We start from the raw sequence: 72089 nt of genomic DNA on the forward strand, positions 1-72089 counted from the left end.
TCTACCTCATCTGTAGGGACCTCTATTTCTTCTCACAGAGGGAGGGAAACCTCCCAGGAGAGGCGAGAGAGACTGCTGAAGTATGAGCAAGCTCAGCTTCACCTCAGAAAACAGCAGATGGCCCTAGATAAGGAAGCCCTAGAGCTCTACAGAGCTAGAGAAAAGGAGGGACTAGAGTCCCTTGGTGGCAGCAACTTCCCTAGAGACAGGGAGATGTCTTATGACCATAGAAACCTAAGTAAGATTGTCACTCCCTACCAGAGTGGGGATTACATCCACAAATGGATAACTGCCTTATAGAGGACCTGTAAAGTACAGAGGGTCCCCCAAGGGCAGTGGGCAGCAATCTTATGGCTCTCCTTTGCAGACAAAGGTAGAGATAAGCTCCTCACTGTAAGAGAAGAGGATGCTGATGATTACCAGGTTAGAAAAGTTCACTGATAGATGGGTTTGGCCTACCCACTGAACAATACAGGTTAAAGTTCAGGGGTACCCAAAAGGCACAAAATCAAGACTGGGTGGACTTTGTTGATTGTTCTGCTAAGGCTCTGGAAGGTTGGTTATTGGGCAGTAAGGTGTGTGACTTCACAGGATTGTACAATCTGATAATGAGGGAGCAGATTCTTAATAAACTGTCAAAATCAACTGTTGCACCAGTACCTGGTAGACTCTGATCTGACCTCTGCCCAAGAATTAGGAAAGAAGGCAGCCAAATGGGTCAGAACCAGGGTGAGGCAGAAGGTACAGAACCAAGGTGGTGACCCTAAGATTCTAAGAACTCAGACAAGGGTGGGGACAAGAGTAAAGACCAAAAGTCTTCACAAGGGCCCCAAAAATCTTCTTCAGGTGGGGATTCACAGTCTAACAAATGGAAAGGCCAAAAGAAACCCTGGTGCAAAGTCTGTAAGACACACTGGACCAGTGATTGCACCAAGTCCAAAGAGAATAATCCAGCCCCCACCAATGCCCTTAAGGCGCCTGCTCCCCCTAGTGCAGTTACAATTGGTGGTGGGAGTACACAAGCCAAGGGTTTAGTAGGGTTGACCCTGGGTACTGAGTTGGGCTCTGGCCTAGTCAGAGAAATCACTCAGGCTGTTCTTGTCTGTGATGGGGGCATGGATATGACCCCCTCTGTGAGTCCCAGTAACTTGGGCAGGTACAGGCAACAGCCTTTAATCAATGGAGTACAGGCTTTGGCATTCAGGGACACAGGAGCAAGTGTTACTATGGTGACAAAAGATGTAGTGGATCCTGGGCAGATTATACTTGGTGAAATGTACCAAGTGACCAATGCTAGCAACGTCAGAACAGACCATTCTCTGGCAGTTGTTAACTTCTGGGGAGGGGTAACTGGCCTTAAGAAGGTTGTGGTAAGTGCAGACCTGCAAAACACACAAGATGATGGACGGAATGTTGAACATTGGCAAAACATTCACCCCCAGTCACAGATCTGGGTTTAATCCATCGTTATTTTGCTCACCACGCCACCCCAGTTCAGACATGGCCATATGCAAATCAATCTTGACCCTGTGCCTCATGGGAACAGTCCATCCCGAACTGCCAAGTGCAGACCTACCAGTCGAATGCTTGCTTGGCAATGATCTAGAGACTTCAGCTTGGGCAGAAGTAGAGCTCAGGACTCATGCAGAAATGCTGAGCATCCCTGCAGTTGTGTTTGCTGTGACCAGATCACAGGCCAAAATGTCCGAAACTGAACAAGCCTTAGATTCTGGAACAATGGACCAAGTGTCCTCCAAGAGGAGGAGCAGAAGGGTTAAGGCAGAGCCTTTCCCCGACTCAGAAGGAGGATCAGTCTCTTGAGGGAGATGATCACAGTCCTGAAGAAGGAACTGTCCGAGAGGTGCTTGAGCCTGATCAGGTTGAGTTCTTGGGGACAGGGGGTCCTTCCATGGCAGATCTGAGCCAGGAGCAGCAGAGCTGCCCCTCTCTTGAACCCCTCAGACAGCAAGCTGCTGCTGAGGCTGCTGGGAATGCTAGTGGTCCCCATAAGGTGTATTGAGATGATGGACTCCTGTATTCAGAGTGTAGAGACCCCAAGCCAGGTGCCACCAGGAGGTTGGTTATACCTCTGAAGTTTAGGGGCTTCCTATTGACCCTAGCCCATGATATTCCTTTAGCAGGACACCTGGGCCAGAAGAAGACTTGGGACAGACTTGTCCCTCACTTTCACTGGCCCTACATGTCTGAAGACACGAAGGAGTTTTGTCGCTCCTGTGCAACCTGCCAAGCCAGTGGCAAGGCAGGTGGCACTACAAAGGTCCCCCTGATACCACTACCTGTGGTGGGGGTGCCCTTTGAAAGGGTGGGGATTGACAGTGTTGGTCCCATGGATCCCCAAACAGCATCTGGGCACAGATGTATCCTGGTGGTAGTGGTGGATCATGCTCCCAGGTAGCCAGAAGCTATTCCTCTTAGGACAACTACAGCACCTGTGGTGGTAAGAGCCCTGTTGGGGGTTTTCCTAAGGAGATAGTATCAGACAGAGATACAAACTTTATGTCTGCTTACTTAAGACCAATGTGGAAGGAGTGTGGAGTGACTTACAAGTTCACCACAACCTATCACCCACAATGCAATGGTTTGGTTGAAAGGTTCAACAAAACCATAAAGGGCATGATAAAAGGGCTCCCAGAAAAGCTCAGGCAAAGATGGCACATTCTCTTGTCCTGCCTTTTGTTTGCATATAGGGAGGTGCCACAAAAGGGGGTTGGCTACAGCCCCTTTGAACTTTTGTTTGGTCATGATGTCAGCGGTCCATTATGTTTGGTGAAGGGAGGATGGGAGTTACCTCTCAAACCCCCAAAGCAAGACATAGTGGACTATTTACTTGGTCTCCGCTCCAGGATGGCTGAATACATGAAAAAGGCAACTAAAAACCTTGAGGCTAGCCAGGAACTGCAAAACGCCTGGCATGACCAAAAGGCTGTACTGACCGTTTACCAGCCAGGACAGAAAGTGTGGGTGTTGTAGCCTGTGGCCCCAGCAGGTCTCCAAGACAAGTGGAGTGGACCCCACACTATTGTTGAACAGAAGGGAGAGGTTACTTACTTAGTAGACCTAGGAACTCCCAGGAATCCCCACAAGGTTCTCCATGTCAACAGGCTAAAACCATATGTAGACAGGGCTGGCATGGGCTTGCTCATGGTTACTGGTGAGGGACAGGAGGAAGAGAGTGACCCACTCCCTTACCTCCTCTCACAGTACCCTGATGATGGGTCAGTTGATGGTGTGGCCTTGGCAGGCAGCCTCACTGCCCAGCAGCAAACTGATTGCAGACAGGTGCTCAATCAGTTCAGAAACATGTGTTCTCTGACTCCAAGTCAGACTACCTGGTGCACTCATGAAGTGGACACTGGGGACAGTCTGCCTATTAAAAATAAGTGTATAGGCAACCTGACCATGTCAGGGACTGTATCAGGACAGAAGTCCAGAAAATGTTGGATTTGGGAGTTATTGAACCCTCAGATAGCCCTTGGGCTAGTCCAGTGGTCCTTATGCCAAAACCTTACACCAGTGGTGGGAAAAGAGAGATGAGGTTTTGTGTGGACTACAGTTGTCTCAATGTAGTCACTAGGACTGATGCCCATCCCATTCCAAGGGCAGATGAGCTTATAGATACTTTGGCCTCAGCCAAGTACCTTAGCACATTTGACTTGACAGCTGGCTACTGGCAGATCAGACTAGCTGATGATGCAAAGCCAAAAACAGCATTTTCAACCCAAGTGGGCACTACCAATTTGTGGTGATGCCCTTTGGTTTGAAGAATGCACCTGCCACTTTCCAAAGGTTGGTGAATACAGTTCTCACAGGTCTGAAAGCCTACAGTGCAGCTTATCTAGATGATATTGCTGTCTTTAGCTCCACCTGGGAGGATCACCTGGTCCACCTAAGGAATGTTTTGGAGGCCCTGCAAAAGGCAGACCTCACTATCAAGGCCACCAAGTGCCAGATAGGGCAGAGTCAGGTTGTGTATACCTGGGCCACCTTGTAGGTGGAGGCCAGGTTCAACCACTACAGAGCAAAATCCAGACCATTATGTACTGGGTTGCTCCAACCACCCAGACTCAGGTAAAAGCCTTGTTAGGCCTGACTGGGTACTATAGGAGATTTGTCAAGGGGTATGGATCAATAGTGACACCCCTGAATGACTTAACCTCTAAGAAAATGCCCAAAAAGGTTCAGTAGACAGCTAGCTGTCAAAAGGCCTTTGATGACCTGAAGCAGGCCATGTACACTGCTCCCATACTACAGAGTCCTGATTGCTCCAAGAAGTTCATTGTCCAAACAGATGCATCTCAATTGGGAGAGGGGCTGTACTGTCACAATTGAATGATGAAGGTCCGGCTCAGCCAGTAGCTTTCATAAGCAGAAAGCTGACCCCTTGAGAGAAACGTTGGTCAGCCATTGAGAGGGAGGCCTTTGCTGTGGGTTGGGCTCTGAAGAAGTTGAGGCCATACTTGTTTGGTACTCACATCCTTGTTCAGACAGACCATAAGCCCCTCTTATGGCTAAAACAAATGAAGGGTGAAAACCCCCAACTGCTTAGGTGGTCCATTTCCCTACAGGGGATGGACTTTACAGTGGAACATAGACCTGGGAGTAACCATGCCAATGCAGATGGACTCTCTAGGTATTTCCACTTAGAACAAGAAGACTCAACTGGTCAAGGTTAGTTTAATGTCCCTGCATTTGGGGGGGTTGTGTAGCAGAGTAGGATCTGCTTCACATGGGTACCCCCACTTTTTGCTGGTTTTCCACTGTTTTTTTACCTTACTGGCTGTGGCACTGCTAATCAGGACCCCAGCCTAGCTGCTTCCTCTCTAAAATGGTTTCCATGTACATTAGGTACATCTCTAGTTGGATTCTGGAGTGCCTTATAAGTCCCTAGTAGATGCTATACTATGTACCCAGGGCATAGGCACCTCAGAGGCCTACCAGGGGCTGCAGCATGTAGTATGCCACCCCTGGGAAGCACTCCAAAATGACACCACAGGTCTGCTACTGCAGCCTGGGCAAGGTGGTGTATGCACCCCTTACTGTGGTAATGGCTACCTATATCACTACCATTGCACACACATATAAAACCTATAAGTCACTTCTATGGCAGGCCTTAACAATCCTGAAGGCAGAGTGCTTGTTTTTATGTGAAAGGGTGCCCCTGCATGATCAGAGCCCCTCTGCAGCGTTCGGAGTACCTCCTCTGATGCTGTTTGTGGTGCAGCCTGACCATATACTCTTAAGTGCATTATAACCTCGCGGTAAATGCTAACTTTGGACTGTCTGCACGGAAACATGTCGTGTTTGGTGTCAAACACTTTGGAATACTACCCCCCCCGCCAGTTCTGGCGGCGGGGGTAGCATTCCACCCTTCTAGAGGGAGAGACATGTTCACACTGGTCTACCCGGTAAGGACTTTCTAGAGCCTTGGAATCACAAAATGGATGCCCCTGCCACAGACATGGGTCTGGCCTCCTGCTGCTGACCGAAACTCCGGCAGGGGAGGCCTGGACAATAGGTTTCCTGTCCCAGGGAGGTGTAACCACCTCCCCAGACAGGCAGATGTGTGTTGGGGCTGGGCGGGAGCACTCTCTGGTGCTTTGAAGTCTTGCACTGGGGGCACACTTGGTGTCCCTGTGCATAGTCCAGTTCAAACCGGTTGCAGGGGATACTTGCCCCTGCTCTGGCGTGAAACTGGACAAAGGAAATTGGTGTAACCACCCCGCTTTCCAAACCCTCCCATAGGTGGGTCCCCAGAGTATGTCCAACCCCCTATCTTAGTATAAGTATAGGAACCCAGTCCTTGAGACTTTAGATTACCCTGGAAGAACTCTCCAACATATATCCTGGACCTTCGACTTTCTATTTCAACTAGAAGATGGAAGAAATCTCCCTTGGGGTTCAAGGAGTGACTCCTCTGTTTGGCAGGCACCAAAGAAGCAACTGTCCGGTCTGCAACTCTGAAGCTCCCGCTGGACGCGAAGTCTTTGCATCACCAGAGGTAAATTTCCAGACTTCCCCGAGGCTACCCTGAGTCCACAGTAAAGCTGAGGCCCGTGGCTATCATGGGTGATGTGGAACCGTGACCCCTGGACACCGTGAACTTTTGCCGGTACATCATCTTCCTGGTCTTCCTCGAAATTGTGCTTTGGGCTTCAAGTAGCCCCAGCTTTGGGCACCTACTGCACCAAAGATCTCTGGCCTCTACTCCACGAGTGACCTGGGGGCCAGTTTCCAGTGCGACTGCTCAAGGCTCCTTTGTGATCTCTAGCCCGTAGGCAACTCCTCTTCTGATTGGACTTTCCTGGTTTTCCTGGTTTTCTTGTCTTTTGTATCTTCACATCTAGATTTCGTATCTTGTTTGGGCTGTATGTCGTATGTGAATCTTACTTTTGACTCCAAAATGTTAAAATCTCTAACATTCCTCTCAGTAATTTCTTCTGAAACAGATCAAGTCGTGAAAATATCATCTGTGTATGTCACACAAAAAATGATTCTGTTCTCCATGACCTACGGTTTATTCATAATATGTACTTTTACATTTGAAGAAGTTGTATGTGAGGACAAACTCAAAAAGATTCTATTATCTTCACCTACACCACCCTCAGTCTCCTTGGTGCTGGTAGATGTCTCCCTGTTCAAAACATAGAGTCCCATTTCCTTGCTTGTCATGTAGAGGTCCAACACCCAGCTGACTTGCACACTAACAGGATCCTGGTTCTTGAAGAATTCCTGAATGGTCCTTGCGTTTGCCACTCTTCAGCTGACTTCCCAGGTTTCTTTCAATTTTTCCATTGATTCCATCAACAGCAACACCCTTCAAAATCCAACTTCTGCCAATGATGTCCACACTCAACACAGTGGCTAGGATGATCTCTGGAGAGAGTCGAATCAACCACATCACTCCCACTTCCAAGAAACTCAACCAGCTACCAATTGAAGCGAGGAGTATATGCAAAACAGCCTCCATAGCACACAAAGCTCTCTACTTTGGAAATCCTACCCACGTCAATAATAAACTCACAAAAGTGGGACATGAAGACCTCTACGAAGCTGCAACACCCTTCTCATCATCCCTCCTGAATTCAAGAAAACCAAATCCTTCACTCAGTCCTTCTCGGGAAACGCCTCGAAAATTTGGAATGCCCTTCCGAAGGAACTGCGTGACAACCAATACTACTTTCACTTCAGGAAATACCTAAAACCATCTCTTCTCAACAAATTCCTAAACTCATCCACCTAAACTACCTTGTTTGACCAACCAAATACCCAATCTAATCAACACACTGATCACTCTGTCCTCGATTCCAACTCCCCTTTGGATATCTCACCTCCATCATACACTATTGAAGGAAATGCTCCCCACATGTATACATCAGGTGTAATAAAGCCCTGTTTACCTACTTCCTGCCCTGTGTGGTATGACTTTTCTCTCACACTTCTGATATGCTTACAGTAAATGATGCAAACGATGCTCAGTTAACTCATGTAAAGCCCAATCCTATGGTTATAGTCCCTGTAATCGATCTATATGACATTTCTCTCTCATTCCTGCTATGACTACTGTAAATCATTCAAACGATGCACATGTAACTCTTGTATAGCCCTGTCCTATTGTTACAGCTCGTGTAATTGATCTATATTTAATTCTTGTAAAGTGCTCCGATGCCTATGGGTCAAGTTTGCACTATATAATACTAATAACTAAATATGTTCATACATCTATCTGCTACCCCTCAGTACCAAGATCTGTGCCCCTTCCCTGACTCTATGCCATATACTTGTTGTTGCTAGCAAATCTGGGTCACCAGATAACTTTAAATGTATTGCCCAAACTGTATTCTAAACTAGGATACAGACACTATGAATTGCTATTTTTTTCAAGCAGCACAGCAATCACTGTGCACTTTGGTGCATGAAAGGGAGACAGCAGGTCAGCGCCATATCTATTAAGATATGGTGATGTTGTTTTCATCTCCTGTGATGGTGCAATTTATGGGTGCTATGCACCATGCACACAAGTACAATGATGCAAGGGTGTTTGTGGGGTGTCTAGCGCTGGTTTTGTACTGGAAGGACACCCTTACTGTGCACACTTTTATGCTTGGACCCAGTCTGTACATTACAGCACACATGCAAAGTTTAAAAAAAAAAGTTTTGAGAAAAAAAACATTTCTTAAATGTTAGGCCTGCCTTGAGAAGGCATAACCTTTTGGGGCAAAGCCCTGTCTACGTTTTTTAGTAGACATGGCTTTGCGTCAAAATTCATGAGTGGTTGCAAGGGAACATGCATATGCCCATGTACCTCCCATTGGATTTCCTTTGAGGCAAAGTGTCACAAAGTGCTATTTTAACTTACTTTAGAGTTACTTTACAGCACAAATCAAGATTTGTGGTGGAAAGCGAATCGCAATGTATAACTTTGCACCACTTTTTGTGACACTACCAGTGAAAACCTTCATAAATCTGTCTCAATGTCTCTGCTGTAAATACCTAGGGCCCGATCATGAGTTTGTAGGTCCTCCTGCAGAACACTATGCCAGTGCTCTGTGGGAGTACCACCAAACATGTCCACAAAACACTCCTGCCAAATTAGGAGTTTAGTCCTGGTCTTGTTGGTGATGCTGTGGCGGTCCCACTGTGGTGCCTTTCTAAGGCTCATAGGAGAGCTTTAGAAAGGCATTGCAGTGGGACCGTCGCAGTACGTTCCTGCACGGCATGGAATACACTATGTCATGCACTCCATGTTGTGCAGGAACTAGGGTGCAAACATACAGGCCCCCCCAGGCCCAGAAGCACCCCTGAGTTGCCTTACCACCATCCTTTCCATGACGAGCTCACCGCCATGGAAATGATGGTGGTGAGGCAACTCGTAATACGCTTCAGGTGCCGCAGCAGCACCACCCGCATATTACAGCCTCTGACTGTTGCAACACCGCCACAGAATCACAGATCCCTGGCGGTTGCAGCGGTCCTATGGAGGTCCGACCACCAAACTCGTACTGAGGTGCACGGTGCCACAGTGTGGCAGTGTCACGACCGCCACCATGGGTTAGGCGATCCGATCGACTGAAGAACTCATAATTAGGCCCTAAGACACTTACTTAATTTTTCTGTGTCATTGTGAGTTTGTTACCATTTTCGTAAAGATCATGATCATTTAGTGATCTCATAAAATATATAAACACATACTATTTTGGCAGAAGGATGGCAATCCTCTTAGTTCTCTCAATATTTACAAATAGCACAGCATTTGCAATCAGTGGCAGTGAATAGTATACAGTGACCTATAAAAGTGGAGCCCAATTTTACAACATTATTTTATTAATGATATTCTATTTGTTTTATACATTTGTGTTATTCCTATTTTACGACAGGTAAGGTATTTTCATGTGTTGTGCTTGTTGTTAGACAAGATACTAGCTCTGGCTGCGGGATCTGTCTTTATTACAAATGTCATACTGTATTTATTCTTTGTCTTTGCACCACGACCTTTGAGCTAGATCTTGACTGCATGACTAAGCCACCTTGGAGGGTCAAGAAGACTTGTGTGGCCAGCTAGCCAGTGTAGACGGAGTACCCAGTGCCCTAACACCAACAATCTCTTCTTCATTTTTGCTAAGTGGTCACTGCGCCATCATGGATTAGGATAAAACACGACACCTGCTTGTTCAATTGCCAACATAGGGCAAATTAGATGTGACATATAGATGGAAGTTGGCGTAATTTACAATGGCGTGTAACTGTGGGGTAATGGAGAGCCGGGAGTCAAAAAGAACCCCCCAGATTCTGTGCTAATGCCACTGGAGTAGCAGGATTGATGTCTGGCCTTCTTCTGGCATGATTCTAATGTCAGGGCACAGTGAAAGTGATGAAGGCAGGAGCCTGAGGAATGTTTTGATGAACTTCTGTAGCTGGTTTTTTGTTTAATTTTTGTTATTAACATTAGCACAAATCAATCAAGCCAAGCAATAGACAATATACCACTATCACTAAATATTATACTCATCTGATCTAAAATGCGCATTCAAGCATGCACATGCCAATGTAGATGCATTTTCTGCATAATGTCGGACGGAAATATAGCATAAAGTATTTGAGATTGCAAAAATAGGGCTTGGAAACAGAACAAAGCAAAGGTGTGCCTGCACAAAGGATGAAATAGACAGAACGAAAGATGAAAGAGAGAGTTTAGATGGTGTAAGGACCAGGATCTTGACACCATGAATAGGTAGAGATAGAAACATGACATATGGCAAGAGAAGATCTACACTGTGTGTCAAGATGAAATGAACATCATATTCTTTGTGTCAAGAGGACCATCTCAAAATATACTGTGGCCTAGAATGCCTTCCCTCCTCTGTGAGATGTAGGAATGTCTAGTATAGTGAATGCCAAGAACACATTCTGATTTATAATGCGAGCCAAGACATGATCACCAAGCTGTGTGCCAAGAAGAAACACATAGCAAGCATCTTCTGTGCCAAAAATGCCCTAGGCCTGTTTGCCAGGAGGAAGCGCATATCATGTACAGTACGTGCAAAACAGATCCTATCGTAATGTTTGCTCGGAAAGGAAATGTCAATCAAACTGTGTCAGGAGAGGAGAAAAAAAAGAAAATCTCATTAGATAACCCTTTTATAACCATAATGTTCCACTAAGTATCCTACATTCCTCACCAAATCTGAAGAGCAGCACTACTTCCTGACAAACTCTGAGGCATCCTCAGTGTTGACATCGTAGATGACGTTAACAAATGCTTCCGGGCAGGGATGAAGCCAAGAAAAGTTAGTGTCCACCAGTACTTAATTTGAGCCGGTGGTTTCTGGTGCTTGGCACAGACATGTAATTATCAACACCTGCACTTATGACAGTCTGCCACATTGTGGCGCTGTTTGTGCAATTTAGAGATGAGCACAACAACAGTTGTTAAAAATTCGATGTACATCAAAAATTACTAGTAAATGCCGCCCAAGCCATTCTCATAGTTGTTTGGGCCTGGAATAGTCCGAATTGGCACACTTGCAGGAGTGTAATGGTTAGTAGTTGTGTTGGCACTTTCATGGGCAGCGTTGACAGGGGTAATGGCTGGTTCAAGCTTCCATGGCCCACTGACAAGATCCCTGGGGCGTATGATTTTGTAGATTAAGCATTGGTGTTAACCAGTGGCTGCGTAACATTAAGAAAACGGAGGTAGAGATATTTCCACTATCTTTTGCTGTGAATATAAACCTGCATCAAATTACATTAATAAAGAAAGCCCGCACAAATGTAGCCAAAATACATGTAACCCATCCAGTATGGAAGCAGCCCCAAAGCCTGCAGCCCAACAGGAATATGCCAGAGCAGCACAATGACCCGTCCACTCTTGGGCACAAATAATGAGTATCCTAAGTATTGCTCTTGGATTATCAGCGGTGTGGTAGACCTGCAACATGATACAATATCTCTGAATTACATCATAAATACCCATGATAAATTATGCCAGCATTGGGCTGGGTAAAACCAATCTCATATACATGAAGACATATATGGAGTAACACACAGTGTTGCTGCAGGTTAATCCAATCTATTTACTCAAAAATGTTAGGGTCTATTTTAGAGTTTATGTAAAATTATCTGATTTGTGGAGAAAGTTGTGAATACTCTGTATGACATTGGAGTATTAGTTGAGGGGAGTGAGAACCCACTTCGAGTAATTATCACAATACCTGTCAGGGTGAACCACCAACAACTCTAAATAAACCTGTGCCTAATCCTCTGGTAGCTTGGGACAAAGCAGTCACACTTACTTAGAGGCAATGAGTAAAGTATTTATGCAGCACTCAAACAGTATTAAAGTGAGAGCACAACACAAGCAAAATTGCATTAAATAAAATGACATCAAAATTATAAAAATCGAATAAACAGAACTGCAGATATGATTTTGAAATATATATGTTAAAAACAGCACCAAAAAGCACAAAGTGCCAACTGCGGTTATCTAGGTCAAAGTCACAAGTTAAGACCTGCTGCAATGGAGCTAAGGTCGGAGACAAGGGCCATGTTCGTCCTGGTGGAAAATGTACATTTTTAGTGAGAAAACTTTATGGAGAAAAAGTGGTTGTCAATGAGACGTTAGCAGGGCAAGCTGCAACCTGGACTTGAAACCGGGCTCAACGGGAAAGGGGGAAAGCCCTGAGTGGGGGAAGTCCGAAGTCTGTCCCCAGGTAGGCCTTAGCAGGGACAGGTTGCTGCTTGATGTCAGTTCAGATGAAGTCCTCTACATTCAGACTTAGAAGCTTTTCTGGAAGTCAGATCTCCTTAAGCTGGACAAATCAGCGAGTTGAATCAGACGGCGATTCGACCGGACAGGAGGCGTACACTCTAACACTACCTAAGGGTCCGGGACCTGGGAGCACCACTTGGCAGGTAGGACTTGATCCAGCTGAGGCCAGCATCAGGGTCGGTGGCAGGTCCAGTTGGGCATTTTCAGCTGTGCAGTTGCAGGAGAGGAGGCTCTGAAAACAGAACAGCAACCAACTGACCCTTGGAGTCCCCTCTAGTCTTCTATCAGGATTCAGATAGCAGCAATGTCTTTCTACTGATCTTTGCAGGTTCTGGAATGTTCTGAGGAGGGAACTGAGGTTGCCACATGTATACCCAGTGCAAGTCTGTGAGTAGGCAAAACTCCAGGCTACCTTGGGGAGAGGAGGTGGCCTAACGGTTAGGGCGCTCGACCTCGGACCTGGGCGAACTGGGTTCCAGTCTCGGTAACGACGCTAAACCGCCTGTGATTCTGGGCAAATCACTTAATCTCCCCATGCCTAACAACATTTTTTTTTCAAAAATTATTGTGTCCTCATGTAACGTAACTGGTGCTATGTAAAGCGCTCTGATACCTGATTGGATTCGGGTCAAGTTCGCGCTATATAAAACTCTGCTAAAAAAAAAATGTTATATTACCGCATTTGTAAAGTGTTGCAAATACCTTGAAAGGGTGGAGAGACAGATTATCGAGTAAAAAATATCGAGTTGCACAATTATTGAGTCATTAATATCGTGGTTCAGAAATATTGACAGCAAGAATATCGACGTAAGGTAAGTAATATTGATTTAAAAATATCAAAGTGTTTAATATCGTTTGCAAACATATAGAGACCGATTCAGATAATGTTCGGTAAGCCCTCGGTACGGCTCGGATCCAGAGGGCTTTCCAGACGAAACGTGCTCCGAGCGAGTACCATGCGTCCTTAAGCATATGGACTCGATTCGCACAAACTTCCATTGAAGTCTATGGGAGCCTGGGTACAGATGCGTACACAGGCTCCTATTGCAGAAAATGGGTGGTTGGGGAAAAGCGTACACCCTAGTGCCCACCGCACTGTGAATGCTTGGATCGGGGGGACCCATGGGCCGCCCCCGTTACCAATTCGAAGGGCCCCAGGTGAAAGGGGGCTCTGCTATGCCCCCAGAAGTATGATTACCTGAGCTTTTTCGAGTCGGAGGCTCCTACTCTATCCGGCTGATCGATGCATGCATCGTACTTGGTTGCTCGGAAATCAGACCCATTCCGCTGCACAAGTAAACCATGTTGTAGTCGTCTAAAGGACTTCGCTGACGGGTATGAGTTGGTTGGAACGCGAGGTGATATTCACATCGTACTTGCTCGCACGTACAGCGGAACGAGTCGTTCGGAAACCAGGGCTGCGAATTGGACTCGCTCGCTACGGATCCCGTTATGAGAACTTTCGAGCGAGATCGGAATTGGGCCCATAGTTGTTAAAAGCATAGTTTTTTTTATTAATGTTATGTATTTTAGTATATATTTTATATGTATGCAATGTATGTTTTTTGTATAAGAATTGTTTGTATTTTTAATATGTGTTAAATCTTTAGAAGTTATTAATTATTTTTATTTGAATTTTGCATTTTTAGTTCCGTAGTGGGTTGTGGGTTTATAGGGAAATAGGGTGGGAAGTAATTTAATTATATTAAATATATTGATCATTTTTTATTTATTAATATTTGTTTAATTGAGAAGTTATAGTGTTCAATGTGTAATGTAATGTATTATTAATTAATTAATACTTGGTTGTTAATTTTAATTAATTAATTGGCAATTAATTATGGTAATTGTGTAATTAATTGTAGGTGTGTGTTGTGGTGTTTATAGGTGTAAAGGGTGGGAAGTAATTTATTTTTAATTTATGAATTAATAATTGGTTGTTAATTAATTTTAATGAATTGGTAATTATTATTGTAATTGTGTAATTAATTGTAGCTGTGTGTTGTGGTGTTTATAGGAGTAAAGGGTGGGAAACATTTTGTATTTCATTAATTAATATATAGTTGTCAATTAATGTTAATTTTTTAATATTTATTTTGGGTAATTGTTTTTTTTGTGTGTTGTATTTACTTTTAAAGGGGTAATGGGTGGGTATTAAATACAGTTTAATTACTTTATTATTATTTGTTAATAGTTTTTAATTTAAAAATAAGTTCATTGTGTTTTATTATTTTATAGTTTAATTTAGGTGTGTGTTGTGGATATTATAGTTTTAAAGTGTGTGTAGTCAATTAATGATTTTTTAAGTTAATAATATTTTTCAATTGATTATTAATTATGTTGATTATGGAAGTAAATTTAATTAAAATGTTGAAATGTTTTGTTATTGGTGTGGTGTTATAGGGTAGGAAATAAAATAAACACATTTATGTATTAATTATTTTGTTTGTAAATATTCTCTAGTTTAAAATAATTATTTTTTATAAATGTATTTATTATTTTATTTTATATATTATTTGTAGGTTTTGGTTATACGTAATTATTATTATAATATGTTTCCTTTTTATATATTTTATATATTTGATTTGAAAGTTTTAAATATTGTTTATTTATTCCGACAATTTTTTAAAACAATTAATATTTCTTTTTTTTTTAACTGTTTGAGTGTGAATAGTAATTTTTGCCTCTCCGCTATCCAACACTTTCCCTAATATTGCACTCACTGGAGTGCGAAAAGTAATTTTTACCTCGCCTCTATCCAGCACTTTCCCTACTGTTGCACTCACGGGAGTGGGAATAGTAATTTTTATCCCTCTGCTATCCAACACTTTCCCTACTGTTGCACTCACTGGAGTTGGAATGGTAATCTTTACCCCTCCGCTATCCAACACTTTCTCTACTGTTGCACTCTCTAGAGTGGGAATAGTAATTTCTTTCCCCTCCACTATCCAACACTTTCCCTACTGTTGCACTCACCGAAGTGGGAACACAATTTTTTACTCCTGCGCTAGCCAATAATTATCCTACTGTTGCATTCGGTGGAGTGGGAATAGTAATTTTTACCCCTCCGCTATCCAACAATTTCTCTACTGTTGCACTCTTTGGAGTGGGAATAGTAATTTTTGCCCATCTGCTTTCCAACACTTTCCCTACTGTTGCTCTCACAGAAGTGTGAATAGTAAATTTTACCTCTTTGCTATCCAACACTTTCCTTATTGTTGCACTCACTGGAGTTGGAATGGTCATTTTTATCCCTCCGCTATCCAACACTTTCCCTACTGTTGTACTCACTGAAGTGGGAATAGTACTTTTTACCCCTCCGCTATCCAACACTTTCCCTACTGTTGCACTCTTTGGAGTGGGAATAGTAATGTTTTTCCCTCCGCTCTCCAACACTTTCTCTACTGTTGCTCTCACCAGAGTGGGAATAGTAATTTTTACCCTCCGGTATCCAACACTTTCCCTACTGTTGCACTCTTTGGAGTGGGAATAGTAATTTTTGCCCATCTGCTATCCAACACTTTCCCTACTGTTGCTCTCACTGGAGTGTGAATAGTAAATTTTACCTCTTTGCTATCCAACACTTTCCTTATTGTTGCACTCACTGGAGTTGGAATAGTAAATTTATTCCTCCGCTATCCAACACTTACCCTACTTTTGCATTCACTGGAGTGGGAATAGTTATTTTTACCCCTATGCTATTCAACACTTTCCCTACTGTTGCAATGATTGTATTGTGAAATGTAAGTTTAAATATGTTTTGATACATTTCAGCTGTGCCAACACATGCACCTGGTCCACGTCTTCCCTAAAAGGGCCAGATAGGATGAAAATAAGTCCTGGCAGCAACTGACAGTCTGCCTGCATTGTTAGGTTCAATTTCAAGTCCAGTGACTGAAAACGAGTGAGATGTGGGATAGTTTCATTCTGTGGGATTTATCCTGGTCTATTGTAGCTGCACCCATCCCTCTCTGATATATGTTGCCCTTCTGCTCTGTGATGCCTACTCCTGTTGCTACAGCAGGTGGGCTAACTGGATTTTCACTGATATCTGCCACCATATAATGTAGTGACTGATCAGAGTTCCATCCATGGTGTTGCTTTGAGTATGTGAGTGTTTCTGAGGGCAGCTTTACTAGGCCTGTATGCAGTGCTTAATTTGTTAAAAAAATAAGTGCCAGGGCCCTTGTCAAGAGGCCACTGCAGCTTGCACTTCTCCCTACCCCAACACATGCCACCAGTGATAGAATCAAAACTACTAATCAACACACCCTACAAGTGTGACATTTCAGACTATTCCACACCCCAAAGCTACAATAAAGGCTTGGGTAGCAGATATTAGTCATTTTTAATGTTCACTGACAAAATAAACAACTGTTGTTGTGTTAATCTCTAATTTAGATAAACAGTGCAGACTGTCATAAGTGCTGGTGTTGATAGTTAAGTTTGGGTGCCGAGCACCGGAAACCACCGGCTCAAATTAAGCACTGCATGTATGGATCATGTAACACACCTTTTTTTTATCTTCAATACAGTGATTATGGTCCTTTCATGGATTGGCGTTGTTGATTGTATTTTTATTTTGCTCTCTCTGTTGCATGGCAAGCTTGTAATGGCTGATTTTTTAAAATTTGCACATGTGCTGTTAGATCATGTGCTATTTGTGCATCAGCTAATGGCACATGCGCATATTGAACATGAGCAAATTATGGCACCTTATTATAGACTTTGCCGTATTTGCTCCACAATCTTGCTATATTTGACCCTCAGAGTCATTTGTAATTGGGGCCTGAATGTATGTTTTTTTAACAAATCTACTTTTTCATGTTGTATTATAACAAACTATTGATCAGAAGGAATCAGAAAAAGGAAGGAAAGAGGAAAGAAGAGAAAGTTATGGCATGAGCATACTAGATGATCAAGCTTCAAATTAGGAAGTTCCATGATCAGGTATGTGTAGGGTTTTAATATAAGTCTTGTAAGAGAGCAAAATGAACATTTGTCAAAAAGAGCTCAAGATTCTGGAAAAGCACAGTGCATGCAACCTCATTCACACCAATTCCTATTAATTTTAAATCCAGAGATCAGAGAACGGTCATTCATCAGACCAAGTAGACCTGGCAATAACTCATTGGGGTTAGTTATAAAAAGATGGTGTCTGAAAATAGAATCTCCTTTAGTTCCCATGCTCTTTATACTCCCCATTGCTTTTATCTATCTTTAGTAATAATGGTTCTACTAAAAGGGCAAATAGCAGGGGTGTAGTTGGGCAGCCCATCTGGTGCCACTGGCCAGTGATATCAGTTGAGATAAACACTGAAGACTTTGATCCTAGTCCAGGACCCTATTCTTATGGTATACAAAATTAGATTTAATATAATGTTTTCAAGTTTGGTCCTAGACACCTTCTACCACTGTAAATAGATTGCACCATTAGGTTGTGTTGAAAGCTCTCGCTGCATTGAGATATAGTAGGATTAGAAGATTTGGCTACCTCAATTTGCATTATTTGCCATTTTGATTTTATCGATTGCATTCGGTTTTTAACAATGCCAAGCTGCCATGTTGAAATCAAACCGAGCCAAGTCATATCCAGTCTAGCCAACAGGATCTTCGTAAATATCTTGATATTGGAATTCTGGAGGTCTATTGGCTTGTACAAATTGCATTCAAGTAGATCTTTATCTGAGTTCAGGCAGTGATGAGTCCATGGGTTTGATAGACAGTGTTGTCAAGAGGACATTAAAGACTGTTGTGAGGGAGAATCCTATTTTGTTATGTGTAAAGACTCCACAGTCATAAAAATACCTTTGTGAATAGCAAACAATCATAAACTTACACAAAAGAGTGAGTTTGCCTTTGTGAATCAGGCCCAAAGTGATTGGATACTACCATTTTACTTTAGTGTAGTACATGGGAAAATCTCCTGCAATTGACCTTGATGAAAAGTGTGCAGTCCTTCTCAAAATTCCAATACAGTGCATGATGCTATATTATACATTTGGCAGTGCATATCATTATCCATTTTGCAAAGTTTCTCAATGGGTTTGCCATCTTACAATGGATTGTGAAGTGTCCTTTGTATTGGTAAAAGGTGTAACCCTTATCTTCCACCCCTTCACCTCTTGTTTCTAACCCCAGGTTTGTAGAGGGAGAACTTTACCACTGCTTACTTTGCCCATTACAGCAATATAAAATTCCTGCGATTTGTTCGCTTGTGAGAGTGGAAGCTAAAATTTTGCCACATTCTGTTGTACTGATGTGTATGCATGGTGAGATTCTGATCACCTTCACTAAAGCTCACCTGGTTTAGGTTCTTCTTGTTAAACTGAGTCTTATTTATCTATGGTTGCTATTGAGCTGTGCCTACATGTGATGGTGCTGTACTAGACACAGGCAAACAACAACAGGCATTATGCATCCCTGGTACTTTCAAGAGAACACTCCGTTTTTTTGTATTAATAGTGGCATAGCTTTACATGAGGCTGTTCCACCTGTTCAAGAATGGGTGTTTTATTTTAGGGCAAGATGCACACTTTAGGGGTTCATACGGATAGCGGGCGGACCGCCACCGGCGGCCCAGCGGTGGCAATCCGCCTGCCATCCCAACCTGAATTACCCCCAGCCATATTATTATGGCGGGGGTATCGCAGCGGATGGAAAATCCATCTGCTGCTTTAACGCCGGTCGGCAATCGTTTCGATTGCAGGGCGGGCGGAGCTGGGGCACAATATGGTGGCGGTGCCTAGAAGGCACCGCCATCCATATTATGATGCATTGGGTGAAAGGTCTTTCCATGGTGGCAATGCCACCATGGAAAGGCTGGTGGAGATGTGCCTTAGGGGCCCATTGCGGGCCCCCAGAGTGTGGGGGGTGTACTTGGGGGTACTCATGGTACCCCCCTGCAGTTCCATGTACAAGGTGGCAGGTACCGTGCAGTGCCATCCAACGTTGTACATGGGAGTGCACAACATGTTCACTTGGCATTGGGGCGGGTGCTGCTGTAAGCAGCACCCGCCGCAATGTCAAATACGCGGAATACGACCGCCAGGGTGGCGGTTGCATCCTAATCAGCGGTGCGGGACCGCCACCCGTCTGGCGGCCGGTCCCAGCACTGCGAGGATGACGGGCGGACTAAAGCCCGCCGGCCATCCTAATAGGCCCCTAAGTCCTTGGCCAGCTGTGTTGATCTTGTGACCCCATGGTTCCTGTCACTTGGTGGTTGCTAATTAAGGAGCTTGTATGACTGATCGTTCCACCTGTAGCAGTCATTACCACATATTCATCCTTGGTACCTATGTGGCAGGTAGCAGCTGGCCTGTTTTGTGTGTGAACAAGCAGGGATGCGTTATTCAAGCCGTTGCCTTCTCTGTATTTCTCAGTTAGCTGCTGGCAACTGGAATCAGTATTGGTGCTGGAGGCTATAAATCATATAAATCAAACATTATTAACAAAAACTACTAAATTGATATATGGAAAATAAACAATTAAGCAGCAAAAATAGTTCAAATTAAAGCACGTGTAACTTAAATAAAAAACAAATCTACAACAAGACCAAACAAACACTAATTAGGGTTTACCAAATAAGGTAAAACATTCGATGAGCAGGGAAAACACCAATAAAATCGAAACTTTAAAACAGTTAACCAATTGCAACAATTTAATTAAAAAAGAGTATTAAAAAGCCACAAAACTGTTTAATAAATTGTTTCACAAAACTCCAGCACTTTAAGAAACTGAAACCCTGACAAACACTGAAAGAAAAGTACTACTCCAAAGAAAACTAACAACTTATTCCAAAGTAGGGAAAAACATGAAACTCAAACTAACTTAGCTACACCAATTAATATATGCTTTTATTTTCATGTATCCTAAATACAGATAACAAAAGGGATCTAAACCAAAAATAAGAAGAAACGATAAAAAATGTTGTGATAATTTCCTTAATTCAAAGTCCACAAACACAAATGAAACGTAAGTAACCTACCACAAAATAATAATAAATAAATAATAAACTACATATTTTCTAAAACTGAAACCCAAAAAGACTTTTAAAAAACAAAATTATTTATTAGCCTTAAAAAAATAATAACATTTTTTGCAACTGTTAATAGCAAACAATAATGCCCAAAAAATCTAAGTTATTGATATATTGATTAAACATCTCAAAAGAGCTCCATGAACATCTAATTCAGAAGTATAAATGTACAAACCTTTTTAAAACATGTACATAGGTATATTAAAAAATAATAATAATATTATTTAGTTAATAATTTAGTATTGTATACTCACTGATACAGATGGCTGAGACAGCCACATACACACGATCTTGGATCTTCCTACACAGGAAATACATACAGCAAAGAAAGTGCAAGTAGTGAGAAACCACACTGGTAATGCATAAAATATTATTCTAATGTCTGGTATAGGAGGGCAGCTACAAAATATGAAGTTGCTGAAAACGTCACAAAGCATAATCATCCCCCCAATATTGCATTAAAGTTAAATAAGAAATATACTGCAAGGCCTTAGGGAAGCTAGTGGGAGCTCACAAGAGCCTACTGGACCAAATTAAAAAATATAATGCCCACTGTTCCAGATGATCCTACTGGCAAAGTCCCTGCAATTCCTCACTTAAAAAACACTCATAGTCTGATATAAGAAAACAATCAGAGAAACATCTATTGCTCCAAGAAGTTTCGAGGATATAAATAGCCCTGAAAAATTAACCTTAACACACACAAATGACACTTTCCTTTAATAATACCACACAGTGAAATGAGAATAATTACATATGGGGCTAACAATAACCTACTAACACTCAGGAACACTTGGATGATCGACAAAGTGTTCAAATTGTGCCCTTCCCAGTTCACACAAGTCTACACAATCCATGGATAATATCAAAACACAAATATAGAGTTAGTATAGCCACTTCTACCAAACAAACGTAAGCTACTTGGGGAAAGTGTTAGACTTTGAGGAGTGTAGATTAACTATTTCAACTCTAAACTCAGTCACATTGAGGAACGTGTTGGGCTTTGTGAGGTGTAAAATAACTGTTTACATTCCAATTTAAGTCACATAAGGGAAAGGTTTGGACTCTGACTGAGGTAGATTCACTAATCCCACTGCAATCTAAGTAACATTGGGGAAAATGTTAAGCTGTGAGTTATGCACAATTACTATTTCCACTCCAATCTATGCCACATTATGGAAGGTGTTGGACTTCAAGAGGTGTAGATTTTCTGACTCCCATATAAGCAACTTTGGGGAAAAAGTTGGACTTTGAGCGGTGTAGAATTATTATTCCTACTCCAATCTAAGTTGCATTGGGGGAAAGTGTCTGTTTGTGAAGGGTTTAAAATAACTATTCTAGCTAAAATCCAAACCACATTAGGAATAGTGTTAGACTTCGAGGGTGTAGATTTGCCAATCCCACCCACATCTGAAGCACATTGATGAAAGTGTTGGACTCTGAGGGGTCTGTAATTACTATTCCCCCTTCAAATGTAACTCAGAAACCTATACAAAACTCCCCCACCCCACCCCCACAAAATAATCATCTAAAATACAACAATATTTTAAACAATGATATAAAACAACAAAAAAACTATGGGGCTCATTACGATGGCGTAACGATCACCACCGCCAAGCCGGCGGTGGTGACCGATTACGCCATCGTAACGAGAAATACCCCCAGCCATATTATTAAGGCAGGGGTATCGCGGTGGACACAAAGTCCATCCGCCGCTTTTCCGCCGGTCGGCAATCGTTCCGATTGCTAGGCTGGGCGGTGCTGGGCCAGCAATATGGTGGTGGTGCCTTGCAGGCATGCTATATTATGATGTGGGTGGAATACTGGCCCTTCCATGGCAGTGATGCCGCCATGGATGGGCTGGTGGGGATTGGATTTGGGAGCCCATTAAGGGCCCTTAGGGTGTGGGGTGGTGGGGAGGTGTATTTGGGGGTTACCCATGGTACCCCCCTGCAGTTCCCTGCACCAAGTGGCAGGCACCGTGTGGTGCCTGCCACGTGGTGCAGAGAAATGCCCAGCATTCAATTTTCACATCGCGGCGGGTGCTGCTTACAGCAGCACCCGCCGCAATGTTCAAATGCGGAATGCCAGGGTGGCTGTTGCATCATAATTCGCGGTGCGGGACCACCGCATGTCTGGCGGACGGTCCCATCATTCTTACCTATGATATTAAAATTGACAATATTTTAGTCATCATGGTATAAATATAGAGATATAAATGAACCACAATATTTTTTAATTCAATATTGTGGAAAAACAGCCTGCAGGCACTGCTCTTCTATTGTTTTTTGGTCTTCAGACTGGCCTACCTGAGGTGTGTTACCATGCTCTACCTGCTGTCCATCAGTAAAAACACCAACTTTCCAAGCTGCTGGGTGACGTGTCAGTGCCTTTCCAACTGAGAGTGTATGTGTTACATACTCTGAACATCACCCTCTAAGAACTTAGACCTATTCTTGACCTATTCTTGACTGGATCTATAATGTCTTTGCTTGTTCTTATCTAAGACCATGTACAGAAGCAACTGCTGTTCACTAAGGCCATAGTATAAATAATTGAGATTGTACCAGAAGAGCACCCCTCCTCCTAAAATAGAATCGATTATATTGGAATCATTGATGTGGGAGCATGCTGCCAAAAATGGCAATTGGATCAGTAAATGGTGTCACCTCTGTTGTGGCTGTCAAGTTAAAGTCTATACATTCTAATACTGTCTCAAAAGGATGGGATGGAGAGGCAACTTGAGCCAGTAGAAGACCAACTGGATTACACTCCATACTGGGACAAGGAACACTGGACTCTCAACAGGAACAAGACTGCGCTGCAGGACATAGATAGATGTGCCACTATCCAATGGTGTGGTCTCCCAGAGAAGACAGGCATATGTGTTTTACCTGAACCGTTGGGTCAAAACATCCCCATTAGACTCAGAGGGTACACAGAATATAGTCTGGAAAGCAAGTGAAGAAGGACACCCCCAGATCCATAACGACCTTTTACCTAAGACACCCACAGGCATCACAGGCCTTTATGTGAGGTAAGGTGGAGTAAAGATTTATCTAAAATGTACAAATATTTTAACCGGTTGTAAACCCTCTGATTCTCTGAAATAGGGTTAGAAATGATTACCCACTTGCAATTTAGAAGGGTTGCATTTGGGGTTTCCCTTCAAATTTGCTAATCAGCCAGTGGATCAATGCTTTGTGACAGCAATTACGGTTAAAAATCATTGACCCCCGACAGTAGGCCAATGGACGGCAGATCTCGATTGGTGCTGTGCAGCAGAAAAACAATATATGAGAGCAGGGGTTGCCCCAAAAAGTGGGAGAAAGAGTTGAACCTTTTGGGACACATACAGGAATCTGTGAAAGAGGCGCAGGAGGGAGGTTAGATAGGAGCTAGAGTAGGGTGGGAATGGTCACCCTAGAATATTTGGGAGTGAGAGTGGAGATCCGTCCTGATTACCGTAACAAAATGTGGAACCTGATATAATGGTGACTGTATCGATGCCTTCAGCTGATCGTTAATGTAACACTATATACCGTAACTGACATATGTTTAATAAAAAGATGTTTTAAAATCATTGACCAATTACCAACTCCTAAGTTTGTGTGGTAACTGATTGACAAAGAAGACCCTTTACCCTTTGGGAATCACGGTGGCAGCTCCACAGGGAATAGTCAGTGATCCAGGGGCCCATCGCCTCCGCTCATTGAAGTTTTTCAAAATGTTTTTTTTCTGAAAGCCTTCCTGTTTCTTTTATACTCCGCAGGTACCCAGGGCCTGGGCAGCAGCACTCATTGTGTCACTCAATAAAGGTAGCCCTTCCAAACACGTCTCAGGCCCATAAGCATGGGTGCATTGCATTTAAAAGGAGAGTGGCAGTCCTTGTAGCAGCACAGCAGTCCTTCCTCCTGGTAGAGTTTCTTCACAGGTCCAGTAGTGTCTCATTTGGTGGGGTTAGAGAACTAGTACTTATTCCCAGTTGCGCTTTTGAAGTGGAGGTGACTTCATAGAGGTCCTTCCTCCCAGCTATGACTTCAGACACACAGCAGGGGTGTATTTTCTCAGAAATCGGTTTACTTACACTTACACTTCTTCATAGGCAAATTATCAGGCCCTTGAACATTCCGTACAAGGAAACAGTGCCAGATGTATGACTCTTTTTACCGGTCGCAAGCGGCTCATCGGGCCATTTGTGATCGGTAAAATGCATTTTACGATATACCATCTCTATTTTGAAAGTCAGTAACCTATTACCTATTACCGACTCCAAAATAGGGTTTGCAAGTCACTATTAGGAAGGCACGTGTAAGGGGTGTCCCTTCCTAATAGCGAGTAGCACTGGTATATATGAATGTTTTGTGACTGGGAATGCGGTTGCAAAACATTCGCAGATTACCACCAATTTAAAATTTGTGGTTAGCCATTCGAAAATTGAAGGCAGTCCCCAAGAGACTCGCTCCCCTTTGTGAATGGGGGCGGCAATTTTGGTTTAGAGCAGGCAGGAGTCCCATGGACTCCTGACCACTGTAAAAAATGAAAAGGCAACTTTTTATTTACATTTTTGAAATGCCCACTTTTTTCCTTTAAGGAAAACAGGCTGTTTTGGAAAAAACACACACAAATGACTGCTTTATTTAAAAAGCAGTCACAGACATAGTTGTCTGCTGACCCCAGCAGGCCACCATCCCTGTGAGTGCCGTCCATTCCCAGTGGGTCGCATATTGCGGTCTGCCTAATGAATATTAATGAGGCAGGTTCCTTGCGACCCATTTGGGGATCGCAAACAGTGTCTAAGACACTGTTATACATCAAGTTTTGCGAGTCGCAAATTGGGATTTGTTAAAAATCTTTATTTGCGAAGTGCAAAACCTACATATGTAATACATGTGGCCCTAAGTTCATAACGCAAAATGTCATTGTTTGTTGTTATCTGTTCAGTGAGAGACCTGCAAGAGTAGATTAAACAATAACAGTCAGACTAGAATTCTGACATAGAGAGTATGGGTGAAGATATTATAAAAACTCAGTATCAAATCAGCTTTATTCGGTTTTCATTTAACACATTAAAAACCATAAAAGCACAATTTTGTAACAACACTTTTAACTTATGAATATTATTCTATAGTCATAAAACAGTTAATTTAAGCACTAACATAATTTGATAGTTCTGTTTCATCACTATTGTACAATAAAATTAGTAAAAATTGATTAAAAAGTTAAAACACTGTTTTTACATCCAAAGAGTTATTAAAAGAAAAAGCCTGGGAATAAACTCCAATAAAAAACATTGTTCAGAGATGCTTTCTATATCCAATAGAGCTTTTCAAGAATTGTGCATACTATAAAAACTCTCCCATCCCTTTGTTTGGAGAGAGGAACATTTTGCTGGCAGTGTTGAGATTGCCCCATGCCATAATTCCAGCCCAGTTGAAACCCTTTACGATCCTGAGAAGGGCGGTGGCCTGCTCTATGCCAAAGACGAGCTCCCAGGTGGCACATACCAGCAGGTAAATGAGGAGCTAGACTATTCTGGAGCATTCCAGCAAATCTGCACACCCTATGCATATTAGGATAGGAAGCACTGGGTAGGAGTATCCATATAATTATATGTCTTCATATAATCAATGAACCAGCGCAGTGGTTAAACTCTTTATTTCCTTAACCATTCTTGTAATGCTGATTAATCTGTTTTGTTTGCTTCTATTAATCATTGCAGCACACATATTTTACACAAGAAACTTATTGCATCAATAAATGTTTGAAATGCCAATTTGAGTATTTCTTGTGTTTCCCTTTGGGCATGCCTGAGTTACTCACGAAAGGGTTAGAATCTGTTTCTAAGATTTCCTTGGGGAGTCAGGGTTGTCATGTTCTAAGGTTGCACATACCATCTAGTACCCCGAAAGAGTTAGAGGCCCAGATGATGCACTGTGAGCTAACCAGGACTGAGGTCAACATATCCTAATGGTGTGCATGGACTCAGTCCTGCATAGTTTTGATGTTTATGTTGTCCAAGCGCAGTCTTACTGAAATAGTATAAACTGTATGAAATGACACCTGCAACGTGCTAGCTTGGGTACTTATTTAAAGGGTCTCCTGAGTAGTCTTTTTCTTTTGTTTGCCCCAAAGCTTATTCACCAGTTAACTGGGGACACCTGTGGTGTTAGAGATAAATACTCCTCAGCAAAATAGGAAACCCCTATTTCTAGATGTAGGTCATTCAAGCTTGAACTTTTAAAAAAAGATAACCCCACCATAATTACCCTCTCTGGATCCCACATACTGAAATGGCTGATACAGAATAAGTTGTTTTACCACTAAACTTCAGACATGCATTAACACAAACGTTAACACAACATGGTCACCCATAAGAGGGAGGAAGTGGTAGAGGCCCACAACGCATATAGAACAGAGGTATTCTATTTGTGTGTCACATTCCCAGTAGTAAATGCTAACACAGAGATTTTTCACACATACACTGAAGCAGCAGTACAAAAAAGCTATAGAGCATATGAGGATTTAGAAATTCCATTAACATATCAGGAACACATGAACTGGTTCCTAGGTGCCCTTCCACATACATTAAAAAATGTCGGACCGGGTCCCTTTAGCAATGAGGGGGCAACAGGGACAGTCCTAGTCAGCTATACACCATATCCACAAATAGTAGTTCTCACAGCAGCAGAACTGTGTATACTATACACAGATATAGTTACACTATACAGATGAAAAACAAAATGTATCATGCAAACTATAACAGCAATCCCAGCAATGCCTGTTCAAGCTGTACACCCACAATTGGCGATGCCCTGAATTAGTCAAATAACTATTAATGCAATTATCCGTAAGGTTCCCGCAAGACGGGACGAGATTCTGTTTTGGATTGCACAAAAAGCAAAGCAGCTTAAAGCAGTGTTTTCCCATACCTGACCATCCAAAAAACATAGAATTCTCACAATGTGCCTTCGTTTGAGGATGGTCCCCCTGTGCCACATGAGTGCCATTATTTGCTGTGATTTATACTATAATGCATGGCACACCATCATTGGCTGTTTTGCTAGAGGTCCTTTCAAAAGATTCAAAAGGAATATGTGGCAGCCTTGGATTTGGGGATGAAATTAATGGGCAATTTTGCAACAGTATCCTCAATGGTATTAAGTAATATAAAAGGGGAAGCAGCAGCATCAGCAGTACGCTAATGTCTCGTGCAGGTTGCTCTGGTAGATCAAGATTTCGAGCTACCAAAAATTATTGTTGAAACCTATACATTAATAGGTATAGATACTTTGGGAGCCAGACTTAATAAACCACAACTTAAGAGTAATTTTGATAAGGATAGCTCAAAACAGGCACCGGAGTCTTCTGAAAAATGCTTGGATAATATGAAAAATGAAGAAAGGTCTAAACTATGGGGTTGATCTTCTCAACAGGAAATCCTTTGAGAAGCGCTACAATTTGCGTAACTGTGAAACTATTAAGCAGCCTGATATGTATAGAGAATATTGATACACAACCTTCCCGCTCCTTTCTGGAATCTAACGAAAAACACTCGAAGAGATGAACGCAGGTTGGAGAAGTACGTGAAACCGAAGAAGGACTCACAACCCTCTTATGACTTCATAGTATAAAAGCAAGAAAAACTTCCACAGCAAAAGCCTAAATTTAAAAAGAAGAAAGTGTCCGCTACAAAAGTTAAACTTGCGACACATATTGAGGACTCTGCTTCTGAACAGGGACTGGGCTATGACTCTGCAGGAAAGTGTGATAGAAGTCACAATAGTTCGCCAGAATCATATGGAGTTTCAGGCAGCAGTAGCAATGAGGGATTATGTCCAGGTGGAACACATGATTTAGATCTTGACGGATGAATTACTCTGTCACAACGGTGATGGATATCCTGTCCGCCGAAATATAAATCCAAATATATATCCTATATATCCTATGGGATAAACAATTTAAACCCAGACCAGCAAAGAAACAAGAAATTTGGTTTACTGATCAACTTAGGACGTTAAAACTACATGCCAGGAAACTAGAAAAGAGATGGAGAATCTCTCATTTGGTCGAGGATAAAAATAAATATTGGGACTCACTATCTACATACCATAAAGCCATTCGCGTTGCCCATAAAACCTACATTGCATCGCAAATTACAGCTGCAGAGAATTCTTCAAGGGTTTTGTATCAGGTTTTACAAACCTTTGTTAAACCGGCAGCATGTGAATCCTCGGAACTAGCCTCCCAACAGCTGTGTGACGACATCTCATGCTTTTTTACGAATAAAATAGATATAATCTATGATAAAATAGTTTGCACTAATAAAAGCTCGACCACAGATATGTCACTTCTGAAGACAGATCTTGATCCCAAACTGCATAAATATATGTTAAACTCCTTTCCACCCATCTCTTTACAAGAGACATCTGCACTAATATCACGGATTAAAAGTGGCAGTCCTGATGATATCATCCCAGCCAGGATTATGCCTGTCCTGACTGAACAGCTCTGCCCCATGATCCAAAGGTTGGTGAATCTCTCTCTGGGCTCAGGCACTGTCCCAAGAGAGTGGAAACGAGCTCTTATCAGACCTATTAGGAAGAATACTGCTATCCCGTGGTCCGATTTAACAAATCTCAGGCCCATATCCCTATTACCATTCTTAGGGAAACTGATCGAAAAATATGTTAACTGTCATCTGTCCAATCACATTGAACTTGCTGGCGGCCTGGACTACTCGCAGTCAGGGTTCAGGCCGAAACACAGCACGGAGTCCACCCTGCTGTCTGTTATGGATGACTTACATATGTACCAGGACAAGGGCTTCTCAGTAATCCCATTCTTATTGACCGATTGTCGAACGCTGGCATTGAGGATAAAGCCATTGATTGGCTAAAGAGCTTTTTATCTGGTCGTTCCCAGAGAGTCATCATGGACACGTACCGATCAGCGGAGGTTGAGATATCTAAAGGGGTGCCACAGGGCTCTTGCTTAAGCCCAACATTGTTTAACATCTATGTGGCACCCCTGGCAAGAGTGATGCGTAGCTATGGTTTCATCCCAGTATCATATGCTGATGATACTCAGCTCCTCTTCCCTTTTAAGACTATGTCCGCTGAAATTAAAGGCTCTTTTTCTGCGGGCATGAAGGCGGTGGCTCATTGGATGTCTTCAGTGCAATGTCAGCAAAACGGAACTAATGTTGTTTGGAGAAGCCAAATTATTATGGACCCCTGATTGGTGGCCACCCGATCTGGGAGTAGTTCCGGAACCTAAACAGGTCGTGAAGAGTTTAGGGATTCATTTGGATCAAGACCTGTTATTTGGACAGCATGTCAATCACATTGCTGGAATATGTTTCCATACTATTAGCCTGCTACGCAGAGTTTTTCCTTTACTACCGGACTCTTTTAGGAGAACTCTGGCCCAAACATTGGTTTTGAGTCGTATTGACTATTGTAATGGCCTGTTGCTTTCTGCCAACGAAGGCGTGCTGGCTAAGCTTCAGGTCATTCAAAACACTGCGGCTCGTCTTGTCCTTAATGCCCCTCCGAGAACTGCGTCCAAACCTCTTCTGGAGCAATTACATTGGCTTTCTATCCGCCAGAGATCAAAATTCAAGATATGCTGCTTGATTCACAAATGTTTAAATGGACAAGGGCCTACTTGTCTTCAGAACAAATTTGTTCCTTATGTACCAATTCGTTCGCTTAGGTCCAGTAACAATCTTTTTTTGGTGACTCCCCGTGCAAAAAAATCTAGACATGGTAGTAAAGCACTATCAATCTCGGGCCCTACTCTGTGGAATAGACTTCCCCTTTCTCTGAGACAGTGTAAAGAACATCTCACTTTTAGAAAACTCCTGAAAACTGTGTTGTTCAGAAATGAGATCTAGCTCCTTTTATTCCTCTGTTTTACCGGCTCCACAAAGCGCAGAGATACTCCAGTTGGAGTCGATTCTAGCGCTATATAAACCTACAAATGAATAAAATAAATAAATATTTTGGTGTACGGGATATCCGTCCCTGTTGTAACTGAGTAAGCCATCCGCAAAGATCTAAATGAGACCCTGAGTGTCCCAAGTAAGTTGTATGAATTACAACTCCAACTGGAGGCTGATATACCTCGCACGATTAACGTTCTCTTTTGGGAGAACTTATCATTTGGTTTTGACATTCTCTTGGCTGAAAAAGATTGCCCACGAGAGTTTGCTAGACGAGTCCCATGTGGAGAAGGCATAATATTACCAGCTTTTTCTGACCTTATTCTAGAATCAGCTAAACATACATACGCCAAAGAGTGGGCCCTTGCGCAAACCCTGAATTATATTGCAATCACATGGGCTGAGATGAATATTCATCTTACCACATAATACTGATAAGGTCCAGTACAAGTGCAACCACAGTACCCCATTAAGCATGAAGCCAAACAACAGGTTAGAGAAATACACACACAACTTAAATATCAGGGTGTAATAGAAAGTTGCACCTCACCAATGAACTGTTCTTTGTTTCCAGTGATGAAACCTGATTATTCATATTGCTTGGTCTTACACTATAGGCAATTGAACGATGCTACACATACATTTGCAGTTCAAGACGTACATGGCGCTGCACTAATGAGCAATATAGTGCGCAAAAATATAAAACCACATTAGATATCTCAAACGGGTTCTTCTGACAAAACATAGCACCTGAAAGTAGGTATCTGACTTCATTTACAGCCTTAGGCTCGCAAAAACAATTTTATCTATTGCCACAAGTTTGTAAGAATAGCCCTGGGTTGTTCTCAGCCTGTGTAACAGAACTTTTACAAGCTATTTTTATTTACACCTTAAAAATTGCGTATCGTCAGTTTTACTGATTTGATTTTTGTTTTGGAATAATTTTGTTTATTAAATGTTATTCTATTTATCTAAATTGATGTAGGATATCTCCTGTGTTTTGTTTTCACTTTATTACTGTTTGTGTGTTGCATAAATACTTAACACAGTGCCTTCAAGTTAAGTCTGACTGCTTTCGTGTCAAGCTACCAGTGGGTTAACCATAGGTTAATTTAGTGGCTTTTGTGGCTCATCCTGGCAAGGATTATGGTGGTTGCCTGAGTAGGGCTTCCACCCCTCCTGTCTAATAACCCCGTTTCTTACAGGAAGAATAAAGGACAGTATGAATCTGGAACATCTGGAAATATTTCTCCACTCTCTAGAACCTTCAACTGTAAATTTGATACCAAGGAGGTATCATCAGAGACTGATACTAGAACAGCTGCCATTGAATGAAAATATCATCTGGAATATGTGACAGAAGATGGGTAATCATAGGGAGGTGTCCTAAAGGGGCTACGTCTAAGAGAACGAATGCATTTAGATCTGCATCAAAAGTTAGTGTGTGCTTGGGTATGCCATGTAGAGAACTCACCGCATATGCATAGTTGGGTTCTACTTATGGCACTGGATGAGCCAACCATGATGCATTACTATACACTGATGACAAATGGTTCGCTGGGCAACTTAGCATAATTGCCCTGCCTGGTCCCATACTACACACTCCTTTACTGGATTTATCCATTTGGGTTTCCTCATCCAGCCTTTCTGTTCCAAAGGTGCATTCTCCAAAGTAACCAAAGAGTGCAACAATTTGCACCCTTTGGTTACTGTCCTGGCTGTTCATGGTTTTATTTCTCTATTTTGCTGCATGTGATAATTTTTCCGGAGCTCACTCGGCCCACATGCACTTGTTTCTGGATTGAGTAGAGCACAAATTGTTTTGTTTTGGGTGAGGGAATTCAACTTTCTTGGCAAAAAAATACCTGGGTCTGTGTGCTAATTGTGTCGGCTGATAATCTGAAGTCAGGTGAATTAACACTGCCTCGGCGGAGTGAGGGTGTTGGTGATTTTTGCACTGAGCTACTCTGCATTTGGAGTGTACCTGGGTAAAGGTTTTTAAAGAAGAAACTAAGCAAGAGGACTTCATTTCCCATCACCTATCAGCAAAGGAAATTACATCACAACACCCAGCGCTTCTCCTCCTCCCAGGACCTACTTAATGGCAGCAGCAACATGGACGAGCACTGGAAGCATGCAGCAGGCACGTTGCTGGTGCGCCAAAGGCAAACCCTTCTAAGGCTGGATCGAGCCCAGTGCTAGGAACCCTGGTCCTATCACCACCCAGTAATACTCCTCAGTACTCCTTAGGTCGCTAGACCCCATACGCCGTTCCCCCAACTGCTGCCACGCTGTACCTCACACCATGGTAGGATCTTTCACCGGCACCCACTGCTGGTTCACCAGCAGCCTCACATCCACACACAAATACTAACAATACGCTCATCACTCCTTCCCAACAACATGCCACACAAGCACCAATAATGCCTATGCCCCAGCCTACACCACACAAAAGTTAACCCTCACATAAACACCCACTTACATTAATTCCTCTCAACATACGATCACTCAGCAAACAAACAACTGAAATATTGGACCTGCTGAGGAGCAGCACACTCGACATCCTCTATATCACAGAGACTTGGCTCAGTCCCTAAATGGCCCCCAACATCGCCACAGCAATCCCTATGGGCTACAAGATCACTCGACAGGATAGGCTTCACAAGCCAGGAGAAGGACTCACTGTCATCTACAAGGAATCTATCAAATGCACAACATTCACAGATAATGCCTCCCCATTAATGGAACACCTGCACTTCAAGCTGCACATCTCTGAAAACTTCACCCTGAATGGAACCTTCACCTACCAACCACCTAGACCAAGATCCCCACTTCTCAACATAATCACCTTATTTTGTTGCTCTGCTCACCATCGACTCTGGAACCTACATTCTCCTTAGTGACCTCAACTTTCACCTGGAAGACCAAAACAACCCTTGTGCCACAGCACTCCTTAAAAGCTTGAGCAACATCAGACTCACCCAGCTCATCTCAGAACCAACACACACTGCAGGATACACACTGGACCCCATCATCACCGCAACTGACAGCATCAAATACAACTCCACCACACTGCTCACATGGACCGACCACTCCATCATCTACTTCCATATCAAGACACCTCAAGTCAACAACATACAAATAGGTTCATCATTCCAAGCCGCAGCTGGGGCGAAACCACAGAAGCAGACTGGCTCAGCGCCCTCAGTACGGATCAACCAAGCCCCACAGACAACCTCGATAAGGACATTAACAACTTCAACAACTAGATCAAAAACTGCACAGACTCCCTAGTATCCATCAAGCCCAAGAAGTATAATTGATCAAACAAGCAAGACAGCTGATACACAGAAGACCTCTGAGACACCAAACAACACTGTAAACAGCTAGAAAGGAAATGGAAAGGCAACCAAGACACCACCAACAGAACAATCTACAAGGCTGCACTCAGATGCTATTCCCAACAAATAGGAGATACCAAGAACAAAGCATTGGTGAACCGCACTGAAGGAAGCTCTAACAGCTGCAAGGATATCTTTTCAACCATCAAGGATTTCACCTTGCCTTGAACCACTGTCAACAACATAGCTAACTCCCAATCTCTCAGAGACAACCTATCCAACTTCCAGAGCAGAATCACAAATATCTACAGCCACTTTGCACACCACCCAAACCCCAGAGAACTCATTGCTAATCTACACACCACCAACCAAGATGGCCACCTGACCGAATGGACAACCCGCCCAGGATACAACACAGTGGCAATCATGCAAACCATCCATTCAGGGGCCCCAATGGACCCATTCCGCCACCACATCTACAACCTGGGAAAATCACCAATCAGCACCACCATAACACACATAAACACCTCCAATACATCTGCCACTTTACAGGATGAATGGAAACTTGCAGTAATCAATGCCCTCCTCAAGAACCCCACAGCTGACCCAAATCAACTGAGCAACTTCCCACCCATCTCACTGCTCCCCTATTCAGTCAAAGTGATTAAGAAGGCCATCGCCAAGCAACTCACAACTCACCTGTAACTTCAGCATCTTCTAGACAACACTAAATCAGGATTCAGAGAGAACCACAGCACTCATTACGGCCACAGATGATATTCAAATCATCCTGAACCAAGGAGAAACAGTGGCCCTCATCCTGCTCTACCTCTCCTCAGCCTTCAACACTGTCTCCCATAACACCCTCATCAGAAGATTCCACAAGATTGGTATACAAGAATCCGCTTTCAAATGGATCTGTTCCTTCCTCACTGGAAGAACCCAAATGGTCAGGCTGCCCCCCTTCACATCAGAGAACAAGAACCTGGTATGTGGAGTCCCACAGAGATTGTCCTTCAGCCCCACCCTTTTCAACATATACATGACACCTTTTATCAACACCATTCACTCTCAAGACATCACCTTCATCTCGTAGTCTGATGACACCCAAATCATCCTCTCCCTGATGAACAAGACAACCATAATCACAACCAACTTCACCAACTGCATGACCATGGTAGCAGGCTGGATGCGAACCAACTGCCTGAAGCTCAAATCTGACATGATGGAAGAACTGGCCTTTAGTGACAGGACCTCCCCATGAAACTCCACCTGGTGGCCATTGGAGCTAGGACCAACATCCACAATCACAGACCACGCAAGAAATCTAGGGATCATCCCAGATGACAAACTCAACATGACAGCTCAAGTCAATGCAGTGTGCACTTCCTGCTTCCACATTCTGTGCATGCTGTGAAAGATATTCAAATGGTTGCTTCAGGACACTCGACGGACCGTCTCATAATCCCTCATCAACAGTACTAGCAGGCTGGACTATAGCAACACTCTCTATGCTGGAATCTCCAAGCAACTCTTACACAGACTCCAGGCCTCTCAGAAAACCACTGCAAGACTCATAATTGACCTCCCATGCTGCACCCACATCACACCGCATCTCAGGAAGCTTCACTGGCTCCCAATTCACAAGCATAGCCAATTCAATTGTCTCACAGACACATACAAAGCCTTATACAACACAGGACCAGAATACCTGAACAGCCTCATACACTTTCACTAACCCACCAACACCTATGCTCTGCTTCACTCACATTTGCACAGAGTCCCTGCATCCTCAAAAGCAAAACTGGAGGTCGCTCATTCTCCTAAATCTCCCCCGACATAGAACGACCGCTGTCAATACATGAGAGTCTCCACTGCACTTCTGGAGTTCTGCAAGAAGCTTAAGATCTGGTTCTTCAGATAAGCACATTGGGCATCACACACCTACACACCTGCCCAAGCAAATGGATACTCTCTCTGGTGATTAGTGCGCTATAGAAATCAACATAAAATAACAAGGCATCTTCTGGTCAAAAAGCTGATTATAGATTTGTATTTTATTGAGGAAAAGTAAGTTCACATGTATGTTATAAAGCAGGCCAACTCAGTCACCTGTGTCCAATGCGTATACTGTACGTACTAAGAAGTACTGCATTAGTGAAAAACACTGAACCATACCTTACCAGCTGGAAAATCTGGTGGTACACTTGTTTTTAGAAAAAGCTGAACTGCATGTAATCAGTCCTCCTGCCAGCCAACATTCTCCCCTTCCCTCCCCACACTGTGAGCCCCTTCTTCCACCATTTGCCTTGTGTCTCCCAGTGGAATTCCATCTGATAAATCCTGTTCTACACAAGTAGTCCCCATTGAACACACCAGAGTCTCCTCCACACTTCTTGAGTTCCTCAAGAAACCGAACACCTGACAGTTTGTATAAGCACCTTCGGGCACCACACACCTTCACACATAACAAGGCATCTACTGGTCAAAAAGCTGATCATACATTTGTAATCTATTGAGGAAAACCAGAGTAGGTTCTCACTTATATGTTATGAAGCAGGCCAACTCAGTCACCTCTGAACTGAATGTACCGGCTAGAAAATCTGTGTGGTAAACTTGTTTTTAGAAAGGACTGCACTGCATGAAATCATCCCCTCTGCCAGCCAACATGTTCCTCTTCCCTCCCCACACTTTCACCGTCTTCTTCCAGCCTTTCCCTAGTGTGCCCAAGTGGAATTCTGTCCGATAAATCCTGTTCTGCACACTTAGTCAACATTCTGTTTGGTTTATTTGCAAAGTTCTGGCGGGTTGTTACTGCATATTATCAGGGTTAACTGGTGAGGAGTATAAACCCCACCACTACCGTGCAGCTGAAAACTTGGGGCTGAGGGCCAGATTTATAATCTGGTGGGTGGCCAGTTTCTCAGCCAAGGTGACAAAGTTAATTACTGCGTCACCCTGATGGAGGTACTGTCTGCCAGTTTAGACTGACCACCAAGCAGGCAGTCATTTCTTAAAGAATTGCCAGAAACCGGCATCACAGCGGTTCCAGGCAACGCTTTTTGCTGTTTGGTGCACAACTGTTTTATTTTCTATTTTCAAAAAGAAAATACCAAAGTACAATTTACTTTTTGAAAATAGAAAATGAATTGTCACCTTCTCCATGGATGTCTTCTCCCATGTCGAGGGGAGCATTTAGCAGTTTTCACTGCCCCTTTCTGCCAGGGCTTTTCCGGCAGTGACAGGCAGTGACACATGACCTCTAATTCCACTCATCTAGATTAGGTGGGAGAATTAGAAGTCTGGCTCAATGGCCCTTACTCCACGTGGGTCTAAGGGAGGTTTAATCATGGCAGAGACGGAGTGGTCTCTGCCAAGTTAAACCAAAGGTCTGTCCGCATCAAAATTCGGTGGACAGGCCCGTCTCTGCCATGATTAAACCAAAGGTCTGCCCGCATCTATATTCGGTGGATGGACCATTAAGTTGGTTGTAAGTATACTGCATCGCCATTGTGCCGGAGTATGCTTACCCCCAACATATAAATCTGACACTTAGGTGCCGATTCCGATCTCGCTGGGAGGAGGCTAGGTCCGACTCGGATCCGGAGTGTTTTCCGACCGACTCGTGCTCCGGGGCTCCGAGCGCCCGAATACGATGCGAACAAGCGCTGATGGACATGGGTCGCTCGGAGCCCCAATGAAGTCAATGGGAGCTTGTTGTACGACACGTACATAGGCTCCCATTGACGAAAAAAGTACGTTGCGCACAAGGGTACCCCTGTAGTGGGGACGCGTCTGTGCCACCCGCACCGTACATGCATGTATAGGGGGACCCTTGGGTCACCCCCATGTACTCGACTTGTAAGCTTATGGGTGAAGGGGGGTCCGGCACGGACCCCCGAAGTCCGCTTCTCGGAGCGTTTACGTGTTGGAGGCTCCGACTCGATCCGGCTGTCCAAATCGTGCATCGTACTGGCTCGATCGGAAATCGCCTCCATTGCATGGCACGGTTTGCTTACGGACGAGACGTACGGAGTGGTTGGGACCCGGATACGATTCGGTCGGCGATTTTGCGGATCCCGCATCGTACTTGCTTGCTCGCACAGCTGTACGAGTCGGTCAGAAAACACGCGTCCGGCTCATACTTTTTCCGGCCGGATCGCGTTCGGAGCCCTTCCGAGCGAGATCAGAATCGGCCCCTTAGTGATAAGCCTCAGTAAAGGACATGTAAACCACCGTGGGGCCTAAGGGAAACATTCTTTACAATGCAGTCATTACAACGCAACATTCTTTACATTACAACGCAGCCATTACATCGCATGTCACTACAGCGTATGTCATTACAACGCATGTCACTACAACACATTCCATTACAACGCATGTCACTACAACGCATGCCATTACAACGCATTATAAGGTAAGTAATGGGGAATAGTAATTTTTACCCCTACACTATCCAACACTTACCCTCCTGTTGCACTCACTGGAGTGGGAATAGTAATTTTTACCCCTACACTATCCAACACATACCCTACTGTTGCACTCACTGGAGAGGGAATAGTAATTTTTACCCCTACACTATCCAACACTTACCCTACTGTTGCCCTTAAAGTAATATGCATTGTATTGTAATGGTATGCGTTGTAATGGAATGTATTGTAAATGTAGTTTCTAAAAATGCGTTGTGATGGCATGCGATGTAAAATCATGCGTTTCAATGGCTGTTGCGATGTAAAAATTGTGTTGTAAAGGCATGCGTTGTAAATGTTTGCGTTGTAACGTCATACATTCTTTGCCCAACAAGTGACACAATGAATCGGAAAATTTAAGCTGCATTACAAATGCATGTGTTTGGATAAACTGACTGCGGTATTGTGTCCAGTTCTGTAGGGCACGACTCGAATACATGAGGAATAGATCAGATACAGTTCGGTCGGTGTGTGATTATAAAGACGTATGAGGGAAGACTAAATGACAAGGATACGAACATGAAGGCAGAACAAGCCCATTTTGTTATTTAGAAAAAACATACTGTACATATAAACTATTTCAATCGAGTGTTGAGCCAAGCTCTGGCGGTGTAGACATCGAAGTAAGCAACAGAGAGAATCGATATCTGATATTAATTTGGCAAAAACTGTTAATTATTTGCTATGACAAAATGCATCATGGATGCTGAATGTGTAAATATTAACAACTACCGCCACTTAATGTTCTTAAAATTATGAGTGAGACAAAAATTGAAAATACTGTAATAGCCAGTGCTAGACAGAAAGCACAGCACTTTTGTAAATCTTCTCACAGCAAAAATAAAGACAGGGATTAGGGCGCTGGCATCACTGCAATAGCAGATACTTGAAATCTAACCAACATAAAAGTATACTGTCTTCTACATGAAAGTAGCATTAATTAACACCTCCATACAGTATTATTTTTCTGCTCAGGTTATAATTTGAATGCCTTTATGAACAGTAAAGGTGCATTAGGTGCTCTTTCCAGGATCCCTAATTGCCAGACTGTAATTGTATATGCAGCATCCACCGTAATATGATTACATTGGTCTGGGCACGAAATGCTCAAAAAGAAATATTTGTGGATGAGAAATAACATCATTTCTGTAGGGCAAGCACTTTGTGAAAGTACACACATCATCTCAAACGTCGATTTGTATCCGCAGCTGGCAGGAGAAGGGTTGTAGTGGAGTAGCTCAGACCACCTGCTCTAAATTAGACATGTGAGACACTTATGCAGAGCCCTAGCAAGTGTGGTATCGTATTTATTTTACATTCTCATTTTATACTGCGTTTTACAATCCCAGAGCCCCAAAGCGTGTGTTTGGCTCATGAACGTAAAGGGTAACATTACTCATTCTCAATTCGGAACGTGGCTGTGGCTGTTTTCGTACAACACCACAATGCAAGTGAGTGAAGAAACACACATGTGGCTGGATACAGACACGACTGCTGGAACAACTATAGTCACACAATCAATCACTCAAGATTCATAGAGCGTGCAGCTACTCAAAGAGTGTCCCGGGGATAGGACAGGTTAGACAACTTAGAGTACAACTAAATTACTGAAAAGCGGATTGGAAAAGCCAAGTTTTGAGGGTGCGCTTAAAGCACTTCAAGCCCCTATCATCACTCAGCACCCGCATTCTAGGTCCAGGCCACAAGGAAGGAGACAGACGTACCACCCCACCGCTTTCTCCTAAATCTTGGTACAGCAGTCAGCTCTGCTCCAGAGGAGGGGAGAGTTGTTGTAGGATGATAATGGATGAAACTAGACATCAAATACCTAGGACCAGTCTAATTGAACGTTTGATGGGCCAGCATCAGGACCTGAACCCCCTCATGACTTTGAGACCCCCGCGGGTGAGTAGCAGCGCTTACGAACCACTGATTGATTGATGGACCTTTACACAAAATTCTCTCCTTGATGGGCAGCCAGTGGAGTTCTTTTATATAAGGGTGAATGAGCGACTGCATAGGCACTTTTAATAGAAGCAGTGCAGCTGCATTTTGGAACAGCTGTAGCCTCCTCAACAGGTAGGCAGGACGTCCCATATAGAGAGTGTTGGCATAGCCAAGATGAGACGTAATAAGGGAATGTAAGACTGTTCTTCGAGCCTGCACAGGGAGTACATAATTTTTTTTTTTATCGACTTTAGTAGTCCAAAGGAGGAGCCCTCCACATCCACCACCTGTGGGCCACAGTATAGTGGACCATCAATCTGAAAACCTTGGTTACAGACTACTGTAGCGGGGGTGGAGGGAGGAGGAATATAGCTAAGGCAGTGATCCCTATCCCAAACAAGGGGTGGAGAGCCAAATATCTCAATCTCCGCTTTACTAGCATTGCATTGTAAATTGCTTCACCGCATTCACTGACAGACAGCCATCAGGCAGTTCTTAAAGCTGCTAAAACTGTCCAGAGAGCTACTATCTAAGGTTTGAAAGAGCTGTGTGTAGCAAACCAACACAGCCTATTTGCTCACTTATTTTTCAAAGTTTGGTAAGACATGCACTGCAAATCAAATGATCTACCTCCAAGACACAGTTTGGTCCGCAGCTTAAACATTGCAAATACTCTCACTCATTAAGTCACTCACCTCTGGGAGTCAGTACAGTATAACTCTATGAGCGCATGTCAATGTTATGATTACTTACCGATAATCCTCATTACTCTTAGTCCTACTCATCCTCGACCCAGTCATAACACATGAGGTATATTCCACTGGCAGGAAACAAAACAGGAAACGCATTTAAGCTCCACCCACCCTCCTGCAAGGGGCTATAATACCATAGCCAGCATAAAGCACTACCTGTTTTGTTTCCTGTCGGTGAACATGACGGGGATGCTGAGGTAATTGCCTATGGCGGCCACTTCCTTGATTCTTTTCTGCTGCGGTGTGATGTCATTACGCCACGCCTTCCCCGTTCCAGTCATTCCGCGCGACGGCTGTCAGCAGGTTTCGATCTACCTGTCACTCCGTGCACTGAGACTGGTTCGGGGCAGTTTGTTCTGCATGAAAAAAAGGAGAAAAAATATTTTACTTAAGGACTGCTGTTTTTGGTTTCCTCGGTCATTTTGCGCTTGTTTCAGTATGGGAAAGCATAGTCAGAAGAGCAGGCATGGTTCTCCTGTTTCTTCTCCCTATTCCTCAGGGCGCAGTGTGGATTCCGCCCCTCCTATAAAGCAGACTAAATTGAATGATGACGCTCGCCTCAAGAAGCTGATTTTGGAGACTTTGTCTACTATGAAGACCTCCATAAAGGCGGCTGGTGTGCGCTCTGGAGGGGGACATGACCTCTCCTCAGATATTTCCAGCTCTGAGTCTTCAGATGTTTCCACCTTGGGTTCAGTGGACCTTAAGGGGAAATATGTCTCTAAGGGTGTTGCAGGACATTCTTTCCCATGTCAGTGACAACATGGTAAATATATGCAGGGACCTCTGAATGGAGTTCGAGGGAGTGGAGTAGGAGGCTTCAGGGGGAAAAAGGGATAGTCATTATATATGCTTCCTCTGTCAGAAAACGAAACAGGGGATGAGGTTTGGCTGATGCTTATCTTACAGGGACTCAGAACTCAGCAGTACAACTAATAATACTCAATGAATCAATGCCCAGTATTTAAAAAAAGAAAAATACTTTGACACGTACACAACTAAATACTACACACAAAACTATAAATATGTTCAAAATGGGAAAAAAACTATTGGAACACATATAAATGAGCTCACAAATTTCATGGGATGCACACTAAATGGAGGCCACAGTGGTTGGCTAAGCCCCTAAAAACAGACGAGACTGTCAGTCTGAGGCTCCTTTTACAGCTTGTGTGTCAGCAAACATGCCTTGGATGAGGCCTGAGCAGCAGGCTCCTGTGCCGTCCGCATCTTTCCAGAGAGTTATGTTGTTCAGCTGTGGACAGACAGACAGGGAATTGACTGTCTCCCATTCTGCTGCTCTGGATGCAGGAAGCAGGGGAGTCAGTGTGATGGCTCTTCTCAGACCTTGGGTGGCACGCTTCACAGGACCATGAAACTCAGGCCCAGGTCTCCTCGGGTGGAGTAGATGTTGCTGTGGTTCCCCCATCTATTAATTATGAGAGCAATCAAAGCCACACCACATCTGTTCCTGGTCCACTGGGGGAGCACAAAGACACACATGCTTCCAGGGAGTGAGATCCAGAACCTGCTTGAGATGTTCTTATTATGTTAGATACCCCAGACCCTCGAAGCCTCCACTGCAGTGCTTTCCGATTGGACAAATGTAGTGCCTTTTTTCCCAGTATCTCAGATCCTATAGCGGCAACTTGGACACAGTTTGCAGCTGAGTGCGTCTGATCATGTGCTCCATCAAGCAGGAGTGCTCTTGAGGGGCCTCATGATCCCAAATATTTCAGGTGTCTGCCTGCCTCTTCATAGCCTCTGGTTTTGCTGCTTCCTTCCCCTTTTCATCCCCAGTAGTCTCCTGACCTGGAGTCATCCTGGCAGTGGCATGACAAGGTCCATAAAGCAAATTAGATTCCCTGCCCAAATGCCCCAGGTACCCAGGCCGTCAACTACTTGCTGATAGTCTATTTGTCTAGAAGGAGACTGTAGCATCTACTCTCAGGGCACCCACAAAAGAACCAATCCACAGATGTCCAGGGGGGTTGTTACTCCAGAGCCTAGCTTGAGCCCCCCACATTACAAATTGGAGTTCTCGAGGGTTCTTCTCTTTTGCTGCCATTCTGTCAGCCTTTCTTCCATGTGTATGGGTTTCAAAATGGCGGAGGACGTTTCCTGAACTTGGGAGTTTCACTTCAATCCAGTGATGCTACATCACCCCTCCACCCAAACTGCTGCATCCAGGGATTAGCCCACTGGCTGTCAAACACCTTGCACGGCATTCTGGGAAGAAAGCAACATGGCGACTTAGACCAAAATTGCAGCACACCTTTCGTTTGAGCCACACTCAGTAAAAAAGTTACAAAAATCTCAGACAGAAAAGGGTAATTATTGCAGGAAAAGACCAGTTCTCAGGAGTAATTAATACAGTATGCTTAGACAAGTGTAGCATAATGAATGCAAGGAAATCTTATTTTATTTATTTATGTTGAATGCATGAGTAAAATGGCGTCTTGGTAGACATTGGAGTGATTTACACACATTAGGAACTTACAGGCCAGGATGTGAGGTTCGAGAGGATGTGCATTGGCTAAGGTGCAAGCTTAAGCAAACAATTAAACAGCTGAGTGCGAGCCATTAAGGTACCCCTCCTCCTCTTACACATCTCCAGTTAGTTACAATTTAAAAAGCATCATTTTGAAGGGAAAAATACAAAGTCATTTATTGTCGAAAATAAATGCATATCATAACCTGCTGGTGCTTATATGCAAAAAGAAAAAGAAAGTTAGTGATGGCATCTGTTTCTTCCACATCAGCGCTACAACACTATCACTGGTCCACATAAAATCAACATAGTCTAAATGGTAGCAGATGTGATTAATTAAAAACATAAACAAGGCTCTTTTTTGAGCCATCTATCAAGGTGCAGTCTGGGAAATTGATTAAGTCTTTATTGATCAATTCTTGTGATTGTAGGCATGGATTTGAAAGATATAAAAATTCAAAAATGCCTATTGATTACAGGATGGGTCTCAACTTAACCTATAGTACATTATAAAATTAATAAATATATATCAAAATTATAAACACCAATTATATTATATAAAACGAATCCACCCACATTTACCAATATAATTCCTTACCCCACTCACATCCTAATACTGATAAAGTTATCCTAAAGCACTTCCCAGAATTAGCCAATAATGAAGGGCCTTCAATATACAAATCTATACAGTATGTTTACAGCAGTAGTCCTTGTCAGGAATGTATATTAGTTCCCCCCACTGCTCATACATGTACATACCAATGTATAAACTTAATAACGTTACATTCATTTTCAATAACTTTTGAGAGACCAAGCGAGTCACGATGTAAGAAAGTAGCATAGATTTTCAATGGAGTTCAAGTCAGTATGTTTCAATGTGGAAACAGAGACATTCAGCCAGTTTTCCATCAGTTTTAATTCCAGATCTCTATTTCCTCCTCGCTGAGGTTTTTTGTTGCTACATATAACAAATAACCTTAAATGTTTGTAGTTTTAATCATGATGTTCCTTAAATGAACTGCAACAGGCTGTATGTTATCTTTCTTCCTGAGGACCCACATGTGTTCCATGATATGTTGCATTAGTGCTCTAATCATGCTACCTACGTAAAACATACCACAAGGGCAATTCATCACAAACGCGACAGACATACGTTCATGATGAAGGACCTAATGGGAATCTCTATACCATTGTGCACAATTATTTGATTGTATTTTTCCTGTTCACAGACACTGCAATCACCACATTTAAAGAATCTAGTACAGGAAAAATCATAATTGTTTTACAGAATAATGGATATGGAAAGTCTGCTGGCTAGTTTGAGATTCTTAGCTCTAAAAAAGGTTATATAGGATCTAATTTTCACCTACATTACCCACATGCAGTGGATACCAGTGTTCATTCATGATTTCCCACTATGTAGTACTGCAGAGAGAGTATCAGTTGTGTAGTCTAGTCTTCTTATTAGATTTTCCATGTGCAGATTCATATCACTAGAGGTAAATAACTGAAACATGTTTTCAAATCTACTTTTTTTCCAGGCTTCCATTACTAATGATCTTTAAATTTAGCTATCATATAATTAGCTGTTTCTTTATATGTTGATTCATTTTTTTTATTTTTTATTGAGCAGAATTACAACTTTCAATGAAAAATGAATACAGACAGTTATTATTAGTTTGTTCAAATAAAATGAAATCTATCATCTTAACTTATAGCTGAAATCCATTTCCCTCCTTCCTCAACGCCTACAGATGTATATCGTACGGCTGTCAAAAGAAGGTGCAATGTGCAAGTAATGAATAATAAAGTGCAGTGCAGAACCATTTTACTATAATCAAGTTATTATATTCAACTTTTCCCAAAGGGGTGGGAGGGACCTAATGCCTCGCATTCTAGATGTATAGAATAAAGTGCAGTGCATATTAACATTTTCATAATAAAATACAAAAATTTCACTAACACACTTAACTCGACCCACCTTGATCTAAAACACTGAGCCTTTTACTTTCCATTTAGTCCATAAATTTCCAAACTGCCTAAAATTTCCAAGTGGCCCCTACCCTTTTTGCGTAAATATCCTGGAAAGTTTTAGTACGTTGCATTTTTCTATACCAATCTAGGTGGGTTGGGATTTTCGCTGTCTTCCAGTTCTGGAGGATCGAGGAACGAGCCACCAAAGCGGAAATAGCTATAAATGCTTTCTCTCCTCTGGGGATTGGGGTATTCAATCTTTGCCTTACAAATCCAAATAATGCAATCTCGGGTTCTGGTTTTAGTTTTCTCTGTAAACTTTCATTAACAGCAGAGAACACTTCTTCCCAAAACTGGGTTAAAGGTGGGCATGTAAAGAAAATATGAAGCCAGCCCCCCAGCCCCTTTGTTGACACCGAAAACACTTATCCTCTACCTTTGAATACATCTTATGTAGGGAACTCGGTGTATAATAGGACATTCAACGGGATGAAAATGCCATTCTTTAAAAATTCGCAGCTCTTGATCATTTATTACCATGCAGCAAAGTCTCCTGCCACTCTAGTTCTGAAAACATACATTGAGTTTCTTCGGAGATTTTATCTAGAAACCCTGTTACTACAGGGCTTTCCCTTTGGTCACACAGTAATCTATGCCAATTTCCGACACCCCTTTATTTAGCTCTAAAAAGTGCTGGCAATAAGGATGCCGAGGCACTCAACGAAAAACAACATTTCTTCACCAATTGAGTAATCTGGAGAAAGACAAATAAATACGAATTACAGCAATTGAGTATTCTGGACAAAACAAAAAAAATACGAATTACAGCTGGTTCCACATCTAGCCTGAATTTCCTGCCATTTTATACATCTCCACGCACCCACAAAATTACCTGATTCCTTAAAGCCTTTACTTTCCCAAAATCTTATCTGACTATTTCTAATATAAGAGCCCAGTGTTTTACATTCCATAAGTTTCAAATACTCATGGCCCCCTGCATTCGCCTTTGTATGGTAAAATGAATGTATTCTTTCTCCGACCCCCTGCAGTGTCTTGTAACATGTCTTTCCTTACCATCTAGCATTCTAACCATTATATCCACCAGATTTGCCTCATAGTAAGTTCCTATCTCTGGAAGTGCCAAACCCCCTTGTCTGATATCGAGTTGGAGGACTGAAAGTCTTAATCATGATGCTTTTTTATTCCAAACAAATTGTCGAATCATAGCTTCCAACTATTTGAAATATGCAATGTTAATTTTCATGGGAACATTCGAGAATAGAAATGTTAATAATGGTAAAATGGATATCTTTATAAGTGCAACCCTACCGATTACTGTGAGTGGAAGAAGAGTCCATCTATCTAATAAGTTTCTAATCTTTGTTGCTACATAATTTAGTTTTAAAAATGTTCCTCATAACTTTTTGTCACGTAAATTCCTAAATAACGGATAGACACTGAAGATTGGGCTTGCCGTTGCAAAGACTCAGGCAAAGTTTGAGTACTTGCATTAAGTAATAAAATTTCAGTTTTATTATAGTTAATTTTATACCTTCCAATAGCTTCGAACTGCTTAAATTCAGTCAAGGTTGTCCTGATATTCTGTTCCTCTGGCCTTAGGTAAAGAATAATGTCATCTGCGAATAATTTTTATTTTGGCATTCCTTCCAAGGGCGCTTGAATCTGCAAGTCAGCCCTTATTTATACAGCAAGAGGTTCTATAAAAAAATGCGAATAAAGCAGGTAATAGAGGACATCCCTTGCGGGTTCCTCGCCTTATAACCACTCTTCCTGCTAACTGCGAATTTATAATACCTTGAGCCTGAGCCACTTGATATAGATTTGCCAGCATTTGTGTTAGTTTCATTGAGAATCCACCCTTTGTGAGAACTGAAAAAAGAGTTTCCCAATTAACTAGGTCGAATGCTTTTTCAGCATTGACCGTCATTATGAAGACAGGTAGTTTCTTTGAATTAAAAAAATCACGCGCTTGGACTAGGAAACCAGCGCTGGATGATGTATATCTGCCTGAAACAAACCCCGTCTGATCTTTATGAATAATCTTCTGAGCTATTGGGGAAAAATGATTTGCCCAAATCTTCATTAAAATGTTATAGTCGACATTCAGCAAACAAATTGGTCTGTACAAATTAACGTTTTTAAGGCACTTATCTTTTTTAACAAAACTTATTATCGTTGACTCCTTAAAGATAGAAGGAACTTCTCCTCGCCACTCTTATGAAATTGAATAACTCCAATAAGAAGGGTGTTAATTCTTCTAAACATACCTTGTAAAACTGTGTGGGCAAGCCATCATTTCCTGAAGCCTTGCCACCTGGCATTAAAGCAAGGGCACCCTTATTTTCGCTTGCGGTGATTTCAGTGCATACTTCAACTCCCTGATCCGTTGTCATAAGCGGAAGATTAATATCTCCCAAATAATGGGTTATCGCCTTGTTAGATACCGTAAACTTAGTTGCATAGAGCATGTGAGAATGATTCAGAAATGTTTGTGCAATTTTTTCCTTATCGATAATCAATGCCCCTGATTCAGACTCTATCAGTTCTGAAATTATCATTGACTCCTGCTTGGCTTTACTTGACCAGGCGAGGAGTTTTCCCACTAACTGACTCTCCTCATATACGCGTTACTGGTATGTCCTGGAGCTAGCTATTTCCTCAAAAATAAAGAATTCCCTTAACTCATGTTTTGTTCTGGTTAGTTGTTGCTCCAATTCGAAAGGCTCCCCCCTGCAACTATCCCTCTGCCTTAAGGCTAAATCCACAGCTTGAGGTGGTTTAATTATTTGGTTCCTCCGTGTCTTTGATTGTAATGCCGAAAAGGCGATCATCTGGCTCCTCACTGTAACCTTAAATGCCTCCCATATTGAAAAAAAAGTTGTCGTGCCCTTGTTTTCCTGAAAGAATACCTTAATCCATTCCTTCATCTCTTCTACCCAATTAGGGTTCGAAAGGAGGAGCCGATCCATCTGCCACCTGGATTTCTCCTGCCTCTCCCCTCTATTCTTATCTCAATAATGAGCAAAGAATGATCTGAAAAGGAATTAGCTCTAATTTCAGCATTAATAAAATTATTATAACGAGGGATCCAAAAGAAATCTATACGAGAAGCTGTCTTATACCGCTGGGAGTAGCAAGTAAACTGTATATCACCTGGATGTAACTCCCTACATGGATCAATAAAAAGATAATCCTGTTTCATAGCACATAAACCCCTTTTGTCCTTGGTTTTAGCAGTTTTTTCCCTTTATTGGAGGTATCCCTTTTCAGATCTTGAATAAAATTAAAATCTCCTCTGAACACTATCGGACCCTCTTTGCCCCTAACCAGCTCATTGATCTTATTAAGGGATCATCGTTAATTGGTGCATAGTTGTTTACAAAATTAAAGAGTGCCCCATTTGACCTAGCCGTGACCCAAATCCACCTCCCTTGAGGGTCTCTCGTTACTTGATGTATCTCACAGTTAGTTCCTTGGCTGAAATAAATGGCTACCCCCCTAACTGCATTCCCTGCTGAGGCAAAGAAGGCTCTAGAATAGTATTTAGGTATATCAAGTTTGGGAGTATTAGTTTTCAGATGAGTTTCCTGAAGATACAAAATCTGAGGAGAAAAAGAAGTAAGCCATCTATCAGCCCACCATATTTTTTCTTATTAGATATCCTATTAACATTTATCGATATCATTCTTAGATTAGAATCCATATTGCAATTTTGAATTGGCGAATGGCTGAGCTGGAACTCTGTGTGCCTGTGTGATCGTGAAGGACATTCTCTTTGTGACCCTTCACAACCTTCAGGGACCCCAACTAGCCATAGATTTGAGCATAGCAAATGGTTCTCCAGTTCTTCTAGCTTGGTTTCCAGCAAGTTTTTCAGCTTTTTATCTATTGAGACCTGTTGCTGCATCGAGATCACCTGATCTTCCAGGAGAGAGATTCTTGATTCGGCCTCCTGAAGTCTTGCCGGGTAAGATCTAACTACTTCTTCAATTTTTGATAGACGTGCATGAAGTGCTGCTATCTCGGTTGCTTGGGTGACTTTCATCTCTCTTATCTCGTCAAGAATAAGGTTAAGCATAGCTTTTATATCACACTGGAAGCTTTTCCCGGTCTCCAAATGCTAAGCCCCAGATGGATCCTCTAATCCTGGCCGTGGTTGTTGACTTGATAATAAGATTCTATTGGCTGCTACAGTCGACAATGATGATGATGAGGGGTTCGCTAATGGTCGAAAGATTAGAGGGAGTTCCTGAACAGCCAGCGTGAGACATGGTTGAGCCTGTACATCCTGTGCGTCCTGTTCATCCTGTTTCGAAACCTGATGTGATGGAGTGAGTGGAGGCTGCGGAAGAAGTGGAGGCGGCTTTGATTTAAAGAATAACGAATATTCCTTGACTTTGCCCTGAGGCGTACTCGAAGGATTTTCCTGAATGCTCTCCTGATTCGCTGTTTCATCTTGATGCACCACCGGTGAGTTAATATTCAGACTTTCTTCCAACAATGCCAAGCCAGATGATGCGCTGCCTCGTTCTAATACCTCTGGAGTTAAGTTTATTCCTCTCTGGCTGGAGCTTTCCGCCCTCTCCTGACTAATGGCCCCTTGACTCTCCACATCGTGCTCCAAGACATCGTCTTCAGAACTAATGGGACTAGTAATTGGGGCTGACCCTCTTCAAGCTTTCTGCGCGCGCTCAGCTCTTGCTGTCGCAGAAGCAATCTTCAGCTGTGTAGTACGAATTTTAGTCTTATGCGTCATATTTAAATCTGGTTGAGCCTGTACATTAGTAGTTTTTAGATGTTTTCCCATTGTGGCAGGATTTGGTTCTACTGATGAGCCCCACACAGCGCAGCGTAAATCCAGAGAGAAATTTGTCTCCTCAACTTTTTCCCCTTTTTTCCTTCCTTCCTCCTTTATGTCTGGGCAATTAACCTTCTTCAGTGCAAGCAACATTCAGTCAGTAAAATAAAAAATTTTAAGAAAGCAAACGGGAGGAGTCCAACTCTCTTAATTCTACTAGTTCCTTGTTTGTTGAAATACAGTTGCATCTTGTTGCAGCCTTTTACTCCCAGCACGCTTAGCAACTGTATCTGATGAGGCCTCACCCTCCTTTGTAGTCTTTCACCTTTCACTCCCAGCAGCGGATTCCTGAATGCAGCTCCAAATGCTGCTTGCTCCGCTACCTCTACCAGCTGCTAAGGAGGCTCGATGTATGGCCGAATGTAATGAGCGCCCAAAGCTAAAACAAGACCAGGCGCCCGCAGAGCCGTCACAAACGCGGTGCACTTTTTCACAAACAAAACGAGCAGCAACAGTAGAAGCCAGCCTCGCTCAATCTCAATCTTCGGGAGCCTCGCACAGCCACAAATCCGTGTCAACGGTAATCGGCCGGCAGCTTCCCAATGCAGGGCGGGGCATTGGTCACCTGAGGCTACGTGTAGGCAGGATTTTCCATATAATTAGCTGTTTCTTTATATGTTGATTCATAAATGCAAGTTTCCTTAGCCCTAATGAATTTTCCATGCAGAATTGCATTGATGATAGTGTGTTCATGGTTACAAAAAAAGGCATCGTGAGACTCTGCTTATTGATAGCAACTCTTGAACTAAGAAAATCTATCCTGTTCGGGCCACAGTGTGCATGATTTTAAGACCCCAAAAAATATGATTAAGAATATGAAGATATTCCAATAGGAACTGTTGTATTCCACACAAGGTAATCAGTAGATCATCTCTGTATCTAATCCATGATTGAACACAGTAATTTTATCTTTGGAAAACTCATTGGTAAATTTCAAGAATTCCATATTCAGATTAGCATACAAATGTGCAAGGCAGTGCCCACTGCTGGGCCACTTCATTGTAAAAAATATTCACCATCCAAAGCAAAACAAATATTAGTTTCTAGGGTGAATTTAACAAAACAAATAGGCTTCTTATTAGACAATATTAGGAAAGACGGATGACCTGACAGAAAATATTTCAGAGTAGTGATACCATTCTTATGATCTATGTAGGTGTACAATGAACATATTTCAAGAGTCATTAACAACAATTGTTTTCAAAAGTTAACCCCTTCATCTTGTATATCACATTCGTTGTATCCTTCACAAAGGAAGATAAAGTTGTCACATAACTGATTGAAAATCTACCTAAATAATTTGAAACATTTTCTGCGTGCCTCCTTCAAATAATAATCTTTTAATAACACAGCATTAACATCCTTATAAAGGTTTTCTCTCAATTGTGTTGTTCTCAGAATTTTAAGAGCTATTACCTCACTCAAAGATAAGCTAGAATAATACTTAGATTTAGCTAAATGAGAATCAGTGAATGTGGTGATGCAGTCATGCCAGATAGATTGCTCAAATGTTGAAATGAGACTGCTTTCTACTTGTGGGCTAGAAAGTAGATTTGAATTAAAACCACTTTCTGTTGTTTTGTTTTCTGTTCCCCACTCATCAAGAGGAAAATGAATGTCTAATACAAACTCAAGATTACTAGTATCCAGTACCACATAGCTGAGAATAACTAAGTTGTTAATGTCTTTAATGGACAGTTCAATCTGAACTGTTACATTGGATTTTTATTTTATTTTATTTATTTAAAGAGTTTTATATAGCGCGAACATGACCCTTGGGTATCAGAGTGCTTCACTGTTACATGAGGTAGGATTGTGAATATCTAGTAAAGCAGCAATAACATCTATGTACAGTTTTGATAGCAGGAGTGTCTTATCAATCTGAGATTCCTGCACAAGTCTTTCTTCTCATGTTTAGATAGCACTTTTTGAAAGCTAACTAGTCTACAAGGTATAACAGTTTTCCAGTATTAATGGTCCCGATGTTGGTGATGAGCAGTCTTGCCTAAGGAAGGAACTTGCTCATTAGGAAGATCTTCGCCTCCCTCTTGAATTTTGCTGCATTTAGAATTTTTCTAATGTTTGGAGGTAGAGAGTTCCAGATTCTGGGGGATGCTCCGGAGAAAGCTCTGTCATACGTTTTCTTCTTCCGAAAGATGGGTGGTTTCAATAGCAGCTCTTTGGCACTCCTGGCTGGTCTGCTTCCCCATGATAGCTTAATTTTCTGGGCTAGGTACCCTGGTGTTTTGTAGTGGAGCGCTTTATGGGTAATACAAGCCAGTTTAAGCTGAATTCTGGCTTCATATGGTAACCAGTTTAAGGCTTTTAGGTGTGGGGAGATATGATCTTATTTCCTAGACCCAGTAACGACCCAGTAACGAGTCTTGTGGCCGCATTGAGACATGCTTTTAGTGGTGCTGTGGAGATTTTAGATAGACCTGTTAAAGTTGTACATCCATATTCAATCCTTGAAATAACTAAGGATTGGACCGCCAATTTGAGGTCCGCTGTAGAAATGAGTGGTTTCATTTTTCTAATATAGTTTAGGTGAAAACAGGCACTTTTTGCCATTGATTTGATGTGGGCTTTCATGTCTAGGTTCTTATCCAGTGTGATTCCTAATGATTTCGCTGAATCAACTAGAGTAGGGGTGCAGTTTAGTGCTGTGATAATTTTGGTCCATTCCTTCACTTTTCTGTGGTTCTTTGTTGGTGAAATTAATAGGAATTCAGTTTTTTGCGCATTTAGTTTCAGATGATTACTAGTTAACCAGTGTAATGACATTTTTATGGCCTCATTCATTAGCTTGATGTTTTCCAGTGACGCGATCTTGATGTAGATCTGCGTGCCATCCGCGTACATGTGGTAGGATATGTTTGCGTCTCTGAGAATTTCAGTAAGGGGTTCGACATACAGGTTGACTAGTGATGGAGATAGTGGTGATCCTTGAGGGACTCCAATTGAATTCAGGCATGATGATGATAGCTTCTGGTTGACTAGGAATCTTTGTGTTCTATTCTGAAGGAAGGATTCAAACCATTTCAGCATATTCCCGGATAGAGCCATCCTGTTCTGAAGCCTGGCTAGTAATTTTTCATGATTTACCGTGTCAAATGCAGACGACAGGTCAAGAAGGACTAGTAGACATGTTTGATTTTGATCTAGGGCCTGTAGCGCATCATCCACTATATGTAGAATCGCTGTTTCCGTACTGTGGACTGTTCTGAATTCTGATTGGCAGTCGTCCAGCAGCTTGAATTTTGCAATGTGATGGCTCAGTTGGTTTTGGACACATTTCTCAATTAGTTTGGCAAGTAATGGAATATTAGTTACTGGTCGAAAGTTATTTGGCTCTGCCGGGTCCGCTGTAGGTTTTTTGATGATGGAGATGACTTGACCTGTTTTTAGGCATTCTGTGATAGTGAGACATTTATTATTTTTGCCCATATTGGGATGACAATATGGTTGATTCTCTTTAGGCATTTAGAAGAGAGTGGGTCATTGTAGTGATTATTCGGTTTGATATCCGAGAGAGTTTTGGCAATGGTTTCTGGTCATATAGTTCGAATGTTGTCCATTGTGCCTTGTTTTTCCCCCTATCCTGATCATTTGTCTTGGTATCCTTGTTCAGTACGGGTGGTTGACTGGGGAGGTTGTCATCCTGAGTTCTCTTTCTAGCGTGTTTGACTTGTCAGTGAAGAATGTTGAGAATTCTTCGCAGCTCAGTTGAGTTTTAGTAGTTTCTTGGGCAGATTTGAGCCAACTTATTGGATTGTTGCTTTAACATCTCGATTGGTTCCACGGTCTGTTTTTGGTGTTGTCCAGCTCCAATATGAAGAATTCCTTTTTGGAATTGAGGACCCTTTTGTTGTACTCGTTTCTGATTTTTCTGAGAGATTTCAGCTGTGGGGATGATGGGTGCTGTCTCCATTTTCTTTCAGCAAGTCTCAATTTCCTGTGGGGATGATGGGTGCTGTCTCCATTTTCTTTCAGCAAGTCTCAATTTCCTCCTATCTTCATTTAGTGTCCCATTAAACCATGTGTTTTTCTCTTTCTCTGTGACTCTTTTCAGTTTTAGTGACATGGTGGAGTTGACTATGTCCGTCATGGACGTAGTGTAGTGGTCCGTGAGTTCGTTCACATTCCGCAAGTTGTTAGGCGGATTTAGATCCTTCTCACATCTTGCTACTAGTAGTTCAACATTAGTGTCTTTGGTGTACCGAGTCCACTTTCTAAGTTTGATAGGCTGTGTGGTCTTGTTCCTTTTCACGGTGGGTATCAAGAAGGTTATGGCATGGTGATCCGACCAATCGCATGGAACAATTGATTGGATTGTAGTATCCTTGATTCTCGAGATTATCCAGTCTAAGGTTGCCCCTTTCGAGTGTGTTGAATGTTTGCAGGTTTGGGTAAGGTTTAGATCTGTTAAAAAGTCTTTAAGTACGTTGACCTGTTTGTCATTATTGTCGTCCCAGTGTAAATTAAAATCGCCTAGGAATATGTTATTAGAGTGGATGTTAGAGTTAGCCGTGATGATCTCCAATAACTGGTCTATGAAGGTAGCGTTATTTCCCGGTGGGTGGTAAATCACATGCAGGCTGCACCTTTGATTGTCTGTAGATCTTATATTAAGACCGAGGTATTCACAGGATTCGAGTGGGTCGGATTGTATTTTGCTGACCTCTATCTCCGATCGGTGAATGCAGGCAATGCCGCCTCCTGCCTTTTTTAGTCTGTCTAGTCTCACAATGTTATAGTGAGGGGGCACCAGTAAATCCATGAAAGGGGAAGAGGATTCCGTAAGCCATGTTTCTGTTAGGATTGTCACGTAAATTTCCTGGCTAACGATGAGGGCAGCGATGTCTGAGGCATGCTTTGTTGCAGACCGACAGTTGAGTAGAAGACATCTCAATGGTTTTTCTGTGTTACTAGAGTTCAGCTCTTGAGACTTGGTGGTTAGCTGGACTTGTTGTAGGTTGTTAAGGGGGACTTTCATCTTCTTAGGCCAGGCTGTTCTATTAGCATCGATCGGGACTGATCTAATTTCCTCCCCTCTGCTGCTATCTTTAGACTCATATGACTGGAGTAAGGTTAAGATTTCCTCTTCCGATAGGTATTTAAGATTTCTGTCTGGTCGATTATGCCTATTTGCTAATGTCCTGGCTGTCTCACTGCTCTTTCCTTGCGACTTAAGCACTGATTTTTGGATGTGCTCGACTTTGGAGTGAGTGCTTACTGCGATTTCTAGTATTTTTTTCCCCATAGCTTGAGTGCACTTAGGATGTCTTGTGACAACTTGCCCACTTGGGTTTGAAGACCTTCGATGTCTCTCTGAGTCTGGGTAGACCTATTATTATTAGAAGTGTGCGCATCTCCCTATTTCGGGATTTGTAATTTGTGTCCCCGTGTTTTAGATCTGTGGTTTTTTCAGAGTTCCTTTTTTTGTTGTTGGTTTGGTTTTCTGTGCCTCCTCTATGTGCGACGTGAGATGCGTTCCCTGTGTTCTGTGGTCTTGGTACCAGGCTCTGGGGAAATGAGCTTCGTAGTGTCATGGATACATTTTGTGCTGTTGTAGAGAGGGGTATGGAAGGGGTGTTAGTCACCGTATCCTTAGTTTCTGGCTGGAGGTTACCGTTGACTGGCTTAGGTGTGGGAGAGGTAAAATCCTGGTGGAGAGGTTCTGATTCTTTCCCCTGTAGTGGCGTTGTGGCTGTATTAACATATAATATAGATTTTTCAGTTGTTTCTGTATCCTTCCCGTCCCCTGTGCTTCCTGTCAAGGTTGCGTCTCCTGGCAGCATTGTGTGTTGTGATTCTTGAGGGTCTCTAGGCATTATGATGTCTGTGGTGGTTGTGTTGGTGAAGAATAGGGTGGCTGCTTGTGTGGTCTGGTGTTGTTGGGAGCTTGAATTATCTAGACACTCTTTTAGGATTAAAAACATGTTGTCGAACTTTTCTAATTCATTGTTGGCCGCTTGTATAAGCACAAGACCGTTTTTGTAGATCATTATGCATAGGTCTGCTCTTAGTTTAGGTGACGTGGTGATCACTAGTTTTGTACCATGTGGGATATTGCTTAAATTTTTTATGTTGAGCATCTTCGTGATGGTTGTGTGCCATTTAGCCGTTTTTCTGGTAAAAAATATTAGGTCGTTTACAATAATGCCTTTGTCTGGATTAAAGGAGGGGTCAGAGATCAGCTTGTCTGGGTTTTTTCTAATTAAATTGTGTTTGAATTTTTTGGCTGCATTCTTCGATAGGTTAGTTGGGTACTTTATATGTCACTTAGATGTCATTAACCGTCTCCAGCTGTTTGCAGGTCTATTGTCATCTCTGTGGTGTCTCTCCTCTCCTTTATTTACTTTTGTCCCACTTTGATGTATCCTTGGGTTCCCTGGGTCTTTCTGTGGTTTCTGCTACTGTCTTGGCTCTCTATTTATGCTTTAGGTTTGTGCTCATAGAAATTAGTAGTTTTATGTCATTTGGTAGGGTGTATGTAGAAGTATTCTTCAGTATTCTTCAATCTTCTCCATTTCCCGTTGCAAGATGTCCGCCTTCTTAGTGGTTTGAGCTCCCTGCTAAAAGAATGCCCCTTTTTCTCTTTCTATGCAAAGTCCTCTTTCCCTTGCCCTTTCCTGGGTACTTCCATTTTGTAGATCGATTTTGATCTCTAAGCAGGGAGCAGTCCACTCGAATTGGCTGGGGAAATGAGGCAGGGAAGAGGAAGGCAACGTGTGAAAAACGACATGAAAAGGAGACAGATGTTTCTATTTTCTGCCTTGCCTTGCTTCACACCACCTTAGGTCCGGTAGTCTGCAGCAGCCGCCATTTTAAGGTAAGGCAGGCTGCATCCAGACTACTCTGCTCGATATGTGTAGTTCTATCAGCTTTGTCATCATAATTTATTATCTACCTTCATGTCGAGGCAGGGTATAGCTGCACTGGAGGCAAGCCTGGACCTCGAGGATCCTGTCTTATCGGGTGATCAGGCGGCGTGTAGTTTGCAGTCCGGGGCCCTCCAGAGCTGCTGCTCTGTGAACGTTGGCACCCGACGAGCGCTTTCCCAGCCGGGGTCAGTGTCAGAACTGCGGGACCGGTGCCGCGATGCTGGTCGGTTCTTTGATGGTTTCCTATGAGCACCCTACGGCCAAGGATCACTGCCGGAGTCTGCAGCGCTAGTTGGGTGCATCGCTGTAATTCAGGCGATCGACGAGGGGCAAGCGCTCAGCCCAGCAGTCCAATGTTCATCGGCTCTGTATAAGGTGAGTAAAGTCGCGCGGGTCTGGGAAAGTTATGTGTAACCGTAGGTGGGGAGTCGGGAGGTGAGTGGGGGGGTCAGCGGCCGGGTTTACTAGGGATATCACCCAATTCGGTTATCCCAAACCTGGAGCTCCGGTCCCGAGCTCCTGTCTGGTGGCCATTTTGCGTAACATGGATGCTCAAACCACTCAACCTTTGGGGCAAATATGAGCAAAGTATAATGTGAAGGTATACCAATATTAGAAGCAAGGAAAAAAAACGAGATGCCCATTGATAGAACATAACGTTCTGCTTTGGTTAAAACTTGATCAGACAGAATAGCAATAATCATGGCAAAACATTTGTGTATCCAACATTTACTTCCTTGCGCTCAAAACACACATTTTGTGACTTTTTGGGATGTGCTTAACATTTTTCACCTTTGCCTCTTCCTTGGTTTTTATGCCCTTTTTGTTCTCTATGTTTTTTTCTGGTTGATTCATATCTGCCAATCTGACTTGTATTTCCCTTACAAAGTCAGAAACTTTGAGGCAAACTTGTGATTGTTCTTAATTTTCTTAGGAATCAATGTCTAAGAGACTCACAGTGTTCTTCCAATGTACTGTTATTTTTTTCAATTGAGATTCAATTTTTTAAAGATAATAATCTTTTGTGCGGATATCATACCATATTCATTGTCAATAATATCTTGCTCAAATGTATGTTGCTTTCTTTGACTAATTTCATCTTGATATGTTTGTACATTGTCTCACCAAGGCCTTTACAAGGCGTAATGAGGACTCCTGCCGATCAATCTCTCAATGCTTATATAAAGCAGAGTTCTCTTCATCTTAATAAAAAGCAAAAAACAAACTTCCGTAAGTATTCTAGTATTGTCAATGCAATTCTGGAGCTATGTTTACTTCCATCGCTGATTGATGTCCTTATATTTTTATCTTTTGAAATGTATCAGATTAGAATATAAACAGCTATCATCTTTACTTTTATCATTATCCATTGTTTAAACAAATGTATCCAGTTGCTGACTGGTATTAAATAATGAAGCTGTCTTGACTTTTCTTGCTTCAATTGACAGTGCTCCAGCCATAATGATATGATCAGAATTGTTTTAAAAAATGCTGCACAAACTAGGCTTTTTTTAAATATGCTCTTATCTTGATACATTCAAGCTGACAATGCTATCATTATGTAACCCCATGCGCTGGTATAACAACACTTCGATGTGGACAACCAAAGCAATCTCTTGATAGCTGCTTGTAAGTTCAAAATCAATGACCACATTCAATGTCAATGTGCAATGTCATTATTAAATATGTGAGACACAAATATAGATCCAAAATAACATATATGTATACCTATCCAGTACAGGAAGAGCTGATGCAATTAGCCATTACCTATTCAAGTGGTTCCACCTTGAAACCCCATTAATTCTTCATCCCCAAACCTAATGGGGCCCCCACCAGTCTCATTAACTCCAGGAGTTCACACCAGTAATGACCGAAGTTTGATTTAATCCTCATTGGCTGAGCTAGGGGATCACAATTTAGTATTCTGTATCAGAACAAACAGAACAGATTAGGCAAATGATGTACCACCTGGTCAGTCACATTGCCTCTGTCTATGGAATGCCTATCTGATAACAACTCAATGTTAAGCAATGGGCAAATCTAATTGGAAGAGGTAGGATCTTCCCCTGCAAATATCGCCACACGTAACAAATCTCTCACAAAAGGTGTTTGGAAAATGATGACATATCTTTTTGTATTGTGTTGACCTCCTCAGAAGGCCAGCTTTTTCAGCCTGGTACAGAGATATAATGGTTGCTTCTGTATTGTTGTAAATTAATCAGGTCTGCTAAATGATTATGACTTACAGCAGTAACCAGTGTACAGTGTAGGACTTTCAGGGCAAAGGGCAATACTATCACATTTCTTTAGCATTTTGGTAAGAGGGCGGTGATGTGTGGGATGCTTTTTAAACAGGTCAGTTTTGAGTGAGGGATGCCAATAAAAAGGGCACTGCCACCAATCAAGCAGAAGAGGACGATAGCTTGAACAGTTGCTCTGCAGTCCACTTCAGGTAAGGGGCATTTATTTTTAAGATGAATCATAGTTGGTTACAGGCTGTCTATGTGCTTTGGCAAGCTACAGGCCATCTAAGAGCCTGATTTGGAGTCAGTTGGTCGGTGTATTCCAACTCGTATTTATGCACAGGTTAGAATTACGAGTTGGAATGTATTTAACATATCCGATAATTATTATATGATTTAAATAACTCAACCTTACCCAGGGAAAAACTATACAGAATTTACGGTATCATGTGGAGTTTGGTGCATTAAACACCATAATCTGTGGGTTATTCCCCACAAACTCGTAATAGGTGCTATTTATTGGACTTGATAAACAGCATTCCTTGTGATATTATTTATCAGGAGATGTAATCAAGGTCTAAGTGTTTTGGCACTGTGAGATTTGAAAAAGAGGTTGATGAGGAATCTGAAAACTAGTATTTTAATTGAAATTGGAAGGGGAACCATCTAGATCCATATTGGTGAGTCAGTACTGGATTTGGACTTTGTTGTTGTGCTTATTTGGTTGATGCCTAGGTAGGTACTGGACATCTGTATTGGAATGAGGGTAAGACATTCTTTCGCATATTTAAAACCTCGGACTGAGGCAGCAATCTGATACAGTTGGGTTTCATTAGAATAAAAGTGTACTTTGGTTCAATGATGGGCAAAGGTTACCAAGGGGCACCAACTTCATGCTGAAAACCACTGGGGAGAGGCCTTAGCCTTAAGGTTCATTGTAGTTCAGTGGTATCTCCTAGGATTTGCAAATACATATACGGGCAAGTTGGTAGTGTTTGGAGATGCAGAAATTAAACCACATCAGAACACCAACATTGGTGACGAGAAGTGTCAAAAGACAGAAGGGATATAATAGAACCAAGAGACAGGTGTCACCACTTGTGAGGGGTATTATCCGATACTTGTTCATGTTCTGTGAGGTCACATTCACATGTAAGGTTTCTCACAGTGTGCCACAATTCGATGATAGAGGCTTCAATTTATTTTTTTGCATGAACTGTGTAGTGGGGCGTTCTAGTTGCAGATACACTTTGAATACATTTCTTATTTTCATTAGACACATGCCTGATGGATGAGGTTTGCTCTTTACTCTTTAGTGAACTTCAAGGTATCTCTTGACATGAAGTAGTCTTTTCACAACTGGGAGGTATTGTGCTGATCCATATTGATGAGTTGTCTTTAAAAGGGCTTAGGTTATGGTTTTTTGCTCTATTTAGACAATATGATTTACTTTTTCCTGCATTATGACCAAGGTGATGTGCAGATCTCTCGTTTTCCTCTCTGAACTGCAATTGCTTAAACAAGAGCAATCTCCAATTATCTGTTTCTATGTAATTTGTGATTAGAATCGTATGGGCAAGTTGGACTTTTACTCTATGATTTGGGGCATCCTTCCATCATGATGATGTTGCACTTGATATCCTACTCGATAATGAGTGAGAAATATGGGTAGGTAAGTCTCAGGGCAGACAGAAGGTAAAGGGGTGTAACTTCAGGGGCAGTAAATGACAATAGGCATCCACTAATAAATGTATTATTTTATAAATAGTTGGGTACAGGAGCTTTCAGTCTGCTATAATAAGGTTCCGTTGGATTTCACCTGGGATTTTTAAATACTCACTCAGCCAAAAATATATGCGCTCTTTTTAATTTTTTTTTATTTTTATTGAATCAACAACATCAGGTACATCATGGTGCAGGTAAGTCTTTGGTACATTATAATAGCATTCTGATCTGTGCATGAGTCATTACTTGTAAGTTGTTACATCATTCACGGCGCCGGAGGGTCATCATGTGTGGGAAAGTTCAGGGGGTACAGACATTACCTCGATACCCACGCCAGTCATTCCAGATGGAACAATTTTTGAGGCATCCCCGTGGTACGTACACAGTCTTTTCCCTGAACATGCACCAGTCCATGTCTATTTTCCAGGCCTCTATTTTTGGTGGGTGAACGTCCCCCCCATAGCTGTGCGATGTTCCTCTTAGCTACCATAAGACCCAGTGTAACCCATATGATGCGCTTGTTGTTGAGGTCTGTGGGCTCCCACATACTCAGGAGACATCTCTTCACTTCTGGGTGAATAGTAAGTGTGAGTACCTCACTGAGGACTTCGTGTATGTTGCGCCAATATCTTTGAATATGTTCACATTCCCACAATATGTGAATGAAGGTTCCCTCATGTCCACAGTGTCTCCTGCAGTCTCTGTCCCCCGCTCTCCCCATTTTCACTAGACGTGGCCCTGTTACGTACACTCTATGTAAATATTTTAGCTGGACGAGCCGTAGCCTAGCTGAGATGGCCACTTAACGTGGGGAACACATGCAATCTTGTCTCTGTTTTGAAGGTCTTAAAACGTGGTTAGTTTACAAAATACTGTATTTTAAGTACCCCTCACTATCAGCACTCCTTTCCCTTGGCACCAGCCCTTAAGCTCCCACATGCAATGATTAACATTATATGCCAGCGTGATTGTCGGAAAATCTGAAGCTCTCCCACTCCCCCCAGTCTTTATGACCATGCTACGCCCTTGGGTAAAAAGTCCCAATTAAAATAACTGGAGTATTTCAATTCTGGTGTCCTGGGGGCCTCATACTCCAGACTGTCAAGTAAGCAAAACAGAGCAGCCCTTGGCTTACTCAGGGGACTCAGAACTGAGCAACACAACAGGCAACACTTAACAAATCTCTGTTAAGCTAGTGCTTTTATTGTTAAAAAGGGAAATACTTTATAACAACCAAAACTATGCACAACTGAACAAATGTGTAGAAGATGCCAATTAGGAATGCTTATGTGAATGCCCTATATAGTGCCTTAAAGTCAAGTATACCTTCAAATGTACACTTGCCCCCTGATGCTAGATCACATCCTGATGCACATCAGCGAACACTAACCTCTAAAAGGAATACCCCTCTATGTGCATAACACAACCATGGAAGTGAACTAATACAAAGACAGAACTATTGGCTTTGTTGAGCAGTCATCATACAGTCCCACAGTAGAACACAAGGACTTCCATCATCAGGACTTTTGATACTGTAAACAATTCAATGTGGTATCAGAAATATGCAATGATTTTAATTTTAGTTTGTAAAAGAAACATACTTCACATATAGAATTCCTCAAAATAACAGAGTGAACATATATGGCCTGATTACACTGATTACAAGTAAAGGTGCTATTTATCACACCTGATAAATATTGATACCACGGGGTATGTTATTTATGGGGTGTGATAAATTGCACCCACTATGAGTTTATGGGAAATAATATGCAGATTTTGACATTGTAATGCACCAAAATTCACATGGGACGGTAAATACTGTACACATTGCCCCTATTACATTTTGGCAGGTTTGATCTGGCAAAATTTAATGCGTGAGGAATTTAATGCATCCGGCTGGCACAGGAATTTCTCTTTGTATCTATCTCTTGGTTCTCTCCTTAGCACAGGGACTTCATGCAGCAGCACGCCATGGCCTTCACAGATACTACAGTCTTTGGGCCAGATGTACGACCCACCAATTTGTGACTCACAAATTGCGTCGCATTGGCGACTCACAATTTGCGACTCACAAATTAGGATGTATGACAGTGTCTCAGACACTGTGGCCGATTCCTAATGGGGTTGCAAATTGCATGCCTCATAAATATTAATGAGGCAGCCGCATTTTGCGACCCCATTAGGAATGGCTAGCACTCCCAGGAATGGTGGCCTGCTGGGGTCAGAAGACCACCGTGTCTGGGACTGCTTTTAAATGAAGCAGTCTTTTTTTTTTATGCATCCCGTTTTCCTTAGGGGAAAACGGGATGCATTTAAAAAGAAAAATGAAACTTTACAGTTTGATTATTTTAAGGGCAGGCAGTGGTCCCTGGGACCACTGCCTGCTCTTAAAAGTATTTTCTCACATACTCACAAAGGGGACAGGGTCCCCTGGGGACCCCTTCCCGTTTGTGAGTGTTTTACCACCTACTTGATGTAAGTGGTAAACTGTGAATGTTTTGCGGCCGCAAATGCGGTTGCAAAACAATTGTACATGGCATGGTGGCTTAGGAAGGGACGCCCCTTCCGAGAGTCGCAAATGACATTTTGCGAGTCAGTGACTCACAAAATAGCATTTGTACATGCCATTACCCTTTTGTGACGTTGCAAACGGGAGGCTCTCCCGTTTGTAGACGCAAAAAAGGGTCGTACATATTGCCCTTTATCTGCTCTTCCCAAGCTCCACGGCCTCCTATCTAGTTCCAGGGCATCTGTGTGCCCACCGGACGTTTTTGGTTCCTTTTCCAGGGCTACCCAACTCAGGACCATCAGGGAGAGCATGCAGTATTCAATGGGACCTCTTTCTGCTTTCTCACTTCTTTTTTTTTTTTTTTTTTTTTTTTGAAAAAGTTTTTATTGAGCAATAATTCGGTTACAAGTACGGGCCTACAACCACCCGGGCCGGCCGCTAGGTACAGAAGGAAATCTACACATATCAAGGCTACAATCAGTTCCCAGGGCACTGCCCCGCAGTGGCTCCAGATAGTTCTCGAGGAACAGGAAGCGTAAGTCCAACAATCACAAAAACAAAAAGACAAACAATAAAAAACATAAGGCGAGTTATGAGGGAAACCAGTGCGGGTCAGGCTCCCCCCGGGAGACTCCAGTCAGGACAATTGAGCAAACCGCTAAAGAGAGGAGTACCGGGAGGCCGGGGACGGAGGGGGGGGGGGAGGGGGTCAAGGGAGATGAACGTCCATATGTAGTTGTTCCAAAAGGCGCCAGGAGCCATCAAGGGTCAGGGGGACATGGCGATATCAGTATCTACCAGGGGGGGCGTACAGATGCCTCCGCGATACGCGTTCCATTGCCCCCAAATTCTACCCCATGCCCCCGGCTTGCCACGGGCCACATACACAGTCTTCTCCCTAAACATACACCAGTCCATATTCTCCTTCCATACTGACACGGTGGGCGGCCGTTGAGCGCCCCAAAGTTGCGCTATGTCCCTCTTGGCAATCATGTTCCCTAGGGCCGCCCACCGAGTCTGAGCCGCGCTGTAGTCATTGGGCTCCCACACATTCAGGACACAGCGACGCACCTCCGGCAGCAGCACAACCCCAGTGACCTGTCCCATAACCGTGTGGACCCGGCGCCAGTAGTCCGCCACCTCGCGGCACTCCCAAAGGATATGAAGAAAGGTGGCGCTGAGCCCACAGCCTCGCTTACAGAGCCCGTCGCCGGAAAATCCCATCGAGACCAAGCGCGGACCCGTCACATACACCCGGTGGAGAATCTTGAGCTGTACCAACCGGAGACGAGCCGGAATGGCAACCTCCTTGGGGGACGACAGTGCAGACTGCCAATCTTCGTCGTCCAATTCCACCCCGTCCCCAGTCCAAGCCTCCCGAAGGCGCACAAAAAGGTCCGCCCGGTGATTAATTAATTTTTTATAAATTAAAGAAATAGTACTATCAGGGACATGTCCGTCAAGTATGCGGTCCTCGAGGGGCGAGGAAACAGGGATCTTGGTCCCCTCCCCGAAGACCGAGAGCAGGGCGTGTCGAACCTGGGCGTAGCGGAAGAACTCCCTGTCGGTCAGCTCGTATTCGGCCTGGAGCACCGCGAAAGTCTTTACCGCGCCCTTGTGCCACAGGTCTCCCACTTTGCTGATACCAATCGTGTCCCACTGGTCAAACCCCTTCGTGGTCCACAAGCTGCCCAGGCGGTCGGAGGCAAACAAGGGAGTAGCACATGTTAATCGCTCACTCCAGCCCATGGCCGCAGTGGCAGCCCTCCAGGTCCGCACCGCAATCTTAGTAGGACCCGTAAGGGTCCGGCCAGCCAGGCGGGAATAAAGTGCCCTGTTGTAGTTCCCGCCGGGAAGCAGGAACTTGTCCATCTCATACGCCGGATTCAAGCCGGGCGCATACGTGGCGTGGTTAATGGCAGATAGCTGCGAGGCCCAATAGTACCTGCGAATGTCAGGAAGCGCGATGCCCCCGTCATACCAGGGGAGAGTGAGCTTGGCAAGAGCAATACGCGCCCGCCCGTCCCACACCAGTCTCCTCTGCAGGCTCTCCACCTCCCGAAAGTAGGCCACTGGGATAACGTCGAAGGAGTTCTGGAGTGCATAGAGGAACCTGGGAAGGGACATCATTTTAAACAGCGCGGCCCGACCCAGCGGGGACAGGGGGAGCCTGCACCACCGGGCCGTGTCCTCCCGCAGTCGCCGAAGTGGACGCAGGAGATTCTGCTCATAGCGAGCCACCGGGTCCAGCGAAACGTATATCCCCAGGTACTTAAAGCCGCTCAGAGATATCTGAATCGGGAGCCGAGGCGGCAGGAGAGGAGGACCTCCAGAGATGGGATAAACGCAGGATTTAGACCAATTGATCGTGAGACCCGAATTGTTCCCAAAGGAGGTCAGAACGTCAAAGAGGACGTTGAGTGACTGCCGCGGTGAGGTGAGATACAGGAGAATGTCGTCCGCATACAGCGAGACCCGATCTTCGAAGCCCGGGCCCCACCGGATCCCTCTAAGCGAGGGCTCCCAACGGAGCCAGGCAGCGAGTGGCTCCAGGGCGAGAGCAAAAAGCAACGGGGACAACGGGCACCCCTGCCTCGTGCCCCTGCCGAGGGCAAAGGGCCGAGAGACCCGCCCATTCACCACCACTTGAGCCATGGGTCCCGTGTAAAGGAGCCTCACCCAGCCAATAAATCCCTCTCCAAAGCCGAATTTATCCAAGACGGCCCAGAGGAATGGCCACTCAATAGTATCAAAGGCCATCGTGGCATCCAAAGAAACCAGCACGGCCGGTTCGGAGAGGAACTCCGCCCTGGCAAGGGCACCGTGAAGACGCCGCAAGTTAAGAGCGGTGTTGCGGTGCGGGATAAAGCCGCATTGGTCCGGATGAATAAGGTCGCACACGACACTCAACAATCGATTGGCCAGGACTTTCGCCAGGATTTTAGGCTCCGCATTGAGCAGTGAAATGGGCCGGTAAGAAGTACAGCGGTCTCGCGGCTTGCCCTCCTTGGGGATAACGACTATAGTGGCCAAGCGCTGGTCGGCCGGAAGGGAACCCGCCGCAAGAGAGTCGCGGAACATGCGGCTGAGGAAGGGCGCAAGCTTATCAGGACGCAATTTGTATAGTTCAATGGGCAGACCGTTAGGACCCATAGCCTTGCCCGAGCGAAGGGAACGGATCGCGGTCGCTACTTCATCCGACGACAAGGGAGCGTCCAGCCGCTCCCGGTCCTCAACGGACAGGCCGGGCAGAGCAATATCTCTCAGTAGGAGGCGAGAGTCATCCTCATCCCTGTCAGTCACCGGGGAGTACACCGCCCGGAGGTGGTCAGCGAAACATTCCACAATCTCATCCGGCTCAGTCACACACACACCGTCAGCAGCACGCAACTCGGGGACCACACGATTCACTCTCTCCTTTTTGTCCAGCCACGCAATCAACTTTCCCGCCTTGTCCCCCGCGTCATACAATCGGCCCTGCTGCTCCCTATACATAGTTTTGGCCGCGTCAGTGACCAGGGACCTATATTCGAACTGTTTCAGGCTAAGGGCATGTAGCCCGTCCGGAGTAACATTCGCCTCCAAGGCCGACTCCAACCCCGAGATGTCAGTCTCCAGCTTCACCACCGCCTCGCTCCTAACCTTCTTGGCCACCACTATCTGGGCGAGGGCGTGTCCGCGTATCACAGTTTTAAAGGCTTCCCAAAGGGACAACGCAGACGACACCGACCCCTCGTTTTCACTGAAGTATTGGTCCATGGCCTTAACCAGGCTGTCACGAGTCGCAGGGTCCCGCAGGTACCAGGGGTTAATAGGAGCTATCCGCCCTGCGGACCGCGACCCGGTGTCAAAGAGAAGCCACAGCGGAGAATGGTCGGAGATACCACGCGCCAAGTGTCTGACCTCTCGAATCCGACCAGTCTGCGCCGCGGGCATAAGGAAGTAGTCCAGCCTGGAGAGACTCCCATGCGCCCCCGAATGAAAGGTGAACTGACACTGGGTCGGATGCATTAGTCTCCAACTATCCACCAAGCCGAAGGTCTCCAACATCCCACCCAGCCATGACTGGGCAGCGGGGAGGGTCCTCGGTGGGTGACGATCCAGTTCACCCGAAACCACAGAATTAAAGTCCCCGCCCATGAGCAGGAGGCCGTCCGGAAGGTCAAGCAGCATTCGACCCAAGTCAGTAAAGGTGGAGTTCTGGAGGCCCGGGGGGACGTAGACTGAAACCAGGGTAAGGGGCTGCCCCTCCCACCTCCCAATCAAACACACATAGCGCCCTCTGTCATCCGAGACTATCCTCGTGATCTCCACCGGAAGGGAGGTTCGCAGGAGAATGCCCACCCCCCTGGAGCCCGTTGTGAAACCAGAATGGGCTACGAGGCGGTATCCCCCCCTGTTCATCGCATGGCAGACATTGCCGACCAAGTGCGTCTCCTGGAGAAACACCACATCAGGAGTCACACGACGCAAATATTGCAGTACAACACCCCGCTTAATACGATCCCCCAACCCATTGACGTTCCATGACATAAGCCTCAACCCGTCTCCCCCCATCCCCTCCAATAGATCAAGAGGCCCCCAGCCCGCAGCACGGTTCCCAAATATGGACAAAAATCAATACCTCGCCCTGTAAACAAAAAACACACAACAAAACAACCCCTCTTCCCCCCCAACCCCACCCCAAGTCCAACTCCCCCCACCCTGCACCCCTGCGGGCCAATGACCCCCCCCAACTTGCAGTGTGCCTGTCGCCCCCCTAACCCCATTCTACAAAAAGACCCCGGAGGAGGAAAGGGACCCGAACCCGCCCGCACCCCTCACGGGTCCTGGTAAGACACAGTATGCAAAAGAAGTAAGACCCAACTGTACAGTGCAAAACCGCAAAAGCAAGGACCAAATGTCAGTCTAAGGGGACCCGTCACCTGCGGTGCCCCCAGAGGGCCCGGGCCGGCCACCCCCGTCCGGCAGCGAGTCCAGCCAGTCACTTGCGGCCACAGGAGAGTCAAAAAAGGCTGTCCGCTCTCCATGCTCCACTCGGAGTTTCGCCGGGTAGATCATCGAATACTTCAGGCCCAGCTCGCGGAGACGGCGCTTCACCCCTTGGAATCCCATCCGCTGTTTCTGGACCAGTTGCGTGAAGTCCGGATAAAAATTGATGGTCGAGTTCTCGTAGCGGACCGGGCCACGGGTCCGTGAAGCCTGCAGAATAGCGTCGCGGTCCCTGTAGTGGAACAGTTTAGCCACGATAGGCCTCGGGGGGGCCCCCGGCCGCGGCCGGCCGCCCGGAACTCGATGGGCCCGCTCCACGGCGAAGAATTTGCTTAGGCCAACCGGGGACAGCTGTTGCAGGATAAGTTCCTCGACCACGAGGTCCACCGGGCGGCCGTCGGAGGACTCCGGTACACCAATGATGCGGATGTTGTTGCGTCGGGCCCGTCCCTCGAAGTCCTCAAGCCGCCGGGCCATATGGTCGTTGACCACTCTAATGTCCCCAAGCGCGGCCCGCAGATCCGACACCTCCGCACCCAGGGTGGAGGTCCGTGTATCAAGGGCCTGGACCTTCTCGTTGGTTTTGGAGAGGTCGGCCCGAATCAGGGCGACATCGATTGCGACAGTGTCGATCTTACGGGCCAGGGCCTCATATTGCGTCGCGATGGTTTCCCTGATGCCCTCGATGGCGCCCATAATGTCCTGCAGGGAAAGTTCCGCAGAGACAGTCATGCCTCCCCCTGCAGCATCCGGGGAGAGGCCAGTAGCGCCAGGGGACCCCCTGCCCTGGGTGTAGCGGTCCATGTTGTTGCTCTGGACCGCTCCCCCGCGCAGAGAAGCCTTGGTCTTGCGCCCCTCCGGACCCCCTTTGCCCGCCATGCGAGCGCAGTCTCTCAATGGGACCTCCGATCAAGAGGTGTGCGGGCGCCAGCAAAAGGACCACAAACTGTCGATGTGGGGGTCGGAGGCGTTAGGCCCACCAGTAGCAGATGGAAGCAAGCCTCGGGCAGAGGCCCAGGAGGCACCTCGCCACCTTGAGCACGCACGCCAGCCGATCTCCTGAAGGCCAAAATCGAAACCGAAAGTGCTGACTCGGCAACTGGCACCGCGCTGAGGCCGCTGTTGTTCAATTGCAGCCCGGCCCCACGGGTCACCTTCACCCCGGCCACCTCCGTCGGGTGGGTCCCAAAAGTTCCGACGACGACAACTCAGGATTCCCAGGTCCGATTAGAGTTTTAAAAAGAGATATATGATCAGCTGGTCTTCATCTCCCAGATTCCATAAACCAAATCAGGATAGTCTCAGGATATATTCCGAGGAGCAGAAAGGGTCCGGGGAGCCCTGTGCTCACGCGACCATCTTAGATGCGCGCTAGGCTCCTCCCCCGCTTTCTCACTTCTTGCAGGTCTCATTCACACAGTGAAAATTGTGAGTCATTAGCAGCATCCACTATGCGATCAGTCATACATTAACAAAGGAAGTCATTAGCCATTTAACGCCTCACAATAGTATGAGTTTTCACATCAAAATAATATAGATATGCTTGTGAGTCAATTAACTACTTGCAGCTAGGCTCATGAATTAATTTACCTTTATGAGGTTTGTTTACCCCACCTTGAATTCCCATCACATATAACCAGCCACATATAACTACACATTGTTATGAAATTTAAAACACCCAACTTATTGTTGAGACATTATTTTGCTAAGAACTGTTCTCAGATTTGTTGTATGTGAAAAAAACTGACAAGGACCAAAAACTGATGTTACCAGAGTAAATGCTGTGCATTGTAGTGTGACATTTTATGGACGATGCTACATAGCTGGACGGCACAGAAAATTCAATTAAATCTCTGACTGAAGCTGGTGATTCATAAATATAAAAGCAGGCAATGGTAATTAGAAACTTGTGTAGGTTAAAATCACCTACCTGCATATAGATTCCCCAATAGAATGCATTAAAACATTAGTGTATTCAAGTGTTCAAATGGCTGACAACTTTCCTAACTTTAGAGATAGCAAGACATACACTGGCCTCCAGAAGTGTTTCTAATAAACATCTTAATAGACTGCTGATCGAGCCATCTAGGAGGCTCCTTGGGTTTATATTTCCAAGTCTGTTAGCAGAGCACTCCATTGTGCCAAAGCATGTTGATATTTGCCTAACAAAATTATAGATATTGCCTAGCTGAAGTGTTTGAAAGGTTTGGTGGCACTTCCAAGTAGTCCTCCATCAATTTATCCTAGATCTGACCTAGTGATTTAGTTAGTTACTGATATTACTGGCCTGACATGGCTAAGGTTCCTGCTTAACTTCAATAGTGAAACTTTCAGGGCTAGTCTAAGAGACACTGGGGACTATTCACAAAGGTAAATCTACACATGAGTAAATCTACATGTGTAGCTTTACTTGCACACTTTGTAGTAACTTTAATACTATTGGCTATTCTCCATTTCCAAGTGTAAAGTTACTACAAGGTATGGACCTACATGGCTTCATCTGCTTTAGTGACTTTATTGCCTTATTGTATGTTCTGTACACTTAGCAAAGACCTCTGTACATGGGACAGGGACTTCACAACTGGGACAGATATCTCTGCATTCAGGAGGGAGATCTCTACATGGATGGAAATAGGAGAATGATATACACCTGAAGTAAATCATACACACATACCAACCATTCCCTTCCAATAACCTAAATAATACCCACAGCATAAGAACAGCGTTTTACCCCTTTGTCTTTTAGTTCCTGCAGACATCTAATACTGCCTGGAGAATGCAGAACTTACTTCTGAATTGGAAAATAAAATCCACTGAGGAAGAGACAGATCTTGTTGCAAGATTTGTGGTAAAACATTGCAAAGAGAAAATGTGGTGCCTCCATTCTCTACCACATGTTATTTTTGTAATGTTTCAGTGGGACTCAAAAGGCGGCCTTATAGCAGGAGGTGACCGACTATGTTAATGCATTGAGAGAGAGGCACATACTGTGGAGACGTACAAAAATGGCAGGATGAGAGGAGGCAGATGAAGGAGATGTTCTCCAGAATTTCGCTGGCACAAGCTCTCGCCTGAGGGAAACCTGCATACCATCTCCATCTCACACCCCTCGAGAAGGCTGTCCTCTCAGCAATGCACCCCATATGCTGTATGTGTTGCCTCTTTCCAAAACACTAATGTGGTTCAAGTTAAAATTCTAAACCTCTCTATCTCTCACTGAAAGCAAACCTTCATTCACTCTTCCATTTATGTTCTTCCCATAGCAACATTGTTAGGCATATATCACATACATACACCTCACACCCTCTAACACATATCCTAGAAGTACTTAAATGTTTTAATATATTTCTTGTATTTCTACAGTTTTCATATAACCACTCATTCAAGTAGACTAGTTGCTTCAAATGGGGCAGGAGTCATTGCAAGCGCATCAGAACAACGCACAGGACAGATCCCTCAACCCATCCCAACAGCACACACAGGTATGTCTGTATGTTAACAATGTCAGTCACACACTATAAGGGGTCTCTAATGCTTGGTTTGTTAAACCCTAACGCTATATTTTACAAAGTGTTTGACAAAGGCCTGTATTTACTGTCAAACATCGCCT

Source organism: Triturus cristatus, chromosome 8, assembly GCF_964204655.1.
Source record: "Triturus cristatus chromosome 8, aTriCri1.1, whole genome shotgun sequence".
NCBI lineage: Eukaryota > Metazoa > Chordata > Amphibia > Caudata > Salamandridae > Triturus > Triturus cristatus.